This window comes from Phaethon aethereus (genome assembly GCF_964289735.1).
Source record: "Phaethon aethereus genome assembly, chromosome: 3".
In the NCBI taxonomy this organism is placed as follows: domain Eukaryota; kingdom Metazoa; phylum Chordata; class Aves; order Phaethontiformes; family Phaethontidae; genus Phaethon; species Phaethon aethereus.
Window position 1 is genome coordinate 30253032 of NC_138576.1, and position 72089 is coordinate 30325120.

The following is a 72089-nucleotide window of genomic DNA, read 5'->3' on the forward strand; positions in this document are numbered from 1 at the left end:
GTAGCTTTCCAAGTCCCAAAAGAAATGAAAGAGCAATGTAACCCCATTTTATAAGGTATTTCACTGAGAAGGTTGAGTTCACTTATGTTTTGTTTAATATGCTTTATTTTTAAAGAATAATTTGTGAAAAAGATACACATCTGAAATTGGATTTTAGAAACTCTCTATGGGAGTTTGTTTCTATTTCAAGATCAACTCCTAGATAAACTTTAAAATTAAGATCATTATGCCTGTAAGAAGCTTAAAACACGTTCCATAGCCATTTCTGGTGCAGCTTTGCTTAGCCAGGGTATTTACTACCATACAAAAACCCTATCACATTGACACATATCATACATTCAGTGTTGTGCTTTATTACATCCCTGACAGATGAAGAACAAGGAATAGCTATTAACCTCTGTGACTGTTGGCACTAAATAATGAGTATGGTAAGCAAGCTGTCTGAGCAAGGGAAGTATTTTTATGAGTGTTTTCTGCCAAGATCTTGTGAAGATGAGAGTGGGAAATAACCAGAAAGAGAAGACAGAAGACAAGCCAGAAGACGGACAGATTTCCAGAGCCCCTGAGGAAGTGTTAAGGCAGCAAAAGAGAACCATTATTTCTTGCTTAAATGCAAGACTAGAGTTGCCAAAGTAAATGAGCCTGGGGAAGAGAAAAATAGTCCCGTGATCTGAGGCACCCAAAAAAATGTCAGGTGAGCAAGTGCGAGAAGCAAATCCACCCACCAACCACAGACTGAGACAAGGGAATGCATTTGTCATGTTTCCTTAGATTATTTATTTCCTCTTGCTACTTGAGTATAAAGTGATTTCTTCTTTGGAATCCCACAAAGTTTTAGCATACCAGGTGGTAAATTTCAAGGAGAAGAGTGGAAGATCCATCAGTAGGCAATGAGCACATTTCTATTCACACCTTCTAATTCTGCAAGTTGACAGAGGCATTGATTGAATCTTGTTTTGAATTGTTTGAATCTTGAATCAACTCCACTGATGACCAAACACTTCCATTCACAAATTCCTACACATAGATCAAAATATTGTGACAAGATCAAGAACATCAGAAATCACCGTTGATGTGGAGGTCAGGTATGAAACCAGGGTTATGGTTAGTAATAAAGGATGACAGTGGCAACAGTAACAAAAAGAGAGAGTAAATCTGAAACCCACCTCCTGCCATTCCCAAAACTTTATTTTTCTTTACACCAGCTGCCATTTCTAATTTTAGGATGGGTCTTCTCTTCCTCTGTTTTAATGATGATTTGCCAGTCTCTGAATTAATATCTTCACTCATTCTTTCTGGTTCTAACTTATTTTTTGTGTTCTTTTCTTCACAGTCATCTTCTTCATCCTTGATAACATCAGGTTTCCCAATAAAGTCCAATTTAAACTCTTAATTATCTGGCTTTTTTGCCTTTTTTTTTCTTCATTTGCCATTCAACTCTGAATTAACCCATTAACTATCAAAACAGACAGAATACCAGCTCCTTTTTTATCGCACAGGGGCCTGAAACTCCTGGCTTTCTATCAATCATTCCCTCTTCAGGCCAGCATTTGATTTCTTTTAGTATCTTTATCCACTGTAATTCTTCATTCAACGTCAGAATTCCTCATGTATAGATTCTTTTATAATCCCTCATGCCTTTTTATTTATGCCTATTAAGATACTGATTCCTGACTGTCAGGTTCTACAGCCTCAGTCTGTTGCCCCTCTCTCTACAATGCTCATTATTCTAGCCTAGGTTTTAAATCAAACTCAGATTCTTCTGGTCTAGCAACCCTTCAGCTATTGAATAGGCTGGGAGAAATCCCATAACTGTGCTGAACAAGAAATTCCCCTCCTTCCTCAGTCGCTCTCCCGCCCTACACAGACCCATTATTCCTACTTTTCTACACATCGTACAGTCCTGTTACAGTTGTACAGTTCTTCTCCATTTCACCTTCTATTTTCTTCTTTTCATCAGCAGGTCTGCTCACTTAAACTAAAAAAAAAGAAAATACTGTTTTTTAAAAGCCTATTAATGTTATTTCATGAATACCAGCTTTGCACTGTCCTGAATATACACAGAAAATAAAATGCAATCACCATGTACTATAAAAAGGAGGAAGAAAAAAAAAACTGAAAGCATTAAAAACATTTTTAAATATATTTACTAATTTCAAGATTCTTAGCCATTCACTGTATACATTTGCACAGCATCACTACAGAACAGTGCTCCTTCTAAATAAAATACCCCAGGCATTTATTCCTTTCGCTATCCAGTTCTTCAGTTTCTAATTCATAATGTTTCATGGCAACAAAGTATCGGATAAAAGTTTCTCCAAATGCTTCCTTAATACACGAATCTTTCTCGAGTGCAACAAGAGCATCTTCTAGTTTCAGAGGGACTGACGAATGTTTCAGGTCATCAGTGTCATTTTCTTCTTGGAGCATTTCATCATACCTAAGTCCTCTCTTTACCCCATCTAGACCCGCAGCAATGGTAGCAGCAAGCACCAGGTAGGGATTTGCTGTAGCGGAACTTAATTTATTCTCTATGTAAGTGCCTTTGCCACCGTGACATTTGACATTAAAGGCACAGCTGTTATCATTATATGCCCATTTTGCATTTACAGTCTCTTTTGATTCTTTACTGTATTTAGAATAAGGCTTACGGCAGCTGGTAGTAGGAGCCATCAAGCAGCTGATAGCTGCCGTGTGTGCCAAGAGACCCGATAACCAATTTTTTCCAATATCTGAGAGCTCCTCAACTCCATAACCAGCAGAAAACAAATTCTTCTGGCCATTCAAATCCCACAGGCTATGTGACAGAGCCCCTGAATTGTAGAATCCTGATTCTGAGAAAAAGCTAGCCACATAGTTATACTTCTTAGCCACCTCTTTAATGCCTGTTCTAAACGTGAAGGCACTGTCAGCAGCATCTATGCCAAATGCCGGATGAAAAGTGATCTCCATTTGCCCAGGCCCACTGGAAGAAGAAAAGCTTTCAATGTTGGCACCAGCATAATACATTCCTTCAATGAGCTCCTGAATGAACGTCTGGTCATGGTTATTTAGTATCGTGGCTGCAGGAAAGGATATTGTCTTCGAATTTACAACCTCAGTAATGCCGTAAATGCAAAATTCATAAGTGAAGGCAGAGTGTAAAGAAAATCCATTGTCCTGCAGCTGGCTCAGCTGTTTCTTGGCAATGTGCCTCGGTGAGGTCATTAGCGGGTTGCCCAGCACGGTGAAGGAATCACATATCACTCTCGCAGTCTGCTCAGTCCAGGGCAGAATTCGAAATGTTGATAAATCAGGGTTCAGGATTATGTCACAATTAAAATTGGTTGCATTTATGTAGTCTAATTCATTATCTTTAGGATTCAGGGTCAGCTCAAGATAACTTCTGGGCATGGCAACACCATGAATTGCTTTCTCCTAAACACAGAGCAGAATGACATATTACCAAATGAGAAAAAAATTTTTATGTATGTAAAATATATAAAACTCACATTCTCAGTAGGACAATAGTATTTTTCCTAAAAGAACACTAAAATGCAGTGATCAGTAAAATGAAGGGCAACAGCCAGTTACTGTGTCATTATGAAGCAGAACAACCTTCTACAAGACTGGTATGAAAAACCTGGCATCAAGTATCCCATTGACCATTTTTTAAATTCCCATAAAGAACTGAAAAAATGTTCAACACCTATCTTGCATGGTCCTTATACAATTATGGGCATCACCAGTTAGGGGCAAACTTTGCAAGTCCAAACTTCTATCTATGAGATAAGATAGAAAAAAGTCCAAACTTCTATCTATGAGGCAAGACCCATGGCGATAAGAATTCAGGCTGTGACTTCTCTTTATATGCCTGACCATTTTTCAGATGCAAAGTTTAACTGAAAATTCTCACTTTCTGTGCTTATTAATTTTGGGGTAAAATGCAAGTAAGCAATTCCAAGTGAAAAATTATTCTAGTGTCATGAGATTATGCAGGGAGAAAATTAGAAGGGGCAAAGCCCACTGGAACTTAATCTGGCTACTGCCGTAAAAGACAATAAAAAATGTTTCTACAAATACATTAGCAACAAAAGGAGGGCTAAGAAGAATCTCCATCCTTTGTTGGATGTGGGGGGAAACAGTGACAAATGATGAGGAAAATGCCTTCTTTGCCTCAGTCTTTCATAGTAAGACTGGTTATTCTCAGGGTACCCAGCCCGCTGTGCTGGAAGATAGGAAAGGGGAGCAGAACGAATACCCCATAATCTAAGGGGAAATGGTTACACTACTTAAACACACACCAGTCCATGGGGCTGGATGGGATCCACCCAAGGGTACTGAGAGAGCTGGCGGAACTGCTCACCAAGCCATTTTCAATCAGTTCTCAGCAGTCCTGGCTAACCGGGGAGGTCCCAGTGGACTGGAGGTTAGCAAATGTGACGCCCATCCTCAAGAAGCGCCAGAAACAGGATCTGGGGAACTACAGGCCTGACAGCCTGACCTCAGTGCTGGGGAAGGTTATGGAGCAGATCATCTTGAGTGCCATCGCATGGCACATACAGGACAACCAGGCTATCAGGCCCAGTCAGCATGGGTTTCTGAAAGGCAGGTCCTTTTATTATGCATTGAGCCTGAAAAGATAATTCTGAGGAAAGAGATTATTAGGAGTTCAAAGAACTGAAATTACTAGCCTTATTTAATTAGTTTACTATTTGAGTGTAGAAAGGAATAGGTGATTGCAGAGATTAAAAAGTCCTGAGCCTTTGGGAACATTAACAAGTGGAGGGAACAGATAATTTGTTCTAAGTTTAAGTTTCTGCCTGCACTACGAAAAAAAAAAAGTATAAAATATAAATTAAGGACAAGGCCATGAAAACACATAAAGGTACAGCTAGAAACCCAAAAACTTACATGAAAAAAGCGAGAAGGAACATTCTTTGATCTTGACACACCATGGAGGTCTATTGATTCAAATCTGACAAACTGTACGTTGTCCCTGGCCATCTGCTGCTTAATAAATTCAATATGAGAGAACAGGTGAAGGAGAGTTGGACTTCCAAAGCCGTTTACATCAGGCTCTCTGCTGGATGCTATAAGTGAAGAGGAATGTTCATGTCAAACAAAATAATGAATGCTGGAACACAGGCTGTTGTCCTAAAAATGCAACAGTGGGAAACTGTGACATGGAGTGTAAAAACAAAAATAAGAAAAAGATATGGATCACAAAACATATTTGTAAATAAACACACTTTTTCTTCCCCGAAGACCTGTATAAAATCCCTTTTTTTTTTAATGGTCTATAACTTGAGTGTTTTTTTATGTTGGTAAGAGAACACAAGGGAAGCATATAGGAAAGCCAGGAATTTCTGAGGGATGCCTCAGCTGGTTTGTTGGTTGTTTTTAGGAACACAAATAACAGCTGGATACCTATTTCCCACTGAAAGTTGATAGAATTCTGATGCTATATTCCTTCAATGTCTGAAAAGTGCATGAATAGAGACCATGTTAAAAAGGTCACTTGTCTTCTGCTAAACCTTTCTGAAGACCACCTTGAGGAGGCCCGCAGTCTTCTCCACCACAAGCAGCAGACTTTTAGGAGAAGTTTATGCATTTATATGCTTGCTGTTACAGAGTTGTCTTCTTAACTATGTTACAGCAGCTGTAGGACTATATAAACTTCTTGACATGACAGGAGTTAACACCTTGGTATAACTTCTGTAATGGAGCAGAGAGCTGGGCACAGTAACTTCCTTTCACAGTCCGCTCAGTCCGTCAGCTTGCTTTTCTTTTGTGTGTCTGTGTATTGTTATTATTCAAGTTAAACTACTTAAGGTATTAATTTCCATTTAGTACAATAAACTAACTAGACCAAGGGTAAAATTAGATGTTAAGATATGAAAAAATGTGAAAAAATATTTCTTTCTACATTTCTGTGATGAAAGTCCTCCATTCTTCCAAGGAGGGTGAGAATATCTTTAGATCAATTTTTGCAGGTCTTTCAGATCCACAGTGGAAGATCACCAACAGCAAGAATTCATCACTACCCTTCAAGAGGAAGTTAAAAGCATCATGCTGAGGCACTACAAAGGTTGGCAGGAGCACTCCCAATCTCTCCAGTACCAAATTGGAGTACATCTCCTTCAACAGTAGCCAGGTTTTAGCAGGCACAAACACATCTTTTTTGAGCAACCTGATCTAGTTGAACATGCCCTTGTTCGTTGCAGGGGGGTTGGATTAGATGACCTGTAAAGGTCCCTTCCAACCCAAACTATTCTGTGATTCTACGGCCTCTCCTTTGGGGCAAGCAGGACTGCCAGCACAAGGCTGTAAGGAGGCTCTCCAGCTGGGCCAGCACAAGGCTGTATGATTATTCCCTGAGAAGGCAGCAAACTCATCCACAGCCTTAGACTTCTTGGAGCCTTTGAATATTACTGGAGCATCCTCAGCTTCAGATGGCAAGGAGGAGACAAGGATACTTTAGGTCAGAAAAGTAAGATGGAGTTAAGTAATAACAGTGCTCCCTGAAGAATAACAGGTGAAAGCACAGGACAAAATCCTAAATAAATATAAGAGTCTATAGGAAAACAGAGTAAAAATCAAAAAGGTAGAAGCAAGAAAAAAATTATTTTGTCATATCCACTTCTCCTCATGACATCTTTCCCTTTGGCCTGCTTCAGCTGTAAGCTGCTTATGAAAATAGCTTTTTTCCTCTATCTTCTATAAACACTAAGGCACTACATCCTTTAAAAGATGTGCATTAAATAAGGAAGTCCCGTTTAAAGATTTTGTGCACGAGACTGTTACAGATGCTGCCAAAACACAAGAGCTAGCAGGGAAGACATGCGAACTGGCCTTGTCTTTGCGTATGTCATCCAAGTAATATTTATTTGAATACTACTTCAGCCATCCAGTAACGTTGTTTTACAACATGAATGTTCACCGACATTTAGCAGATTTGACCTCTTTGTGAATGTGGCCATCAATTAGAAGTTTATTAACAGCTAATGAACTGTGGCTATTTATTAGATTAATAGAATTAAAAAAGATTCTGAAAATCTTCCTACAGATTACACCGAGTAGCGTTTTCTTCAACTCCAGGCACAGAAGCCTGAGGTTTTTGCCTCTGTAAAATCAGTGCTCAATCCTTTATTCTACAAGTCTTTAGTTTCCTGTGAAAGATAGTAGATATTTCCTGTCTACCACCTATCACATGGAGATTTTTATGTCTTCATATTATTCAAAGTAAAGTTTGACTGGCAACCCTTGACATCAGAATATTGTCAACTTTTGATGTAAATTTTGCAAGTTTTTCTTATAATGTCCTGAAATGTTGCCTGTTACATTTGCATCTACTAAACAAACATTTTTCAGGTAAAAACATAGAATTCATGAAAAATAACAACATAACTCTGACCCAAGTAACTCTTTAAATCAGTATTCCTAAGAGATATAAATGATGTAAAATCAGTATCTAAGAAAAACACAAATGCGATATGCATTCATATTAATGATTTATGAATTTGTTTAAAAAGTAAAGCTACAAATATATGTAATTTAAACATCTACCAACGGAAAGTAATTTTCCAAATTTTATATATATCCCAATTGTTTTCAAGCTAAAGTTATTTGAATAAATGCATAAATACATAATTAGATTATGTAAAATAACATAAATTAGCAGAAAATTTCTAAAAAAAAAAAGTAGTGTTTTAAAAGAACATTAAGCAAACAAAAATTATTAACTGAAGAAGCAAAAACTTATCTTCTCCAGTTGGACTTATTGTGATGAATGATAGATCTTTCTAAATTATGAGACTAAAATTTATATATGGATCTAGTATTAGCCTAAAATTAGGCTATATACCAGTCTAGACAGCCTGCTACTTAAAAGACAGATACTTATCAAAAATCTGTTAGTATCAACAGAAACACTATTTAGAGGCAGTTCATCTTTTATATCATTTCCAGATTATCTTTCCCATTGAAATAATATGTGTCTGTAAATTATATGATAAGTAAAAAATATCATCATGACAATGTCTCTGACTGATTTTGGAAATATGAAAGGGGATTTGTTTCTTAATTAATACTTAGTGAATAAATACTGACAGTACTTACTTTTCTCCAGCACAGGTCCCAGAAAACATTTTCTTGATAGCAACTAAATAAATCACTGGCAAACTAAGTCCATGAAGCCAATGATGACTAAATTTTGGAAAGGTGTAGTAAGGAACAGAGTACTCTGTCTTTTCGCAGTTTGTAGAGTCATTATCCAGAGAATTAGTTACCGGAGATAAGGTAGCTCATAAATAAGTATTAGACAGGTCTAGCTGCTTTAGATACACAGTCTAAAAGTCTTACATTCTTATGAGGGAAGACCGTCTTCAGGAGTATAACTGTTACCCTAGTTCTCTGGGCCTCTAGAAATAACGGCATCTTTATTTTTATTTCAGAAAATTTACTTATGGAAACATGTATGTAAATTTCACAAGATGCTCAGATTTTGGTTCAGACTTTCATTTTAAAATCAAATATTAATCTCGACTGGCCATCTTTCTCAAAGCAGAATGGTACATACAGATCCTTAGACATCTATATCAAATCAGTGGTGCGCAGAGAAGCATTTAACTTTTGTTTTTCTATGGTTCTATCCGTATTTCCCATTTAAGTTACCACTGAGAAACAATTAGTATTACTCATGTTTCTTTTGTAATTAGTACAAAATATCTACAAATATAAACAAATTATCTTCACATATTTAAAAAGTATTCATAACAGAAAACTACAAATATTACCCAAAAACTACAAATTATGCATTTTATTATTGTTGTTATTGTTATTATTGTTATTATTATTTTAGTGGAAGAGTGGTACCATTCTTAAATTATTAATATTGAAATCATTCAGATTGCTGAGGGCAGCTGACATCAGTCTAGGGCAAATAGTTAACATTAGCTTTTTATTAGCATTAATATCTTTTTTATTAGCAATAACATCTTCTCAGCAACAGAAAAGTGCCACGACAGAAGAAAGTGCACGTCCCAGATCAATCTGTCATTATCCACTTGTTCAAAGAAATCCTTTCCCATGGTCCCTTATTAAATCACACCGCATCAAAAACAAGCAATTTCTCAGCTCTATAAGAGGTGACTGTGTCAAACTGATGAAATGAAAAGAACATGCTACATGTTGCCAGGGGACTTGACAGTGACAGGAACAGGCTGACCTAACAAATGTGGTAATATTGGAAACTCTTCACGGAGAAACACGACCACCAATGTAACGTAAGTCAATAGCAGCAGACACCAGCAGGTAGACTCCAGACACAAATCGCGCACTGGAGAAGGAGACGTGTTTCCATCAGTCCTCCTCCAGTCTTTTCCTCCCGCTCTGTCTCCAGCTGTGCCAGATGTGTTTCCCCTTGAAATGAGGCTGCTGCGGCCATGCAGCTGCTACGCATCCTCCTCCTGCCCCATGAGATGGTGTCTGGTCGTGACTGAGTCCCACTCAGCATCACAGCACACATCCCTGTGCTCTGGGGCACGTTGTGGCCCCTGTCTCAGAGCGGTAGGGAAATAAAAACCCTTGCAAGCATAGGAATTGCTATGCCAGTCAAGGCAGCGCTTCATCAGACCGGATCTGTCCTTGGCATCAGCTATTAACAGGAAAGGCAAGGCGTTCTTTGCAAAAGATCTGTCTAAAGAGAATGGGTTTTGCAGTGCCTCACTAAAAAGATGCTCTTGTGGTTAGGAGCAGAAGGGTTAATATCTAAATTTGTCTTACCTTCTTCTTCAGCCTCAGAAAACTAATGCTGGGTGCTCTGCAAATCTATGTGAATACTGACTCCCTTTATAAAAACAGATACCGCGTGCTGATGGTACCCACCGGCAATGAGTCCCACAGGGTAATCACACATCTACATACTTCTAAATCCCACGGAAATTGCTGTCAGTACTAATTTAAATACGACTCCACTTTTGTATTTAAGAACAGCCAGTCTACTTGGTTTTTAGAATATTACTTACCGTTCTCATGTTTGTCTTCATTACCAGCCTCTATTTCCCAAACCTCATATGACAGTTTTTCCTGTGCTCAATCTAATTCTCTTTTAAAGAATTTAAAGTCTCTCTTTTCTACTCCTATCTGGTTTTTAACACAACAAATAGAAATGAGTACTGTTTTACATTTAAATGTTACGATTGATGTGAACAGTGATCAGAAGTACGTTCAGTTGAAAACATTATGTAATTTACATTTCTTTTTCACCCAAAAAAAGTTTTGCCAAACATGTTTACTAGTATATGAATAAAGTATCTGATTTCTGCAGTCAAGCACATAAAAAAGGTGTTTCCTACCTCTTATTTTTGCTCCCTTACAAGACCTCGGACAGGGGAATAAATATGTAAGCATACTAGAAACTTAGCAAAGCATGGGAGACAGTAAAAATATTTCCCTGATCTGTTTGATATTGATACTTTCAATGTTTTTTCCATCTGTTTCTTTGTCTCATGACATTCTGCTTTCTTTTTAAATCTTAACTGTAACAGAGACTTTTTTACTGATATGGCCATGGCTCTTTTTCATTATTAGTATAGCTAATTTAGAGACCAATGAACAGTTTCAATCATCCATGAATTATTCTCTCCAAACTGTACAACAACATGACACAGCTTCTCAGAGGATGCACATCATCAAGAATTGAATTCAAAATAAGATTTTATTTCTCTATAGAGGGTATTTTATAAAATGTCTCTTCTGTATTGAATAAGAAAATTATCACGGTTTTATAGAAAATTTTCCATCTAGGCAAGAGGATTTGAAAACAAAATATGCAGGTGTCTGAAAAAAAATTATGGCGAGTAATACCCACTGGAACTACCTAACTAATAATCCTAAACATGATGGATCTGGAGTGGCATGTCTCTCTTCAACCTCAAACAGAATATTTGGATTTAAGGAAGGAATCAGTGAGCAAAGTTGTGTGAACTCAGGTATACACTATTGCAAACTAGCTAGCCCCTTCTGGTCTGAAAATGTTTGACTTAATTAAAAAAAAATCAAGCTGAGAATGAGTAAGAGTGCCATGTTAAATGAGAAGCAAGTTTTTTTAGGGAAGAGAAGATTTTACATGGTATTGACGGTATGGACTAAAGTCTTCTTAAATATGTTGTAAAAGGAGTGGCAGCTGGCAGAGAGATCAAGCAGAGAATGCATGTGGTGGGTTGACCCTGGCCAGATGCCAGGTACCCACCAAAGCTGCTCTATCACTCCCCTCCTCAGCTGGGCAGGGGAGAGAAAATATAACGAAAGGTTCACGGGCTGAGATAAGGACGGTGAGAGTTCACTCACCAATTACCGTCAGGGGCAAAACAGATTCAGCTTGGGGAAAATTAATTTAATTTATTACCAATCAAATCAGAGTAAAGATAATGAGACCTAAAACCTAAATCTTAAAATACCTTATCCCACCCCTCCCTTCTTCCCGCGCTCAACTTCATTCCTGATTTTCTCTACCTCCTCCCACCAAGCAGTGCCGGGGGACAGGGAATGCAGGTTGTGGTCAGTTCATCACACATTGCTTCTGCCACTCCTTCCTCCTCAGAGGGAGGTCTCCTCACACTCTTCCCCTGCTCCAGCATGGGGTCCCTCCCACAGGAGACAGTGCTCCATTAACTTCTCCAACATGAGTCCTTCTCATGGGCTACAATTCTTCATGAACTGCTCCAGCCTTGGTCACTTCCCCGGGGTGCCGTCCTTCAGGAACAGACTGCTCCAGCCTGGGTCCCCCCATGGGTGCCATCCTTCAGGAACAGATGGCTCCAGCGTGGGTCCCCCATGGGGTCACAAGTCCTGCCAGCAAACCTGCTCCAGCCTGGGCTCCTCTCTCCATGGGGCCACAGGTCCTGCCAACAAACCTGCTCCAGTGTGGGCTTCCCATAGGGTCACAGCCTCCTTTTGTCATCCACATGCTCCAGCACGGGCTCCACGGTCCTCCATGGGCTGCAGGTAAATATCTGCTCCACCGTGGACCTGCGTGGGCTGCAGGGGGACAGCCTGCTTCACCATGGTCTTCACCACGGGCTGCCGGGGCATCTCTGCTCTGGTGCCTGGTGCACCTCCTCCCCCTCCTTCTTCACTGACCTTGGTGTCTGCAGAGTTGTTGTTCTCACATATTCTTACTCCTCTCTTTGTCTGCAGTTGTGCAGGTTTTTTTTTTTTCCCCTTATTAACTCTGTTATCCCAGAGGTGCTACCACCATCGCTGATGAGCTCAGCCTTGGCCAGCGGCAGGTCCGTCTTGGAGCCGGCTGGCATTGGCTCTATCAGACATGGGGGAAGCTTCTAGCAGCTTCTCACAGAAGCCAGCTCTGTAGCCCCCCTGGTACCAAAATCTTGCCACACAAACCCATACAATGCATTTCACTCACATTAGGTCTAAACTAATTGTTTTGGCAATCTCTCTCTGTTACTAGAGAGTAAGCATCTCCAACGGATGGGAAGATTTACTGTCTGAATACACCTCTTTCGCTCACAGAGTCATAGGATGACTAGCTTACTACAGGCACCAGAGACAGCTGAGTTGGATGTCACCCAAAAGGGGACAAAACAGATCAGAAAGATAGGATGGAAGTGCTATCTGAGCATTTTTGTTTTGTATAGATTGAGGGGGGAAAATGGAAAATCATATAGAGTCACAGAGCAGGAAGATTTCAGCTATTGGTGTGGAAGCTAAAGGACTTAAGAGTTTTGGTTGGCTTTAAAGAAAAATAGCTTCTCTTAGAGCTTGTGAGGTAAAAAATAACAAGTGGTATATAGCTCGGTTCAGAGGGAAAAAGAAAGAAATAGGCAGAAAATATGACAGTGTGTTCAAGAGAAAATAAGGGCTATCAAGAAGGTTTGGAAAGGAGCCAAGCTTTAGTCCTGCTATATTCAAGTTGAGTTCAAAATGTAGAAAAAGAAATATTTGAAAAATTTTATTGAACTGCAGATAGAGCTTGAGGAAGGAATATGAAGGAACAGTATGGAAGTTCAGAAACAGTAAAGAAACAGTACAGTTTTTCACTTGAGGCAAGCTGCAAGAACAGCACAGATTATGTAAAATAGAAAGCAGAGCAGAGTAGCGAGTGAAAATCAGAGTCACAGAATCACAGAATCATTAAGGTTGGAAAAGACCTTTAAGATCATCAAGTCCAACCATCAACTCAACACCACCATGCCCAATAAACCGTGTCCTGAAGTGCCACGTCCACACGTTTTTTGAACACTTCCAGTGATGGTGACTCCACCACCTCCCTGGGCAGCCTGTTCCAATGCCTGACCACCCTCTCGGTGAAGACATTTTTCCTAATATCCAATCTAGACCTCCCCCGGCGCAACTTGAGGCCATTTCCTCTCGTCCTATCACTAGTTACTTGGCAGAAGAGACCAACATCCACCTCGCCACAACCTCCTTTCAGGTAGTTGTAGAGAGCAATAAGGCCCCTCAGTAATCCTAAATCCTAAATCATCCCCCAAGTTAGACATGGTTATACTGCAGAAATGACAGCAGAGGCAGTGAATATGAAGTGCCTGGAGCAGGAACTTGTGAACCTCTCCTGTGTCCATTTATATCTCCTGATTGTCCACTTACAGCTCCTGAAGAGCATCCATTTCTATTTCTTCACCAGTGACTAGCAGAATTAGTGGAACAAATGTGCTTCTTCCAGGTGAGCACAGATGACAGTGAAACCACAGGGGGACTTCAAATTTTGTTCAAACTGTGTGGTCAAACTTCTTAATTTCAATGGAACAAAAAGCTTAGGCTATTTGTTAGTCTTCTTTGACATATTTCTACCCTAAATACCAGGTATTTTCCTTTGTCACTGCCTTATTACCAAAAATAAGAAATTTAAACAAGTTAAGAATTACAACACAGTATCACAGAATAATTTGGGTTGGAACGGATCTTTAAAGGTCATCTAGTCTAACCCCCCTGCAATAAGCAGGGACAGTTTCAACTAGATCAGGTTGCTCAGAGCCCCGTTCAACCTGACCTTGAATGTCTCCAGCAATGGGGCATCTACCACCTCTCTGGGCAACCTGGGTCAGAGTTTCACCACCCTCCTTGTCAAAAATGTCTTCCTTAGATCTAGTCTAAATCTACCCTCTTTTAGTTTAAAACCATTACCCCTTGTCCTATCACTACAGCTCCACCCCTACTGCTAAAAAGTCTTTCCCGATCTTTCTCAGAAGCCCCCTTTAAGTACTGGAAGGCTGCAATAAGTTCTTCCCAGAGCCTTCTCTTCTCCAGCCTGAACAACCCCAACTCTCTCAGCCTGTCCTCAGAAGAGAGGTGTTCCATCCCTCTTATCATGATCAATTGAGGTTATTAATTGTAGTGGAAAAGGGAATTACTTGTAGGACTTATGAACTCCACTCTTAAGTATGAAAGAGAGCCTGTTAGTAGCTACTTTATATGCTTTTTTTAAAAAATAACAACTTAGCAAAGAACTTAGTGTTTGGGATCAGCATCCACATAGCATTTCATGTGATTCTTGGAGTGTTCAATCCTCTTTTTGCTGTGCACTTGAAATTTCAACAGTCACTGGGTAGCTACTGATGCCTGCAGCTATAGCTAAGTCCTATTTTCTTTCTTCAGAGATTTCCTTCTCCCTCCTACAGTTCCTGATCCTATCCTGGTCATATTTGCATGGCCTGACTTTATATCTTCTCAAGAAGATGAGCACTGTTGAGAGGCCCTGCTTCTGGAACTCCTTAGGTTTCTGGCAGCCCAGCTCTGCAGTCTACACTCAAGAAGATTTTAACAAACTTTTTTGTTCCCAGCTACAGACCAAGATATACAAAGGGGATTTGAAGCCTTAGGTGACAGCCTGATTCCAGTGTGTTGCCCACCTACAGCTACCTGGAGGTACTGTTGTCTCATAAGCTCCAGAAGAGACATTTCTCTTGAACCTGTGTGGTGGCACCAGGCTCTACAGGTCCCTCTGACCATACATAGTGTGAGTGGCTGATGAAGCCACCTGGAGTCCCTGACTCTGGCAGCCCCCTGTGACAAAGAGAAGCCCAACAGTGTGATGTATCGTGATCCTTGGGAACCTCACATCCCTAGAATAAAGTTATTTGGCCTCCTCTCTGACTACTGTAGTATAAATACTTTAATTTAGTAGCATGCAGAGTAGCATGTGATAAGATCTGAGGTCAGAGAGGTCAATACACACTTACATTATTATGCTGTATATACTATACACATAGTACATACATGCATTTGTGTGTGTGTACGTACCTACTGTGAAGTGTTATATAATGCTATATACATTAAATTTCGTCTGAATTTTTACTGTTTGGAAGCCTCTCTCTCGGTCTCCCAAGAATGCAGGTGCTGAACAGCTTAAGCAGCACATGATTATTAATGACTACATACCAATTTGCAGAAGTGCACATCATTATCATATATAGATATTATGCAAATAAAATTCATGTTAGTGTAGTCAGTACATTTGCCTAATTAGCTACATATGTTAGTTTCTATCTTTCCATGGTGATGAATTAGATTAAAAGAGCTTCAGCTTTAGCTTCAGCTCCAGTTTCACTGACACCGTCCAAGTAATATTTTTCATATTGACCAAAATATCTTGCATACCTGTCTCTTTTCTATTATTCTTTTTTTCCCAAGTCCAAGCACTTCTTTTACAGAAGAACTGCCAAGCAATGGACAAAATGCACACACAGTAATATTTCCACAATTTCCAATCAGAATTTGAGAAAAAATATATGGATTTATTATTTTAGAGAGACGTTAATTACGTAACTCACATGACTGTATTTCAATCCTCTGTCTTAACACTGAATCACTTCAAGCTCAGCTACATGTCTTAGTCTTTCTGCTGCTGACTTCTAGAGATTGTCCCTTAACTGTGTACTTTTAGAACCATAAGGTATATTCCTGATTTAGCCATGGCATCCAAACATGCATAGTGCTCAACATAGCAACCAAGTACATACACTGGGCACTGTTTATGTAATAACCATATATGTATGTATAGTCATATAATTCCAGTGCTCTCCTACTTTGTATTCCATATTAAAGAAACAAAGAGAGGAAGAGAACAATTTATTTTTTATGCATATTTAAAAAAAAAAAAATGTTTGGAAAAATTTTGGATCAAGTTTTCTGATTTGAGCAAGTTCAAATACTTGAAAACTTGCAAAATGCAAGAGGTTATATTTCAGATCAACTCAGTGTCAAGATATATTTAGATCCAAGACTTCTGTCCAGGCACTTTGGTAACTAAAATGTTTAAGGTAATATTTTATTAATAAAAATAAAATATTTAGGATTTGTTCTTAGCAATCTTAATAAATTATCACTTAATAAATTAAGAACAAAATACCATTTATGCAAAGGCTCATTAAAGACTGCAGAACGTTATCTAAAACTTTCTTCTCTTCGGTTAAATTACTAAATATATTCAATGAAAATTAAATTTGAAACACATACATTTCTAATTAAGTAGAAACTATGTCTGTGCATTCCATTTACTAGTGGAAACACACACTGAATCCTACAGTTTGTTTGGTCAAAGCCAAATGGAATCCAAACCTCATGAGATTACAAAACATCTGGTTTTGGGTTTGTTTCTGATGAGACAAAACTGTTTTCCCCCACCTCCTTTCCCAGTTATGTCTCTTCTATGATTCTCTTACAGCCATTGTTATTGCCAGTGATACAGAGTAGGATTAACCCCAGGTAGCTTTAGGTATTTCGGAGTTAGGCAAATAATCTAAACTAGTCATCATGGGACTTTTTCCGCATTGAGTGGGAAGAGATGCCCACCTTCAGAGGTCAGTTTCTCATCAACCTCTAATATTCTGGAGACAAAATGCCCGTCTTTCTCTACCGACTAGGTAATAAACTTGGATTAGCCACTTCACTTTAAGTGGCTAAAGTCAGGTTGAAATCTCCCTGTGGAATCTACAATTAATCTCTTCAGTTCCCTGTACCTTGTAAATGGTGTTATGACAAAGAATAGATATTCCTATATTTTAAAATTTATTTGCTGGTCTTGCAGACAATGAGAAAACAATAGTAGTCTAGATTTGACAATGCGTTTTGCTAGCCTTTCAGCAATGCAAAAAACAATGTAATCTGGAAAGGGAACAGCATCAAGTGTAGGCTGAGAAATAATACTCTAACCTCTTTATTCTAATAGGAGTGAATGAAAAGAGGTTTGAGCATGAAATATCTTTTCAAAGCTTTATATTTCTCATGCAGTGCCCTAAGTTAGCGCTGATAATGTTCACGGATATCTTGTTCAGACTTGTTCAAACTGGGTAACACAATAAGTCTACTGAGAAATCCTGCTGTAGCTAACAAGATTTGATAAATTCAAATTGTGTGTTTTCAGAGTATGTATAGCAATATTTCTACCTATCTGAAAGGAGACTTTAAAAAAAGCAGAATAACTTAATATTGTTTCACAAATTTAATTGTTAACATTATCTTTTGTTATGTAGTTAATAATGGACAAGGTATTTTATCAATGAAGAAAATAGGAATCATATTTCTTTCATCAGTGAGATAAGTAAGAAGGTAAGATATGTATCCCGAACAGCTGATAATATGGTCTGAGCCTCATGCTCCTGGAAATTTATTAATCTGATATCTATTCACCTGACAAATTTGTGTTTGCGTGCTTCCTGGAATAGACACAAAACAATGAATGGCACAAGCACATTACATTATCATAGCTAATCGTAGCTTTCACTTTGCTGATCCAGCTAGCCCACAAGTATAACGTTTACAGTTTCAAAGAAATCACAGCCTATTGGTAGCAATTAATTGGCTCTATAATCACTTCCAAAATGGACTTATTGAACAACATGACGATAAGTGGAAGTTCTCTGCCTCATTTGCTTTTCTTCCTCTATAGTTCATACTAGAAGTTTTGCATTCCAGTCCTCTCACAGGGTGAATAATTGAAAACATCATCCCTACATGGGAGCAATTTCCACTGCTGGAAATTTTAAAAGGAAATTTTAAGAAGCGCAGATGCCATCAGAGCTTTGCAGTGTCTAGTGGACCTTTGGGAAATGTTGCCTGAGCTCAGTTTAAATGAGGAAATATTTCAGTTTTAGTGAAAAAGACATGACCACTTGTGTGTGGCAGTTTTTGACAGGAACATAAACACTTTACTTAAAAAAAAAAAAAGCAGCATAGGTGTAGCGTGCAACTTCTGATCCATCCTGATCACACAAAAACCACAGGTGTCAATTCTCTCATGGTAAAGTTTGCAGCTTAACAAAACCCCACAAAACAACAGTAGCATTTTCTTTAACAGGACAGCAGTGATGTTTAAATATCCTTACCAGTGTGGCCTGCAGAGGAGTCAAACTGAATCTCAGGAGCCGTGCTTTCTGCATGTGTAGAAGCTGCTGGTAATCTCAGAATAAGTTGATCCACATCGCTTCCCACTGGTTGCTGTTCATCAGACCCGGCAGAGCTGAGGACCAGGAGAGATTTGCTCTGCTGCCCCACTCCCTTCTTGTGGAAGCTGTAGTACTTGCGATTATCCTCTCCAAAATGGGAACTAAAAGTCTCAAAGGGTCGGCCCTGCTTCTCAGCTGTTTTCTCACGGGGCTTTGAATTTTTCTGAGAAAAAGTGCCGCCCGCCTTGACACTGTAATTGGGCCCATAATCAGGCAGAGGACCTTCACTCAGCAGGTTTTTCAACTCTTGCAAACTTCGTTTAGAAATGTCAGGTGCCTCTGTGAAGGGCTGTGTGGCCCTGCTTCCTTGTGTGGTTACAGTACTGCCCAGGGAGCCCATCTTTATCATGTGAAACTTGACGTCTTTTTCTTCCATCCCACCTCGTTCTTGCTTACTCTCTGCCTTCTCGCTGCCCTCTCCCCTGCGCGCTGCCTCTGCGCACCCAGCTTTCCCTGCGCTCCTCACAGGTTGCATGCCCATGTGCTGCTCCCTTTTAGCTGGTGTATCTACTTCCTCGTGCATTTTTCCTATTATTCTTTTCCCAGTGTCAGCATTCTCCTGGACTTCTTGTGTTTCTCCAGACATGTCTTCTTTCACATCGCTGCCAGTATGGGAACTGTCATGACCCACTCTGTCCATTTGTACTGGAGGAAAACTAGTCATGTTTTGAAGAGATGGATCTGATGGTGGTTCTGAGCAACGAGTGGTACCTTGAAGGGCACAAGGATCTGGGATTTTTGAGGTGCGGGACAGCTCCATCTTCTCATTTTCTAAAGGCGGAACGTACTTTGTAGGACCTTTGACTCCCTTTTTCTTTCTGAAACCACATATATTGTTGCCATCAACTTCATCATTGTCACTTTCAGATGTGTTCTGTAACCAGCAATAAAATATACAACCAAATAACATGCATGAATGAAACAGAACATGGCAATGGAGTGCTACCACCAGCTGCATTTACCTTGTAGCACTTCCATTACTTCTTGCTGATGGAGTTCTCTGTGGACACTTACTGACCCTCAAATTCTGCTATTTTGATTGAAAAAATTCTCACAGAATTCTTTTTCTTATGTTTTAGACCAAAATTGGTGAAAATGCCTTCATAATATAGATTTTAGGCAAATTTATCAGATTAAAATATAAGACATTGTACACTGTGTGACATCATTTGTCAAACATGTGCCCTTTAAATGTGAAAAAAATGTATTCTAATAATTACATTTCAGTATATTCTTGGCCATATTAAAAGCATTTGTATTTATAAAGGAAATTTATTGCCCTGAAACACAGAACACTGGCAATCCTTCTAAGTACAGGGAGTGAAACCTGAAAACAAACAGCTTTTAAATGAATTTCAGGATCAATTCTGGCCAAATAACTGAACTTCCAGAGCAGTGGCTGAAAGGGTAAGCCTGTATTTGGATACCTAAACAGGAAAGAACCAGAAGATGGTGTTTACCTTGGTATGTGGCATTGATATGATTCGTATTGTGGCTGGGAGCAGATTTTAAAATAGATGTAAATATGTGGAGAAGGTGCAAAAAGGAGCTGCAAAAATTAAACTGCTTGCATTATCCCAAAGAATGTCAAGAATTGTCTGGATCATCATCCCTTCTAAGTATCCTGATCCTACCACATGTGGTTAATCTGATGGTGACAGGGAAAAGGCCAGGAAATCAAAACCAGATACATTCAATTTAAAAAATAACAGAGATTTTAACATTGTGGGTGATTAATTATTTCACGAACTATCAAGGTAGGGATTAAATTCTCTATCTCACAATGTCTTAAAAAAAGACTCCATAATATGGTTTAACCAAAATATAAATCACTCTATAGCCAATCACAAATTGTTATATTGCTTATGAATATCTACTCAAGCATGTATTTGAGACCCAGTAGCTTAACCAACAGTCCTTGGTTTGCTTGGGTTGGACTGGAATTAACACCTATAAAAACACTGGGAAATCAAGAGTTATCCTCTGAATGAGACTGTCTTTTACCTTTTCCACAAAGGAATAATCTACACTCTCTCCAATTTCTGAATTCCCAGAAGAAGTAGGGATCTGCACAAAAGCAAAGCAAATGCCAGTCTGGATAAGGCAAAAGAGATTCCTGTTGGCAGACAAAAGCACGCAGAGGAAAAGGCAGCAGTCTCTGATGTGCACATGGAAGGAAACAGTTACATGGCCTCCATTAAGGTCATTAACACCTCCTTTTTTCTGTATTATTCCTCCCTGTTTTCTCATTATGCTATTCCATCATTATCTAGTCAAAAAAGGCTTATGACTTACCTCCTAACACAGAGCTCACAGCAATATTTCCTTCCTCTCTCTCCCTTGCTCTAAATTTCTGCAACGTGCTGTACTTAGAGCGACTTTGGGAGCCGGTCGGGGCATCGCTGTTAGCGTGGAAGGCAGGCAGGACAAGCCACTCTGTGCCTCTAATGCCCATGCACGTATCTCAACAGCAACGTGCTTGTGATGCCCACTTGCAGTCACACGCAGCCACTGTCTCATTCACAACAGAGATCCTTGCTTACCCCAGTTTTAGCACTCAGTTTTTAATGAATCCATTTCTTCATCAAAAGGCTTTGGTTTATTCCTATAATACACCCTATTCACCCATGCAGAACAGGCCTAATTCCTACAGCTCTGCATCATTATGGAATATAAATGCAGTGAAGGAACTTCCCTGAATAACGAAGCAGACAAAAACTGCTTACAACGGAGAACTATAATGGAGAATTTTAACACCTCCATTAGCACTAAGAGAAAGTGAACGAAGTTGGGGGAGAAACAGTAGCAGTGGAGGAACCAGTGTCTGCCAAATGGAAAAATCTAAATAATTTTGAAAGAAAAGAGGCATCAAATTAATTTTCTAGATGTATGAAAAGATTTTTTGAGAGAAAAGAGAGAAGGTTCTAGCTAGGAAAGCTATGGTCGTAAAATGATTGTATTTTTTAATGGATTAATTACAAATATTTACTTAAATACCTTCTGTGGCAGAGTTTGCCATCATTAAATATGCTGATTTCCACTCTATGGAGTTTTCAAAATTCTTTTGTTGCCTTTGAATAACTTGAAACCAGTAACATAATGGCAACACCATCTGCATTTCTGCTTTATAATGTATTCCCACTCCCTGTGCTCAGAGATAACCACTGAAAATTTTAATGTTAGACCTAGTTTTTGCCTGCTGTCCCTATTGTAGATCTCTGAAAAATGTTCAATAAAATGACTGAAGGAAAGATAAGCACATCCTTTTTTATAACACTTCTATACTGAAGACAAAGAGTAGTTCTTGTATCAAAATCAAAACATCAGAAAACTGCCTGTTCACATAATTAGCCATTCTAAATGGTTTCATGAACACAAGATACCATCCCCACACCATAATCCTTACCAAAACAAATTCCTTATGAATAGAGATGAGCGGGATAAGGACTGATCACTTGTAAATTTGTTAATGGAAATATTCATTTGCAATAGAACTCGAATAACTAATGTGTCTATAGTAGTCTGCAAAGAGTTTATTTTCCATTAAGAGACTGAGACTATGGTACTACACTTTGATGATACACCTGAAAGAGATACTGTGCCTATTGCTCTTAAACAAAAACAGGGATCATTTTTATCTTCAAATAAACAAAACTCTTACATTTATACAGAGAACAACCTATGCATTACTTAAGGTCCTCAGCACAAGACACACTGTGACTTCGTGCAGAAGAATGACTCTTGATTTCTAAATAAACTCAGACATTTACAGACTTTCATTCAGAAATCATTCACAGTATTTTCTGCAGTGAATTAAAGAGTGCTAGATTTTTTGCAAGGTACAAATACAGCATCCCTTTATATTGAAGACAGCCATATGCATGAGTTATGACACAGCCTTACTTGCCTAGTAGTTTATGTGGTGTCTACCATCAGAAAAGGCCCAGTACCTGGACACAGAGGGGATAGAACTCAGGAAATAGGACTTATGAATAATCTCTTGAACTTTTTATTTCTAGTAAGATTTTTCTGCACAGGTCAGGGATGATTAAGTAAAATAGCAGCTTGAAAGAGTTACAGTGCAAGTGAGCCGCATACAGATTGTGGCTTAATTTTATGGAACCATATGTCCTGCTGTGCTGAAAGGAAAGCAAAACAGTTATGGCATTAATATGGAAAAAGTTCTGAATATTTCACTTCTGAATGTTCCTACATTTTTGTTGCTGTGTGGCAACAGTAACAGGAAATACTAAACCTACTTGGAAGTTCTTTTAGCCAACATTTGTTTCAGCACCATCCAATTTTTGTTTGCTTGTTTTCAAATATTTACCAGCACCCTAAATCAGAGGTCTTGAAAGTTTCAAAATTCACTTCTCTTTCTTAGCAAGTGAACACTCAGGTGGTGATTTAAATATTCCTGCCAGAAGGCATAGGTCCAAATTTTTTTTTTTTTAAAAACAGTGCAGGCCACATTATGCAACAAATCTGAGATTTAGATTTTTCTTTCTAAAGATATATCTGATGTTAATTGTTACTGATAGGTATTGGTACTCCCCCAAGTTCCGATTTCCATCACGACTTCTTGCTCCAGTGCTGCAACTCGTGCTGGTCCACTGATCTGCTCTGCACTGGGGGTTTGTGCCTGGTAAGGTTTCAGCAGAGGTGGAGCAGCCGCAAGTCCTACAATAGCCAGGAGGAGTAGGGGTGGATCAAACTTCATTTCTCATTATGGATAATCTCAACTCATACAAATAACAGCTTTGCTTGTCTTCACTGGATACCTACTGTGTCACTTCGGGTACACAAGAGTGGGGGTGTCTGTGACTATCAACGGAGTGTAAGGGATACACTCGTGTTACAGCAGCGTAATTAGGGCACCATGCGTGTAGGAAGAAGAGAGGACAGAGGACAGTATCAGCAAGCAAATATTTCAGGCCTGTGTGGATAAAATTGCTTCCTCTACTTAACCCAACTGCATGCCACCCCTGGCACGCCATCAGGATTCTACAACTGATCGACATTGTATATCTTGTGGTAGCACAGAAAAACATACATCTAAAGCACTTAATCATTTTGCATTCACCTTTAGGCTTCATACAAGCTCTGGAGTGGAACACTATACATGAAATACAGCACTGACAAAAGGCAGTTCATCTCTGAACCTGCCAATCCGCAAGCATTTGGAAATGTAAAGTGTTGCCTTTGGGAGGCATAACAAGTGCTGAGATTTCTGGCGTGTGAAATCCAGGTGAAAATCCAAGGCAATTCTTGAACTTTTGCCTTAAAAGGATTTTATAGGTGACTGAAAATGTATCCCTAATGTTCTATGAGGCAAATTCAGAGGCTGCGGAGGGGACCTTCTGTTTTCCTCTTACTTTTTGTTTGCATCATAACCTCAGGCAAGACTGCAAAAGCCCTTGGGGTTTACAAACCACCCAAAACCGTATTGGCAAAAAGAGACACGGAAATGAGAAAAAGAAACTTACACTATAGCATTTGAAAGGGAAAAAAAAAAAAGGGAGAAAGAAAAGGAGAAAGGGAGTTAGTGTAGAAGATGTTCTGATTAACTGTAGATGAATAGCTGCGGAAGGATTTCTAGGACAGAAAAAGGTGAAAGAAGCAAGGTGCAACTCTAGCAGGAGCTTTTGTATATCTAAGCAACAAGATAATCCTGTGTTCCTGCTTCTGGCTACCCAAAACAGTGATGCAAACACTCAGCTAAATGCACTGGAGTCTCAGTCACATTCTTGTTTTCTTTTGTTTCAGACCATTAATCATTTTTAGCTATTATTTTAACTGATTGTTAAGAGGTCAAATTGTGATGATCTTCCTGATTGTTGCTAAAGGTCTTTCAAGAACAATGCAAAGAACATCAAAATGTCAAAATCTGGTATAACTAAGAATTAGAAAAACATGGGAAACTAAAACAAAAAAGTAAAAAATATGTAAGGTTTTGTTGGCTGTATTTTTTATTTACGAAAAGTTAAACTGCTTCACTTAGGTTTGACTTTTTTTCTCTATCATACAAAACAATGTTCAAAAACTGAAACGAAATGTTTCCAATCTAAAAAAAAATCTAAAAATATTGTTCAAGTGATGTTGACACGTGACATTATTCACATTGTTTGAACTTTTTTTCCAGTTTTATTTCAAAAGTAACACAGGTTTTCGAAGTATTTCAATTGCTATGAAGTCGTAAACACTGAGGAACTTTTTCTGGCCTACTCTGGCTGTTACCAGGCTACCCTTTACAGCTCCCCCCAGGTTGGTACGGTCAAGTTTAACAAATCTTTTTGTGTAGTAACTAATTAAAAAAACTAGAAGCCAAGTCAATAGGAGATGCTGCTTAAGACCTTACACAACAGTACCCGTAAAGCAAGTATGCCTGTGTCCAAGTGCTTTCCCTGCCCCTTCCCCTGACAGATGGCCATTGCCCAGCTGCTCCCCCAGTAACCAGGCAGCAAAGCAGCAGAGGACACAGGAACAAATTATCTCCTGCTGGGAATTAATGCAGCTTCACTGGAGTCGCTGAAGCTACACAGATTTGTACCAGGAGGGAATCTGGCCATGGAGTTGTACGGAGGACAATACAGACATTTCCAGGGAGTAGCTCCAGGCACAGAGAGAGGTTTTGGCTCTTGTGCGCAGTGCTAAAACAATGTGTGCTATGATAAACAGACACCAGTGGCTTGTAAGCTATAGACATGAAGATCCCAGCACATTGTCATGATATTGCTGTGACTAATTTCTCCCTCAGTGACCTTATTTGATTAAGCAGCTCTTTGACAGTGATTTACTGCTACAAGAACCTCCTAGTGGAGGACCTACAAGTGGCATAAATATTAGGTACATGCGACTATTTTGCAGTTAGAGAAGCTGAAGCACAAACTAGCCATAGGTCACAGGAAAATGTATGGTATTGTTAGAAGCAGAAGCAAAGTCTCCTTCCTTCTTTGAAACTTTTAAATATACTCAAGATTATTCATGTCCTTCATGTGAAAACTAATGGAATGAGTTTAGCTCACAATATTGTGCCACTTATTTTCACACCTGACATCTGCCTTTATCTGCTGCTCCCACCCAAAGCCTTCATACTATATACACAATTATTAGATGAGCTCCTCAAGGTCATTGATTCTCTTGCTGCCTCAAAGGCAAACTCATTTGCAAATATTTTCCCTCAGATTATGCCACCTGCACCATGTAAAAAAAGAACCTAAAGTCAGATAGGGTCTCAAAATGAAGAAGCTGATCCTGCTTTCACAGTGATTTGGGACCACAGAAGTACACTGGTGATGTCATCTCCAATTTGCAGCAGTGTAAATGAGATCTAAAAGCAGGATCCATTTAACAGTTGACTAATCCTCAGGAAGGCATTTGCAAGGGAGTAGACTTAATGATCTACAAGACTTTTATGTCTAATTTCTATGACTCATTTCATATACAAAGATGGTCTAGGAGGCAGGCAGTGAGTCAGAGTAGGTGCATCTCTAGCATATAAAGTATCCACTTGTTCACCTTGATAAAAACGTCTAGTAGACTCAGGAAGTCTGCCTGCACTGTTACTTCCAAGCCATATTACATCTTTTTTCAATATTTTAAATGAAACATTTTAATTTCATGTTTTCACAATGAGATCTTCTGGACACTACTCAAAATAACAGGTACGTTTAGGGGTTTTTTTTTTCCTTATTGAAAGTACATATTACAAATTCAGGACCATAATCTGTTTTAAAATGCACTTATATAGAAATTGAACAGCTCCACTTAGGTCAGTAGCCTGACTCAAGAGTGTCACTTTCTAATCCAGGTCAGACTCTGGTTCACAAATTGTAGTGCTTTCATTTACATTAATGAAGCCAAAGCCCATCTATTTTTCCATGAATATTAATGGAATCAGATTTTAGATCTCTATTTCTATTACTTCTGATAAAGTTATAAATGAAAGAAATAGGAAGTTAATATGAGTTCTATTTTCTTCCTAAAGCAAATGGGTTTTTTTCAGCTTAAACAAGAAGCCTTTCTTTGACCTGCATTTGCTTCAGAATTAGACCATGCTCAACATACATGCATGAAGAGCCTTGCACATAATCCACAATGAAGTATTCACTTACTTCAAATCTTGAAGCAAAAATATTTTATATCAGCATACCTGCTCGAAAATCATTCACAGTCAATTTCTTACCTGCTGGATAAGATCTTCTTTTTTGTTCATGTCCACTTCATTCTAGTTCAGGTCACCATTAGAAATGGCCTAGTAAAAATCTAGTAGAATGACATCCCGTATTTATAGGCACAGATACAATAAAGGTTAGTTAAAACAGAATTGCTGTAAAGTTCTTTTCCCAGAAGGCCACACAGATGATGAACCCTAAAGAGCAACCCCAACATGTCATGGACAAGAGTACCACTTTCTGGAACAGCGTAAAAGTAGTAAACTGACAAATGCACATTACTAGCTGCCTGCCTGGAAACAAAGACAACTGAGTATAAAACTGTTTTGCTCAACTTTTCTCCTCACAAAAGGCTTTTGTCCTGTAACATGCTATTTCTGTTCTGGAATATAAGCTATTGTTAGGCTCCTTAGAGGTAAAACCTATATTGGGCTTTATAACAACAGTATGTTATTGAGGCACGTGGACAAGGATTTGAAAGGCACAGCACACTGCAAGAACAACATGCCGTACTAGCCTGTTATTCTAGGCGCTTGCATGTTGTTAATCAATATTGGTGGATGTGGTTGTATTGGAATTGGGGGGAGGGGTCTTTTTTGCATTAGGTCTCTATAAATTTTTTAAATATTAGATAGTTAAGCTTGTATTTCTTACGCTTTTTTTATTTACCAGGTTCAACATGAATTCAAAGGTCTGTGTTTAACTGACATTTCATTCATTCAAGTTCCTTTAGCTGATATAACATTACAGGATTACCATCCTGTGTGCTTACAGCAACCCTTCCCAACAACTGATCATTCGATAAGCTCAAGTAACCATGATGTTAAGATTGGCATTTAACCCTGTGAAAATACAGGTGTGCCATTTTGTTATACTTTCAAAAATTAAAAAAATAAAAAATTAAATTTGTTAAGATTACCCCATCAAAATAATGACTATAGGTTTGGAGCTAGAGTTCACAAAAACCTTAGGTATCACCCGTGAAATGCATAAATACAAATGCCCAAGTCCTAGACTGTGATTCAGAAAACCCTTCCTTGTCTCGGAGGCACTGAAAGGCCAGAAAGGAGCAAAGGCACAGAAAGGCCTCCATCTGCACAATTTCTGTAACTGCCCCTGTTCCGAACTGCCTCACTTGTCACAGAGTAGAGCAGGCAACAACTGAAAGTTTATTAGTATTCAAGAAATAAGATTACTTATAAGACTTGACATTTTGTCAAGCAGACATTAAAAAAATCAACACCCAGCACACTCCATAGGACTGGGCTCCTGCAAGACAGATAGGATGGAAGTCAACATTTTGCTTGCAGAATACTGTTTCCAAAAAAGTTGCCCTCAGACTGTCATCATACAACGGTTAGCACAATTGCACGGATCCCTTTTTTAGGCAACTTACAGGTGTCATAGACCTATAGCTTGCCATGGCAGAATTTCTTGTGAGTCTATGTTGAGATGAGCTGTGCCAAAAGGAGAACACTTCTGAGCAGGACTGCTCTGAGAAGCAGAGGCCAGACAGAAACAGGTCTCCTGGCTTTCCATTTTTTCCATTTTGAATGCAAGCATAAACAACTTCAGCTCATAGTTTGAAAAAGACACACTCCAGGTTAAAAATCTCATTTGCCAGCGCAAGAAAAATATTCTTTGCAACAAGGGCAGTCAAACATTGGCTCAGGTTGCCCAGAGATGCTGTTGAATCTCCATCCTTGGAGATATTCAGAACCTGACTGTACAAGACCCTGAGTTACCTGGTACAACTTCAAAGTTGGCCCTGATTTCAGTGGTAGATCAAACCTGATGACTACTACAGATGCTATCCAGCCTAAATTATTCTATGATTGTACATCTGACTCATTAAAACATATTTTAATGAACTTCATCACATTTTTGCAAGTACAAAACATCTCTACCATACTTTGTATTCTGTTCTTTGCTGTTCTGCTAAACAGAACATAAAGACAAGAAAGAAAAGCTTGTGCCTTAAGAGTGTAGTTTCTGAGGCATCAGTCTTGCAAACACCATTAGTAATGAATAATCTTTTCATGAGCACTGGAAGGATCAACTATTTCCATCTCAAGTGCCTATTAGATTCTCCTAAAAACAACATTGTTTTGTTTTCTGGACAGAGTGAAATAGGAGAGAGTTCTCTGCCAACACATGCCTGTGAGAGACTTCTGGTTTCAGTAGAACTGTGCTGATCAGAGAAACTGAGAATCTGACCCAGAAACTGATGGAAGGCCATTTCACATCTACCACAATACAGTGACTATTGCAAAGAGCACTGTTTGCTCAGTAATACTCATCATCTTCCCACCTTTGGCAAATAAGATAAATCAGGACAAATCTACTGTATCCGCATGAGGAATATCCAGGGTTTTGTAATGAAACTGGCTTTTATATGTGGATTCAGAAAGACATTTTCTACCTGTAAGCTTTTGCAAAAACCTGCTTTCACATGGATGTGGGAGTATTGATTCATAGAAACAAACCTCTCTACAGTCTTTCCCCCAAAAAAGCTCCAGAGGAAAGCAACCGAAGAGAGGGAAGTATTCTGTTAATGTACAATAGAGAGAAGGGAGATAAAACGAACATGAATACGTTTATGTTACATTTATCATTGAATTCTGCATGAGAGGCATTATAAGTGGTGAATTCCAAATCCCTGGAAACCCAGTAGAGTACTGGCACTGGCAACCAAAGAAAGGGTCAAATAGTACGGAGCAATGACTACTGCTTGATCAGGGACACAGCTGTGAGAAACATCCGTACCACACCCATCCCACTACCTCGGTTCCTGGCAGATGGATGGGCTGGAGCAGACGTGCCTCTCAGGCTCTTCATCTTCCAGCTGCTTATCCCATCTTTCCTCCCCTCCTCCTTTTCCACTTGATTACAGAAGCACCTTTTCCAGTCTTTAATCCCTTCAGGTAGGTATAGCAAAATGTAGTTCATCTTCCTTGCTAAGAAGCCTTGAGATGTGCTAAAAATGTTTTTTCCAGCTTATACTGGCTACAAAATCATACTTAACATTGTCATTAGTAAACCCATTTCCTCAGGCATGTGTATCATATAGTCTAATATTTCCATAGCTATACGTTCTTTGTAACATCACTGGAAATTAAGCCTCAGAAGAACAGCCCATAAGGGTGTTCTCTGGAGGAGAAGCAGAGATTTACACAAAATGGTCCCTTTCTTTTAGAATGTAGAACTGATATAATTAGTTCGCATAATTACTTATTTTAAATATGCTGGGCTTCAACCACGGTTTATCAAATACTAATCTAAAAACCTAGACACTTTGGAAATGTAACACAGCCCAAACATCACAAAAGTGATCACTTAATACTTTAACTACAGATACTTTGTGTGCTCTGTCTATGATGAATAAGTGGTAATGAGAAAGTGCAAACTGCTCATTATCCCATTAGTGGATCTTCAGCCGCTAAAAAAAGAGATACGGCTTCTCTGACGACAGCTACTGCGGCAAATAACTGCCAGTTCAGGGGAGCTCTCTGCTGGCGAACTGCCAGCAATCTTCATACACACAACTTCACCGTCACACTGGCTTAGAGCTACTTCTGATTCCAGCTACTGATGTCAGGGGTTTTTTCCCCACATATTTTCCAGAAAGGAGGCTAAAAATATCACTGCTTGTATTCTCCTCCCATTCAGATTGGTCCTCCAGAAAGGGAAATTTCTATATACTCTGAATTAACATCATTTTAAGTAGCAAAGAATCAAGCCTGGCATCCACCAGGAAACTTTTTTTTTTTTCTCCCCGCCAGTGTAGGTGACCTTCAGCTGTTATTTTCAGCGAGTCCCCTGAAACACAGATTTTGTAGCTGGGATAGGTCTTGGGTAGTGCCTAATGCTTTTTGGTTTGGAGGGAGAATTGCTACAGAATCCTGTAATCTGCTCATAGGCATGGAAAATTTCTCAGAATAATTTTTATAGCTTTTTATCACTTAAATTTTATGTGGTGCAGCCACTCCTATTTCCAATCCTGTCAGGCATGCCAAATGACACCTATCCACCCTGACTGGCTTCAAAAGCAGTCCTCTCCTTAAAGATAGATAAAGCAGGTAACTAAAGTTTAACAGGGAAAACAGTTCAAATCAAAACCTGTTGCCTCCCATTTCAGAAGCCTTAAAAATAAAAGGCCTTTTAAAGCCTTATAGTATTCTTATAACACATGGAGATTTCCAAACTAGTGCCAGCTAACATCCACACTACAGTACTGTACAGATATACAAGCTAAGATGGATTTTGCACAGACCTATCTCAGCAGCTTTTGAGAGCAAAGACCCTTGAGCTCCCCAGTTCCAAGGCTGGCGATTACATGACCAGCAAAAGGAAATATTCACTAAGCCTCTCCCTCACCACCATAAACCTATAAAATTCTGTACTAACATCTAAAGGCTGGCATTACAAAGCCAAAGGAGAAATTCGAACATCAAAATCCCTCCAGGAAAATCTAACCTAATGTGTTCCTTCACCAACAGGACATATTTCTGGTTTTACTTTTAACCCTGTGCCTTGTCATCATTCTTAAACAACATTGTAGTTTGTCTTGCACAAAGTATCATTTTCTTCACCATCTCTTCACAGCTGACATAAAACATTATTCAGCATGAAGATTTGCAAAAGACTTCAGGTGGTTAAATTCCACTTTATATTGCCACCTGGTAAAATATAAAAATAGAAATATTATTAGAGTTTGGGGGTGTGCTGAGCCTTACTCAGTTACTGAGCCTTACCCAGTTACTGTAGCTATCTTTCTGCTAGGTCCTCTTTTAGGGTTTCTTCATATGGTTTTCTCTTCCCATATTCTCACAAATATGCCGTCACTGTGCGTGACTGCATTTATGCAGTATCCCCCATTTATTGCCCAATGATTTATACTCCAGTTAGGTGGCTAAGCATGGCACGACAAAGTGCCGCTCACTCCTCTATTTACAGGTGCTAAAAGGTAGGCACCAATGGTACTCACAGACAAGGATAGGACTGAAAAATTGGCCCAAGATGTATTAGAAGTTAATGAAGTTAACGTTTGCATCAATGGCATACATAAGAAATCTTCTCAGCATCTAATAAGCAATTATTTTATACTCATAGTACCTACAATTGTCAAAAAGGTTGATTATTTGAAACTGTAGCACTATTTGTGCTTCAAATGATGCCTTAATAGATGCTCTCCATAATTTCAGCATTAAAATGAAATGCCAAATCTTATTATACTTTTTGAGTTCTTGGTCTTTTATATATCAAATGTCCAAAAAACATGCAGGGACCTTTTGTTTATTTTACTCTTGACAACACATTTTATTTATGTTCTATACTGAAATCTTAAAATTAACTTTTCAAATTATAAAGAACCACTGGTTAGGAGATCATGAAGAGTCTGTCAATCTATGAGTCAAAGTGATAAACTTATACAAACAGACAAGCCCTTGTGAGTTTGTATCATTCCATAAGAGGAATCAACTATTTTTTTGTCTTTTCCATTGCTTCCTCTGCCTTATCAAGTGATTGAAAATTATGCTGTTTCTTTTATCTATTGCTTTATTTTTTGCTTTCATTCTCTGCCAAAAATAGAATTTCTCTTCCAGTCTGTAAGCCAGTCTGTTCTTCATGTATTAAATAGATCCTTGCACCAAAAGTACCTCCTTCCAGGCCAGCTTTTACTTGCAAAGCATATGCTACTTTACTTGCTCCTGTATACATCTGTCACTGTAATAGAATTTAAAAAAACAAGTTATTGAATAATAGTAATGGTTTTAGACAGGTGGTGAAGACTATTAAATCGGAACAAAAGTAAGACTATAGCTACAACAAGAATTCCTGTTCCTCTAGCTCTGCTTAACACACCTTCCTCCTCCTCGTTTGCCACCATGGTGGCAACATAAGCTCACTGCCCCGGCAGTCACAGGCTGCCACAAGGCAGATGTTGCAGTGGGTGAACAGCCACAGAGCTGTGCAGCAGCTTGAAAATTGTGCCTGTGGTTTCCCATACCTCTTCCGGCATAGAACCACGCAGGAAGGTTGCCTTGCAGCATGACCCTGCATGCAGCTCATCTCACCTACCCCATGCTGAAGCTGTGACGAAGGTCTGGAGAGACCAGCAAGGGGCAAGACACCCCTCCCAGTGAACCTTATGGCTGCACCTGGCCTGCAGACTATAATTAGCAATTAATCCGGATTAAATTAAATCCAGGTAATGCTTGAATTTCTAGTCATGCAAAAGACGTCATGTGAGCATTAGTACAAGTATTCCAGTTTTGCAGCTATCCCTGTAATGCCATCTAGCTACGATGCACTCTCTGAGGTGAACTGTAAGAAGCTGCACAACACAAGCACCAACACCATCTTTTGTGGCAGCTGGGATTTTCCACATTAATTTACCATGCAAATTCCTGGCAGACATAACAGATCTTACTTGACTCATCAACACAGCAGTGTCACAAGCTGAGGTGCTGTAATTACAGATCTTTGCATCCTCCGTAAAGTCTTGATAATTCATTCCAGAACTATGCTAATTCAGAGGCCATGAACCCATACTGGAAGAAGGTTATAAGCTTACCATCGGCTGTCAGAATGGACCATGACCAGTGCATCATGATTTGATTCTTGTTATCGCTTGTTAATTGCCACCACCTTCCACAGCTTTTTCTTTTCCACATCCAGTCAGACTTCAAGAGCTTTTTCACGTTTTGGCTAACAACCCCATTATAGCAGAAGGATGGGAAAAATTCGTTGTTTTTGATAGTTTTAATGAAAGTTGTGTGACTAAACCATTATTTAGTTCTCTACATTCACCACATGTGAGCCTGGGGAGAGAAAGAGCAAGAGGATCAGTGAAAAGAAGATGTGACTTTCTAGTTAATTAGAATGTGCATACATAGTCACAATGTTTATCCTTTATTTATTCATAACTATGCTTGGGATGTTTTTTAATCAGGAATCCTTACCATAATTTTAGAAACAAGTTGCAAAAAACACCCTAAGTAACACAGACACTCAGCCTCATACAAACCACCATGATTGAATGAGCTTGCTTGATTACATGGAAAAAGGTGAAAAAATATACAGGCCATTTACACAAGTGAAAAGACAAGGGTAAAGCACTGTATCAAAAGGCTCATCTTATATCAGATCCACAGTTTCCATACCAATTATCCAAAAATGGCCTAAAAAATAGAGCATCTGAAAATAGGTCTCCATAATGTCTGTCTTCAAGATAGGTACCTAATCTCTCCTTGCCTTTACACAACTTTAAAATCCCCTTTCCTCTTATGGAAAAGTTTCTTTAAAACACATTTGTGATCATGTTCAGCCAGAGCTGAGACTCAATATCTAAAGAGAGGCAAATTGCTGCAAACCACAATACACACTCTCAAAGTCTCAGTAGACTCCATTGGTGCCAATGACAGCGGCATTGCGAGAGCACAAAGGTGTACATCAGTGACTGGGCATGATCATGGCTAAGTCTGCAGCAATGCAGGTAGAAAGAGCATAGTTAAGGAGAGCACAAGAGAGCTGCTACTCAGTTAGGCTTTCTCTGAGTCATTTTCCATTGTTTCTTCTCAGTGGGCAGAGTATCTAGTAAAATCTAGTGTCTCCTTTAGTGGTGTTTGAAAATGTTCTCAGGTGATAGATGAATCTGACTGAAGCCAGGAGAGCTGCATGCAGCTAAAACTAAGAGATTTTTAGTCAGTTTCTGTGGTTTATATGGTTTTAAAATTTGAAAAAGTTCAAAACATATTGATGAAAAAAGAACAGAATAGACGTGAATCTTGTAGGAATAAGACCTTTTCAGTCATTTCATGGAAATCTCTGGCAGAATAGCCTTCCAGATAACTAGGCAGAAGGGATAAAATAATATTAAATTCCTAACCTTTCAATCCCAACTGGTAATTTAACGTCCAAAAAATGGAAAATAGTTGTTATGTTCTGTGTTTACATTAGGTGGCACCATCCTCACAGATTTATGGTTTACATCAAAAAGCTGTAAAACCTTCATTCTAAAATCCAGTATGAAATACCTTAATACAGTAGGTACTTGATTTGCAACTCACAGGAACACCTTACATTATTTAGACAAGAAAGAATACTTAGTTTCAGCATAAAAGATGAAAAGCTGCAAGGAAAAGCTAGCAAGAAAGTAGAAATGCCAAGGGAATTACTAGTAAACCTTGCTCTGTAATAGGCTTATTATTAAACCTGCAACGCACTCGCCATTTCTAAACAGCTTCTTTTCCCAGAACAGAATAGCTAAAACTCACTTATGATGCAACATACTTAGCTGGGTTATGATAATTTGCCAGGATCCTTACATTATTCAGTTATTAATGGAGGAGTTTCAAACCTCAAAAAAAAGTGGAGGTTGCCAATTCCATTTTGTAACATTCATCACTATTTCACAGTATGTTTCTCCCCATGTTAAAATGAAGTCAGAACTTTTTAAACACTTTTAGAAATGGAATGAAGGAGGGGGTAAGTGGCGACAGCAACCAACATCAAATTCAATTAAAATCAGCCTCTTCGCAAATCACCTACATGTCAGGCAAGGCATAGACTTCTGCATGGATATCCAGTGTCTCTAGGTGTCTTTAGGTGGTACCACCAAACCAGTTGTAGTATGTAAGAAGGTTCCCTGCCTCTGAAGAGAAGAAAACTTTGTATATGCTTAAAGACATTTCTGCAAAATGTTTTCACTCTGATGTACTTCAATACTTTGGTAACAGTGTTCCAGCTGGCTGTAGTCCTAACTATTTCCATGCTGTTAGTCTGCCAGCACAGCTGAAAATCTCATTAGAAAGAAATTCTTACGAGACTCATGAGACTAGTGTTCCTGGTCTCAAGGAGAACTCTTGGAAGAGTTGTACTTGAAAGCGCAGGGTTTAGTTTTACTAAACTTGGAAAAAAAAATACAGTTAAACAGATAGGAACAAATGAATGGCAACTGTCTAAATATTTCAGGAACTCAGAAGAGTTTGGACTTTAGTAAAGCCTTTGACAGCATCTCCCACAGCAGAAACTGGTGGCTTGTGGCTTAGACAGATTTACTCTTTGCTGGGTAAAGAACTGGCTGAACAGCTGAGCCCAGAGAGTTGTGGTGAATGGCGTTAAATCCGGCTGGCGGCCAGTCACAAGCGGTGTTTCCCAGGGCTCAGTTTTGGGGCCGGTCTTGTTCAATATCTTTATTGATGATCTGGATGAGGGGATCGAGTGCTCCCTCAGTAAGTTTGCAGATGACACCAAGCTGGGTGGGAGTGTTGATCTGCTGGAGGGTAGGAGTGCTCTGCAGAGGGATCTGGACAGGCTGGATTGATAGGCTGAGGTCAACTGTATGAGGTTTAATAAGGCCAAGTGCCGGGTCCTGCACTTGGGTCACAACAACCCCATGCAACGCTACAGGCTTGGGGAAGAGTGGCTGGAAAGCTGCCCAGTGGAAAAGGACCTGGGGGTGTTGGTCAACAGCCAGCTGAACATGAGCCAGCAGTGTGCCCAGGTGGCCAAGAAGGCCAACAGCGTCCTGGCCTGTATAAGAAATAGTGTGGCCAGCAGGAGTAGGGCAGTGATTGTGCCCCTGTACTCGGCACTGGTGAGGCTGCACCTTGAATGCTGTGTTCAGTTTTGGGCCCCTCACTACAAGAAGGACGTTGAGGTGCTGGAGCGTCTCCAAAGAAGGGCAACAAAGCTCATGAGGGCTCTGGAGCACAAGTCTTCTGAGGAGTGCCTGAGGGAACTAGGGTTGTTTAGTCTGGAGAAGAGGAGGCTGAGGGGCGACCTTATTGCTCTCTACAACTACCTGAAAGGGGGTTGTGGTGAGGTGGGTGTTGGTCTCTTCTCCCCAGTAACTAGTAGTAGGATAAGAGGAAATGGCCTCAAGTTGCGCGAGGGGAGGTTTAGACTAGATATTAGGAAAAATTTCTTTACTGAGAGAGTGGTCAAGCATTGGAACTGGTGGAGTCACCATCACTGGAGATGTTCAAAAAACATGTAGACATGGCACTTCAAGATATGGTTTAGTGGGCAAGGTAGTGTTGGGTTGATGGTTGGACTTGATGATCTTAAAGGTCTTTTCCAACCTTAATGATTCTGTGATTTTGTGAAGTGGTGTGGCTTTATATTTCATTGTTCCATCTCTAATTTAACACCTTAGGAGCTCATGCAATCCCTTTAAGTAACTTCTCTTTCATGGCCTAAGAAGTTAGGGTTAAATTCATAAAGGCAAGCAGATGCTATTTGAATTTTTCACCTACACATTTATTGCTCTTGTTGCTGATGATCCTCTGATACCAAATTTCACCTCAGTGCAAGCTCATGCCATTTATCAATGCTCACAGAGACAGGTGACCCAAAGAGCCTATGACTATGGGAGTTATCTAACAACTTTGGTTTTTTAATCTCCTGAGGACCCAATATGCAATTTTAGATATCAGGTAAAACCAGCCTCTGAATCCAATTACAACTATCGCTAGTGGAAGGTTTTTTCATAAGCTTTAAGAATTGATTCAGTAAAGTTAAATGTCCTTCTACTCTGTTTATATCCAGATTAAAAAAAGTTCTAATAATTTGAAGTTATGATTCAGAGTAGTTTGTTTAGGTAAAAAGCATGTTAAGGTATGGAAGGCCCTAAATACCTAGCCTTAACTGTGTGTTGGGAAGATACCACGCAATGGCCATGCAATTAATATTAAATGCATCATAGTCTTTCAGTCCCAGATAAGACTGGACTGTTTACAAGACACACTCACTCTGTTTTCTTGCTCATATTGCTACTTCAGAGCTGAATTAAGGATGACGAATCTATTTATTTAAAAAAGCTTGTATCAAATAACAGCAACAAAAGTTAGAAAACATTGCAAAGGAACTGAGTATACTTTTTCTATTGCTCTTGAGGAAACTGCATTGGTATCGATGTTAAACAGTTTTCAAAGAACTGCAGTAAAATCTTCATGAAAGTATTTTTAGATGGTGAGGGTTACCTGGTCACTCTAAAGTGCCTTTCTGAGTTTCTTCTACCGTCTGTAAGGGTCTTTTTGGAGCAGATGTAATGGAGATTTCAGCACCTTATAGGTCAACTGGAGAATGGAAACACATAGCTGCCTAATAGATGGCATTTATAAAAGTTAAGATAGTCTGGATACATTTTCAGTAAAGCAAACCACAGTAGTCCTGGAAAGTAGATTTACTGCCATACACATGTGCATATCTTACACACTTACCAAGGTAATAGTACTGTCTATACCTCGAAGGAGGAGGAAAGAATCAGAGGCTTTTTCTGTAGCATACTGTTACTGGGACTGTATCTGCAACTGCAGAAAAGAGGTTTGGCTATAAAAAACAACCACGTGATTTAAATGTAGTTAATATGTACAGCAACACATACTGCAGCAGAGAATATAGTGAATGTTTATCATCATTGTGCTGCAATTTTGCACATTTACTTGAGTCAGGTAATATCAATGGATTCCACAAATGCCATTTATCATTTGTCATACTTGAAGCAAACATCCTCGAGGTTGAACCACTGAATTAAATATTCATTATCTATAATAGGAAAGGAACTGGACAGAGTGAAGTTAAGTGTGCTGCCTCAGATGCCTTATAATACACACACTTAGCATTTCTACCCAATCCCTTGAAATACCACTGGGTAAAGGCTACACAAATAGATTTATATATTATCATTACTGTTCTTTAACCGAGTCTGTGAGGATGATTCGTACCCTGATAGACTCCAGATAACGGTATGGAAACATCCATGCACACCCCAGATGAATGGACTGACATAATGAAATGAGTTTGGGGGGTCCTCTAATAGTGTACTTGTGGCCCTTCACTCTTCCTTGTTGATAGTGGACTATTACAACACCCTCCTCCACCGGTGAGCCTGGCTTGGGTTTGATGCACGCCCACATGTCAGGTGGCATTCCACGGAGCAATGCCTTGGCACAGTTCAGGGTGTAGCCAGGCCAGAGACTATTCCTAATAAGTGACTCTAGATATGTCAAACCCATTTTGGAAGGCCCAAGAGATTAGACATAGGGGCATGAGTTATGCAGTTCCAGTTAACCTGAGGATTCAAGAGTTGTTCTTGGTCATATTCATATGCTGGTTTACATTTAGGCTGACAGGCCAATGGGGGAAAAGGAGGTAGAGTTGGTATAGCACATAGGAGGCTATAAAATGTTCTAGACTCCTAGGGCTCTTCAGCTTCTAGGCTATGAAATGTCTATGATCTGGGCCATGAGCCTTTGAAATAATTCAGTTGCCAGATTATTTCCTGCAACTCTGATAATGGTGAGGAACTCGCTCCAATATGCCATAGTCCAGAGGTCATTATTTAGCAAATCTGTAAGCTTTTTTAATAAATTGAACAACATTGCCATAGTGTGGTAAATAGAGGTGTTTTGTAGACGTAATTTCTGACCGATCTTCCTCATTGCCTTACCAGGCCAGTTCACACCTACTATGCCTCTGCCTTCTCCCAGCTGATTAGTTACAGTATCATAGGCAGGCTCTTTTTTCCCATATCCAGTCCAGACGTTCAAACTCCCACTCACGTGTAACTCCCTCTACCCTGTAGCTACTTTTAATAATGAAGAAATACTCTTTGCAGACACCTGCTTGCATCTTCAGCAAGTACCTGACCATCCTTCCTGTCGTGGTTTAGCCCCAGCCGGCAACTAAGCACCACGCAGCCGCTCGCTCACTCCCCCTCCCACAGTAGGGTGGGGGAGAGAATTAGGAAAAAAAAACCTTGTGGGTTGAGATAAACACAGTTTAATAGGACAGAAAGAAAGAAGGAAACAACAATGATAATACCGACAAAGGAATGTACAAGAACAAGTGATGCCCAATACAGCAATTGCTCACCACCCGGCGATCGACAGCCCGTCCCCGAGCAGCGATTTCCGCCCCCCGGCCAACTCCAGTTTATGTACTGGGCATGACGTCGGATGGTAGGGAATATCTCTTTGGCCAGTCTGGGTCAGCTGTCCCGGCTGTGTCCCCTCCCAGCTCCCCGTGCACCCCCAGCCTGCTCGCTGGCAGGCCAGCACAAGAAGCTGGACTGTCCTTGACGGCTCAGCAACAACCCAAAACATCAGCACATTATCAACAGTTCCTCATCCCAAATCCAAAACACAGTCTCACACTAGCTTCTGTGAGGAAAACCAGCTCTATCCTGGCTGAAACCAGGACAGTATCCACCCCTTATTCCATACCATTTACGTCATGCCCAGGTCCTGTACTTTCAATACATTCCAATTATTCATTATTACTCTTCCTGTCTTTTAATATATACACACAGATATCACTTTCTTAGTCCATGGGCCATCACTTTAAAATGTCTGTGTAGTTCATTCAGTCCATGACTCTGGGCTTCATCCATCATAGCAGTCTCTCAGGGCAGGGGAGATGGTATGTGGTGTTGGATCGTTATCTGGCACGGTCCATGTCCGTGATCTGCAGGTCGAAGATGTCGGTCTCGAGGGATTTGTTGGGCGCAAGCTGCTGAAGCCAGTTCTGGTTCCATCACTGCTGCATGTTGCTTAGTTTCGGTGAAGCTCATTCTTCATCAGTCTGGGTGATTCTTACTGTAATACCATCGATATGGTAGATAGCAACCATAGTAGTAATGACATACTGTATTGTGTAACAATTAACATAATACAATTCAAATCATTGACTATTTTCACCCAAAATCAAGTCTCCTTGAGGTACACATCGGACTTCCCCATCCTTCCGCATTACCCACCAAGTGCACCCAGGTCCCTGGGCAAAGGCAATCCCACGAACGGGTTTACCTTTGCCTGAGGCAGGAGTAACCCAGACTGTCTTCCCCAGCATATTTCTCACATGCACCACAGGGACTTTATCCCCTTCTACAGTACGTAAAAGTTTTGATTGGGCAGGGCCGGCTCTATTAGTAGATCCCCTAGTGTTGACTAACCAGGTGGCTTTTGCTAAATGTTTATCCCAATGTTTGAATGTCCCATCACCCATTGCTCTCAGTGTAGTCTTTAACAGTCCGTTGTATCGTTCAATTTTTCCGGAAGCTGGTGCATGATAGGGGATATGATACACCCACTCAATGCCGTGCTCTTTGGCCCAGGTGTCTATGAGGTTGTTTCGGAAATGAGTCCCATTGTCTGACTCAATTCTTTCGGGGGTGCCATGTCGCCATAAGACTTGCTTTTCAAGGCCCAGGATAGTGTTCCGGGCAGTGGCATGGGGCACAGGGTATGTTTCCAGCCATCCGGTGGTTGCTTCCACCATGGTAAGCACATAGCGCTTGCCTTGGCGAGTTTGTGGAAGTGTGATATAGTCAATCTGCCAGGCCTCCCCATATTTATATTTCAACCATCGTCCTTCATACCAGAGGGGCTTTAACCGCTTGGCTTGTTTGATCGCAGCACACGTTTCACATTCATGGATAACCTGTGCAATAGCGTCCATGGTCAGGTCCACCCCTCGATCCCGAGCCCATCTATATGTTGCATCTCTTCCCTGATGGCCTGAGGTGTCATGGGCCCACCGAGCTATAAATAATTCACCCTTATGTTGCCAGTCCAGATCCACCTGAGCCACTTCAATCTTAGCAGCCTGATCCACCTGATGGTTGTTTTGATGTTCTTCGGTGGCCCGACTCTTGGGTACGTGAGCATCTACATGGCGTACTTTTATGACCAGATTCTCTAGTCGGGCAGCAATATCTTGCCACAATTCAGCAGCCCAGATGGGCTTGCCTCTGCGTTGCCAGTTGCTCTGCTTCCATTGCTGTAGCCACCCCCATAGAGCATTTGCCACCATCCATGAGTCAGTATAAAGATAGAGTACTGGCCATTTTTCTCGTTCAGCAATATCTAAAGCCAGCTGGATGGCTTTCACCTCTGCAAACTGACTTGATTCACCTTGTCCTTCAGCGGCTTCTGCGACTCGTCGTGTAGGGCTCCATACAGCAGCTTTCCACCTTCGATGTTTGCCTACAATACGACAGGACCCATCAGTAAATAGGGCATATTGCCTTTCATTCTCTGGCAGTTCATTATATGGTGGAGCCTCTTCAGCACGCGCCACCTCCTCTTCTGGTGATATTCCAAAATCTTTGCCTTCTGGCCAGTCCATGATCACTTCCAAGATTCCCGGGCGATTAAGGTTTCCTATTCGAGCCCGCTGTGTAATAAGCGCGACCCACTTACTCCACGTAGCATCAGTCGCATGATGCGTAGAGGGGACCCTCCCTTTGAACATCCAGCCCAGCACCGGCAGTCGGGGTGCCAGGAGGAGCTGTGCTTCAGTGCCAACCACTTCTGAGGCAGCTCGAACTCCTTCATATGCTGCCAGTATCTCCTTTTCAGTTGGAGTATAGCGGGACTCAGATCCCCTATATCCTCGACTCCAAAACCCGAGAGGTCGACCTCGAGTCTCTCCTGGTGCCTTCTGCCAGAGACTCCAGGTAGGGCCATTCTCCCCGGCTGCCGTGTAGAGCACATTTTTAACATCTTGTCCTGCTCGGACTGGCCCGAGGGCTACAGCATGAACTATCTCCTGCTTAATTTGCTCGAAGGCTTGTCGTTGCTCAGGGCCCCATTTAAAATCATTCTTCTTCCGGGTCACTTGATAAAGAGGGCTTACAATCAGACTGTAATTTGGAATATGCATTCTCCAGAAACCCACAACGCCCAGAAATGCTTGTGTTTCTTTTTTGCTAGTTGGTGGAGACATAGCTGTTATTTTGTTGATCACATCCGTTGGGATCTGTCGACGTCCATCTTGCCATTTTATTCCTAAAAACTGGATCTCTTGTGCAGGTCCTTTGACCTTACTTTGTTTTATAGCAAAACCAGCTTTCAGAAGGATTTGAATTATTTTCTTCCCTTTCTCAAAAACTTCTTCTGCTGTGTTGCCCCATACGATGATGTCGTCAATGTATTGCAGATGCTCTGGAGCTTCACCCTGTTCCAGTGCAGTTTGTATCAGCCCATGGCAAATGGTAGGGCTGTGTTTCCACCCCTGGGGAAGTCGATTCCAGGTGTATTGGACACCCCTCCAGGTGAAAGCAAACTGTGGCCTGCACTCTGCCGCCAAAGGGATCGAGAAAAACGCGTTAGCAATATCAATGGTGGCGTACCACTTGGCTGCCTTTGACTCCAGTTCATATTGAAGTTCTAGCATGTCTGGCACGGCAGCGCTCAGTGGTGGCGTGACTTCATTCAGGCCACGATAGTCTACTGTCAGTCTCCACTCTCCATTAGACTTTCGCACTGGCCATATGGGGCTGTTAAAGGGTGAGCGAGTCTTGCTGATCACTCCTTGGCTCTCCAGCCGACGAATCAGCTCATGGATGGGGATCAGGGAGTCTCTGTTGGTGCTATATTGCCGCCGGTGCACTGTTGTGGTAGCGATCGGCACCTGTTGTTCTTCGACCCTGAGCAACCCCACCACAGAAGGGTCCTCTGAGAGACCAGGCAAGGTGGACAGCTGTTTAATTTCTTCCGTCTCCAAGGCAGCTATACCAAAAGCCCACCGGTACCCTTTTGGGTCCTTGAAATACCCTCTGCTGAGGTAGTCTATGCCCAGGATGCACGGAGCCTCTGGGCCAGTCACAATGGGGTGCTTCTGCCACTCATTCCCAGTTAGGCTCACTTCGGCCTCCAGCACAGTCAGCTGTTGGGATCCCCCTGTCACTCCAGAAATACAGATGGGTTCTGCCCCTATATGGCTTGATGGCATTAAGGTACATTGTGCACCGGTGTCCACTAAAGCCTTATATTCCTGTGGGTCTGATGTGCCAGGCCATCTAATCCACACAGTCCAATAAACTCGGTTATCCCTCTCCTCCGCCTGGCTGGAGGCAGGGCCCCTCTAATCCTGCTCATAGTACTCGTTACCCACTTCTTGTAAATAGGAATCAGAAGTCCCCTCAAGAGGATCAGAGGTGAGATCAGCTCTTCTATTCTTTCTGGGGAACTGCCCACTGGAAAGTGGAGCGACGATTTTTCTGGAGGAACATGAACGCCCTTTTGTAATTGTTTTCCCTTGCAGCTCACGTACTCGTGCCTCTAGGGTCGAGGTAGGTTTTCCATCCCACCTCCTCATGTCCTCTCCGTAGTCACGCAATTGAAACCACAGGGTGGCTCGTGGTGTGTATCCTCTATATCCTCTCTCTTGAACAGAAGAGCGTTTACTCCTAATGGCTGAGACACTGGTCCGTACGGGTGGAGGGTAGGGCATATCCTCTTTGAATTGCCGGAACTCCTGGGACAGTTTCTCTACAGCAGAGACGCAGGCCCGTAGGGAGGAAGAGAGACTTTCTTCGTATTGCCGGAGTTGGCCAGCCAATTCATCCACCGTTGGTCTCTCTCCGTCTTTCCAGGCCATTATTGCTAATGAGTTGGCATATGATGATGGTGCACTCCGTACAAACTTCCGCCACATAGGTCGCGTGCAATTGACTTCATCTGGATCTTTGGATGATTGTCCATTGTCCAAGTCACCATAAATCACTTCCAGCACCGCTAGCTCCCTCAGGTACTGGATACCTTTCTCCATGGTGGTCCACTTGCCTGGGTGACATAGAACATCTTCCTTGAAGGGGTACCTTTCCTTCACACCCGACAGGAGTCGTCTCCAGAGGCTGAGGACTCGTGCACCTTTTCCAATTGCTTTGTCAATGCCCCCTTCCCTAGAAAGGGATCCCAGCTGCTTGGCTTCCCTACCCTCTAATTCCAGGCTGCTGGCCCCATTATCCCAGCATCGGAGCAGCCAGGTGACAATGTGCTCACCTGGACGACGGCTGAAATCCTTTCGCATATCTCGCAGTTCACTCAGTGATAGAGATCGGGTAGTTACCGTCTCTTTTATGAGTTCTTCCTCTTCCTCCTCTTCAAGTGATGACCTGCTCTCTTCCCTCTTCAGTCCTTGTGATGGCCCTGCTTCAGAGCACTCTGCCTCCTCACTCGCTTCCTCTGCCTCCCTCTTAGCAGAATCTTCCTCCTCCCTTACTAAACGAGCTGACTTCCGCTTCCAAGATTTCTTCTTTTGTACAGGGGCAACTGATACCGGGATGGGCTGGTTCTCTGGTTCAGCTGCAACAGTCTGAGTAGCTACAGTGCCTGTTGCAGGGGTTGGAGTAGTCACAGTGCCTGTTGCAGGGGTTGGAGTAGTCACAGTGCCTGCCACATTGCCATCAGACCCAGAGACCCTCTCTCCCCTTTGCACAGTGTTAAATAGAGCTCGGTAGGCATGGGCCAGGCCCCAGCACATGGCAATGATTTGTGTCTCCTTGGAGCTGCCAGGCTGACAGCATACTTCTTCCAGATATTCTGCTAGTTTATCAGGATTCTGCACTTGTTCGGGAGTGAAGCTCCAAAACACCGGAGGTGCCCACCGCCCCAGGCATTTGCCCATGCTGTTCCACACACCCTGCCATTCATAACTATCCAGCCTTGGGGCAGATCTCCGGGTGATATTCTTAAATCGCTTGCCAACCTTAGACAAAACCGAAACAATGTTCCCCAGAAGTAGCAATAGAGGTATTATAACTACCCAAGGGTGTTCAAAATACGGAAAAATTACTGTGATGAAGGAGGAAACGTTATGATAGAGGGTAGCAAAGGTATCATTCTGCATTTCCTCCATAGAAAGCCTTTCAGAGGCAGAAGTATAATTGCTAATCGTCTCCACAAGACTGTAGCCAAAATACAGTAACGGCTTTAGTACAGAGTTCAGATGATACCACATTAAGCTCAAGGTCAGTGCTCGGAAAACAAAACTTGCAGGCGAGTACAGCAGCCCGCAGAGACCAACACCGATCCTTAACATGTACAACAAAGACGAGAGCATCATGCAAATCAAATAAACTGATATTGTGACCTGCAACTGTTATTATCTCAAGCCTCGGGCCCCACGTTGGGCGCCAAAAAGGACTGTCGTGGTTTAGCCCCAGCCGGCAACTAAGCACCACGCAGCCGCTCGCTCACTCCCCCTCCCACAGTAGGGTGGGGGAGAGAATTAGGAAAAAAAAACCTTGTGGGTTGAGATAAACACAGTTTAATAGGACAGAAAGAAAGAAGGAAACAACAATGATAATACCGACAAAGGAATGTACAAGAACAAGTGATGCCCAATACAGCAATTGCTCACCACCCGGCGATCGACAGCCCGTCCCCGAGCAGCGATTTCCGCCCCCCGGCCAACTCCAGTTTATGTACTGGGCATGACGTCGGATGGTAGGGAATATCTCTTTGGCCAGTCTGGGTCAGCTGTCCCGGCTGTGTCCCCTCCCAGCTCCCCGTGCACCCCCAGCCTGCTCGCTGGCAGGCCAGCACAAGAAGCTGGACTGTCCTTGACTGCTCAGCAGCAACCCAAAACATCAGCACATTATCAACAGTTTCTCATCCCAAATCCAAAACAGTCTCACACTGGCTTCTGTGAAGAAAACCAGCTCTATCCTGCCTGAAACCAGGACACTTCCAAATAGTGTCCAGAGAGGGTATGAAGAAGACTCCCTGCCCGATTACATGAACAAGAAGAGGTGCCAAATACTCACTTTGCTACTGATTCAGTGTAATTTAGAAGATGGGTTTTTCCAGTAATCCATGTAGCAGGCTGCTCTAGTTAAGCATAAGGATGCTAGGTGTAGGAGCCCAAGGTAAAAGTTATTACAAAAACAGCAAAGATGAACCTGACATTGTAATAGTGAGACGGTGACTTTGCTGCTGCCAGGCTACACCTGCCTAGAAAAAGGATTAATACAAAGCATGGAAAAGGTGCTTAAGCACCTCATTACTGTGATGAGTGTTTGCAGTGTGGTCATTCTCATCCTCTGAGGTGTGGGAGAGAGAGAAGAAACTTCTGCTCAAGAGGGACAACTGCTCACAGAGGAGGACCAGAGCCTAATACTCCTTGCCACACACTGCTCCAGGATCTGCAGGTTCAAGGAGATACCTGTTGGGACAACTATGGAGAGCAAATGTTCCCTCCTTACTGGTTCTAGGAGAGAAAGAATAGGGCAAAGTGAGTGCAAATGATACTTTATATCAGGGCAGCAATTGCTTTTATAAATTGTTTCTTAGGAGATAGGTAAAGATGTTACTAGTTCTCAAAATCATTTGTTACTACCTATGTGGGCTGGATTTATAACTATGAATTTTAAGTAGAAAACTCATCATCTCACTGTTTATCCTTGTGGTGGTGCATTTTCCACACACACACTCCTCGCCTTGCTCCTGGGCCACTCTACAACCTGAGAAATTCTGTTGCCTGGTGAGCCTTGGCCTTTGAACAAAGACTTTGGCAGTTCAGAGCCCCTCGACCGTACCAAGCGCTCTTACGTAGCTGCGGTGGGGAATGGCACTGATTGTACCAGGAACATGGTTGCCTGACCAGAGGGAGGAGCAAGAACAGGATTAACTAATTATCTCCTGACAACCCTGGAACGACTGGTACCGGTGCTACTGGAGACTTGAGAAATTACCTGTCTGGGGTTGTGGCCAGGATGGAAGTTCACTGGTGCCTAAACTCAATCATCTCCTGACCCTATAAACAGCAGTCCCAAGTGAGGCCCTTTGTACTCTCCTGGATTGCAGTGGGCTGCGACCAGCATTTCCCTCTGAGTACCTCACGAACTCACAGTTTGCACAGTTCGGAGGACCATCGCCAGTGACCAGCACAGACCAGGGCTGAAACCCCTGCTTTGAGGATCAACCCTTTGCCCTTCGAGAAATACAGAAACATTCAACATGAGTATTTCACTGAACTCAAGGGGAAGTTTTTAACAGGTACCTTTGTATATATATATGTGTGTGTATACATTTTTTTTTCATATATCTCCTCTTACATATATATCTCTTTTACCTGTATCTCTTTATATGCCTCTATCTCTATATCTACATCTGTGTGTGTGTAATTAGAGACCCTTATTAAGTTTTTAAGTTCTTGTGTTGTTAAGCTTTGTTAGAAAACTATATGATTTAACATCGTGATTTGCCTTAATAGTGTTAGTGAATTTTAAATTGCTGCTATTTTGTATTAGATTGTTGCCATTCTAAAGTTACAAAAACCACAAAATCATGTGTTACATCACCACATCAAAATCCCCTGCACTTTATCCCTTTAGTCATAAACCATTGACCAAGTCTGGGACTAGGAATGGATTCAGCTACACCTAGACTCCTCTCTGAGAAGGAGTTTGGAAAGCAACGAGGTCCACTCTGAACCTTGTGACTCAACAGGAGGGCCTCCATCATCTTTCCCCACACCCAATCTTTAGACAAAAACCATTGACCAAGTCTGGGACTAGGAGTGGATTCAGCCACACCTAGATTTCTCTGAGTAGGAGTTTAGAAAGAAAGAGAGTTCACTCTGAACCTCGTGACTCAATGGGAGTGTGTCCCTCACTTTCTTTCCCTAATCCAAGTATAAGCCACATCAACCCAATTCAATTTCCCTGACTCCAGAAAATTCATTTTCCCCGATCTATGTGTAAATCATTCTGACTCAATTCTATTTGATTTCTCTTTGTATGCTTTTTCCATGTTGAATAAGTAATGGAGTGGACCTTGCCATCGAATTCTGTTAAGTCACGCTTTTTACAAATTCATATTCAAATACTTTCTAATATCTTCGTTGGTGATTCTTTAAGCAGCCTAAACTACTCATTCACAACAACTCTCCATGCCAACAAATCCTCCACTTTGACTCTCTCCCAAGACAAACTAATACACAAATAATACTGATTAATAAAAATATATTTTTCCTGATGCTTTTCACATTAAAGTAATAGTTGGATATTATATAGGGAATGATGCAAATATATAAGGAAAAGCCCCAGAATAAACATAATTCAAGTACAATTAAACTTCATTCAGTGTACATCAATCATTTTTCATGAAAAAAGAAAGATAATTTTGTTAGATATATCCTACAGAAACTATGGATCATGCAAGATGAGCGTCCACTGCCTTGCCTTCTCCAGTGTAAACACACAATGAAGGAAGGAAGGCCTACCAAAACAAAACACCATTCAAAATATACAAATACGTACTTGACAAGAAGATTAAAAAAAATTAACTACTTGCAAAGGATGTAAGCATGCTGGCTGAATTGCTTGACCTTGTGATTCTTATTGCAGTTCTGGGGTAATAGAAAAAATCTTTACTAAGCTACAGAGAAGACAAAAGCACTATAAAGATACAGAATGACCATTTTAAAAATTTCAAAGTTAGGAGATCAGAAGAAAGTTTTCTATGCAGACTTAATTCAATGTCCTGGTGTGTATGTAGTATATAACATTCTTTGTACTTGCAGATAAACATCCTAACTTTTCCCTTTAGGTTTCCACAGGTATTTGTTTGTACTGAAAGGAGAATCTCCAACATCTTGAGTTCCAACCTCCAACAAATGTTGTCTGACAACTTTTCTGCTATTTCTTCTTTAAGAATTCCTCTGCTTTTCCTTTTGTAACCTCTTCCTTGCCACCATCTGTCTCTCCTTCCATAATTCAAGGTACTACACTCCTTTCCTTGTCCTCCTAGTCCCAGCCTATATTCCCAGCATGTTTGTTCTAGTCTCTTTATCCAGTCATCCCTGTTCTCTTCTCCCAGGCTTATTTCTGACACTAAAACACAGGGACTCACACTTTCCACAGTCAGTCTCCAGGAAACCTCTAGGCTCCATTATGCAACTGTGCCTTATTCTTCTCTTTCTTCCCCACAGACCCTGTCTCACCAATCTCCTTTTCTGCAGTCCTTTCTTTTCTCAGCCAAGCACTGTTCTACTTCGCTTCCCCTTCTACGTACAGAAAGACAGTATAGAGTTAAAAGTGGCTCAGGACATGAAAAGTTTTTTTGAGTTCCCCCAAAGTCATTGATTGACGCATATTTACTCTGGGGAAAGTACACACAACACACCTGATTAGCTAAGGGTAAAGGAACAGCTTAAAGCAACAATGAAGTTTGCAAAGAAACCCTTTGTTTCTGTAGGATATATCTAAAAAGCCTAAAGTAACAGCTTTCTCACAACTTTCCTGAACCTGTATGAATTGCAATTGACATAATTATTAAGACTTCGAAAAAATGTGGGAGGATTTTCAGAGGCGTTATAGAAAGCTTATTTTTGACGTGAGAGCTATCCCTCTGCCAAACTTAAAATCCCTGCTTCAAAGCAGGGTGATGCTGGAGAATTTTACAGAAAAGACCTCAAAGTATTAACATGAGCAAAGTGGCACTTTGTTCCTAGGCTCGTTCACTGAAGGAGCTGAATTATTTGGCTGAAATATTACGGAATACAGCCAGGGGCACAGGCAGGGTATGAAAAGTTTTGGCTTAAACGCCATGCTTCAAAAAGGTATAAACAACTAAAACCAGTATTGTATAATGGAAATGGAGGCTGTCTTCAGTGGTGCATAATAAGTGGTGCTGCTGTGTAACAGACACACAGAGTTCTGACTCTGCTTCTTCTCTTTCCATTATTGCAGCAGGGAAAAGGATCTTTTAATAGAAATAACAGAATATTTTAAAAGGTCATTAATGACACATTCTACAAAATATTCATTTATTCTCCACCTAGCATTCTATTTTAATTAGGAGCCCAAGAATGAAATAAACATCATCTGAAGGTATTCCTAGCATTATTCTCTAGGACATCTCTAAAGCAGACCACATTCCTCCCAACCCATGAGAGACAAGGAGAGATGAGAGGAGTGAGAGGTGCGTACGAGTCCTTCCTGTATGCCAGCTGAAGTTGACAAGATGTACATGCCACTATGACTCAGCAACAACAAACCTGCAATTTCCTGCAGGCTTCAGGCATTTGACATCAGAATGAGTCAGCATACATATGGAGACTCGAGGAGTCCTTTGCACAGCTGCACCAGTGTATCTTTAAAAGAATTTAGGAGAAATAGCAGTAGTTTTCAAGGTCTCGGGTTTTTTATAACTTTTTTAGTTATTGCAGAAACCTTCCTGCAATTGTTTCAACAATGCTGCTGCACAGGGCTGGTTGTGGCTTCACAACTGTCACAAACTAGCATTGCATCTCCTTCTCTGAGAAGTTCTTACCTCAACACCTTTTCTACCAAATCTTTGATATTTGGCAATACTAAAATAACTAAACTCAAAAATATCATAAGGTAGGAGTCATCCCTTGATTCTGGTGAAAAGGAGCTGAGCCGCATCTTACAAGCTTGCGCATTTTTCATGACTAAGAACGAGAAGCATATCGCACGTCATCTAGTGAACAGCCTGCCTTCAGCACCCAGCCAACTCCATGCTTCCCAGCACAACTACACAGGGAGCTCGAGGACCTCCAACTCTGAGTGAGGAGTAGGAATGGAAACCATATGCTAAACTGAGCAAGGTCCCTTCACCCGTGCTTTGAAAGGAGGCCACAGCTACCTATCTTCAGTCAAGAAGTCCCACGTAGAGCACAAATTCACTCCACAGAAGAATCACTGTGTTTCTCCTGGCACAAGGACTTATATTCCCACAAAGAACAACAGACTCCTATTGTCCAAAAGTCAGATCTAAGTTTTGACACCAGTGATGTCAAAAACAACTGAGGGTTCATATCAGATGATGGAGATTCTTACACTGTCACATAACAGAAGTTGTTTCAGTCATCTTTTCAAACAAACAGCTAAGGAACTAACTTCGAAACTAATATGCAAAAAGAATCTTACTTAGGTTAACTTTGAAACTAATATGCAAAAAGAATATTACTTAGGTTGCAAGTTCTTTTGCTGTCATTTACTTTTTTAGGTGCTGCTGCTCCTAAGCAAGCTCTGCTTGTGCTGTTGGCAACATAGATATGACCAGATGCTGGAGAGCCACTTTAGTAGTCACTCCAGCAGCCAGCTTAGTCACTTCAGTCTGCTCGAGTTAAAAAGTACAGATGAGTACTTGAATATGTTAGCTTGGCACCACACGACGTTAACACAGCCATACAACTGTGGGACCACAGCTGGTGTGTGACCATCCGGCAGGTAATGCAGGCTGGGGGACTGAGGTCTGACACTGGACGTTAGGAAGCATCAGATAAATTATTTCCTGGCAATCTTTGTTCTGTTCCCTCGTGCAATTACATTTCAATACCGTCTTTAATTCTGTAATCACATCCTATTCTTCCCCTCTTTTGCCTCTTACATGTAATGCCGAAAATGGATTTCCATGGTAGCTAAATTAAGCTTTTGGAGGCAACTGTGGCAGTAGTGATCCCTAGATTCTGTGCAGCTTGACCTTTCATTCTAAATGATATTTTTGGCAAAGTCAGGTGAATTTTGAGTGTCCTTTACCACAGCTTTGCAAGTGACTAGCAAGGGCAGTCTTTGCTTTTCATGCATCACACAAGTTGGAACTCCAACATGCATTGCCTTGTGAAAAGCTTCAGTGTTTGGTTGGTTTGTTTCCAGACGAAAATTGTTTCTGCTAAGCACTAAAATGTGATCATTTTTCATGTGAGTTGTTGCATTTTCACTGAAAATCATGAAAAAAAATAGGATACAAGCAATTGAGCTGCAGTTCCCACAAGGCATGAAAGTAGCATTCCACATAAAAAACCATAGTTTTAAACATAAAAGTTTGAGGTTGAAAATTGATGAGGTCAGGCTCAGACCTGCATCATCCAATTTTTCACCAAAAAGCCAATATTTTCTTTGAGGGAAGAAAGTCAATCCTCCTACTAATTCTGATTCCAAGTGGTAGCCAGCACTGTTTGAAAATGTTACTAGGCAATGGCAGGACAGCAGAGAACAAATGAAACAAAATTCTTTCCTCAATGTACTTTAACTTGCATTTAGATTTTAAGAGAAGAAACTGTTTGTAGTTTTGTTTACTTAGCCCATTTCAGCTCTTTTGTTTATAGTTATAATGAAGTTCCAGAGGCAAGATGAACCCCCTTGAAGAACACTGTGTTTCTGTCCCTGCCAGTCAATTGCTCCAAGGATTGAAAACACAACATTATGTTCTCTTTTGGGAAATTTAAGAAGCTTTGATATTTGCTGTTTATGTTTAATTCCGGTTTAAAAGCATCTTTTCCAACGCACCACTGACCAGACTTGAAAGTTTTTTGCACTGTTCTGAAGGGGTTTATTTGTTCTGTTTTAACCTATGGGTAGCTAATATGGTCTTGATCTCAGGTTTGCTCTTCATTGAACTAGGTGACTCATCTGTCATCGCTACTTCTATTCTGGTCTGTCCATACCTTCAGCCTGTTTTTCTGGGTTTGCCTGCAGTTTGTGCTTGGCTGTCTTCAGGCAGATGTTCTTCATTTTGGCTCCTCTTTTCAGTCTCGTAATTAAGCCTAAAGTGAAAACATAAAAGAAATCAAATACTCCAGGAACGTGATGAAAAACAAAGCTTTCTTAGAGGTCGTTAACCTGTGAACCTATTTAATCGGTCAAGGAGATTCGATGTTACCATGGAACACGGGAAATTTTTGAGAATTTATTATGAGACAAATTTTTGGCTGATGGGCTTTTGTATTAAATTATTTTATGAATATTTAGGAAAAGAGATTTTTCACTGTACAGCCCTGAGACTTTGTTATGGCTCGCACCAGACATCCTGTGCCTGGAGCTAATAAATAGCTGCAATATCAAAATTTAAAAGGCAATACTGTGGATTCCTATGGGACTTCTCCTTTCCAAAAGCCCTTCATGCTACTGAAATGCCTTTACCCCACTAAAATTAGGAGTTTTATGAGAAGTAGCTTGATGCAGATTGCCTATGCTATCTCATTGCTGTATTAGCTTATGGGACAGGGAACCCACTGCACACAAGAGGCACCTCGAACTCATCTGTTCAAAAATCGCAGTTAGTAATTGTTTTCAGTTATCTTAATCAAATCCACTACTGTGCACTGAATATGGGTCTTTCAGAGAACCCCTGTTGTTTTGTGGAAACATGTCTTGAGAAAAGCATTCTCTTTTTGTGGTGTAGTTACAAGGGTTATTTTTTTATTATGGCTCTCATTTTTATTATTATGAAAACAAACATTTGCATGAAAACAGGGGTTTTATTCTTTGAGAATTATTCATAACGCCATCACGTTTTTGCATTCATTTAATGATTTTCATCTTTGAAGAGCAATAAAACATCTGTCAGTTACTACTAACTAGTTACTATCTACCATAATACTACAGCATAAATGGATTGGTTTTCCATAAACATCATAAAGGTATATGTGACATTGCAGTAGACTGTCATGAAAAATACTGTTTTCACACACGTTTATGATAATCTTACATGGGAGCTAAATGAATGCCAGGACTAGAACTTTAACACAACTGTTTCTAATAAAAATAAGGAGAAAACAGCACAGAACAAAAACTTACTGACCTTTGCTGCTTTCAGACTACTGTTGCTTCCTGCAGTCTTGCTTTGGAGTTTTAATATCATGTGTAAGTGAATTTAGGATGCAGGAATATGGATACTTCTTGGAGAAGATACTAAAGGGGAAAAAAAAAAACCCAGTAGATTTTATTTTAGCATACTTGTTCTCATTTTGTTGCACGAGTTGGTGCAGCCATTGCAAAACTGACACAAAGAAAGAGGCTTTGTTAGAAATTAATTTTCTGTGAGAAGAAAACATATTGTTAGTTTTTAGTGAGCAAAATAACATTATGAAAATGCCTCCACCTTTGACACAACATTAATTTAGAGGCATAACACTGTAATCAAAGCTACTGTCCTTTTACTCTTCACTTTCTCATAATGAAGGTCTTGAACCCAGGTTTTAATTTTTAAATCCAGTCTTTTCTTTTTATGAATACAGACTAACTGCTGCTAAGGATGTAAGGAGAAGTACAGGCCATATCGCATGTCCTCATTATGATGTTTCCTGTCACTCAACACAGGCATAATTTAATCACCCGGAAAAAAAACCCACCACCTTTAAACAGTTATTGGTGCTGGAAATCCACGTGAAAAATGGATCATACATCATAATATAATGTTTTCTTTACATTTCTCAGTGCATTCTCTTACATATAAAGCGAACATTTCATCATCCATGCTCTTTCCTTTTTCTTTACTAAGGCAGGATTTCCATTTCAAGAAGGATTTCCACATGATTTAAAGGATCTTTTGGACTTTTCAAACAATCCTTCACAAGCTTGCCAAAATACATGTCCACAGTCTAGTTCCAGAGGTATCAAGGAGGATCTCCTAGTTAGTTCTCCCTTCCCCAAAATGCTTCTATGTATGTTCTTGAAAAACTAAAATCCTTTCTGTATAAACCTACTACTTTTTCATGTACTGACCCTCTGAAATTCACGTGCCTAATAATTTTTCCTGCCAGTTTTGAAGCATAGAAGATAAAATTACTAATGTGTTGTGCAGAAAAATCATTCGTTTTCATGGGAAAAAAATAAACGTATTTAGTTCTACATGAAGGTAAAAATTTTGGAGGACTGAACTATCTGTTTCTGAACTTTTTTATTGTCATGTAAATCAATCTTCTTGGCCTGTCTCCAGCCAGTGTACCTTCCCTAGAAAGTCTTCTGCTGTTACTGTTTTGCAAAGGTAATTTGCCTACCAGGTTTGCAATTCATGGCCAAGTCACCAAGTGGTGCTTCCTGGCTTTTGAGCTGTGAGACACTTTCCAGTGAGCAGGTCTGAAAGCACATGTTGACCCTATCTAAATCCTTACCCAGTTGAAACTTGGGAATGTCTCAGCTCCCTCCAGCCTCCACGTGAAAGTAACCTGGGCACCCACGCCAGAACATGGACCCTCTGTGCACCAGCAGCACCCCAACCTGGTCTGTGAGTCCTCCCAAGGAATGCTCCTGCCCCCTTGATCAGACATAGCTGAAGCTTACGCATACGTATGAAGGATGAACTTTGTTAAAACAGCTTTTCATGGCAAACACAGTTTCTGCAAAATCTGGATGTTCCATAGAACCTTTTTTTAATGAAAGATACTGAAACATGATAATTCACTTTATCATGAACATAAAAGTGTTCTTTGCTACATACTGAACTCTAACTATGGCTTCAGGAGCCTTGCGATCTAGAAGCTGTTACTCCACTTTGTCTCCTATGAAGCTTCCAGTCGAGACTATATTTCTCATGATTGACTGGAGACATCCCTTACTAGAGTGAAGAACGACATTTCTTTATCAGATCACAGGTTTCATCTGACAAGTTTTTCATTCTGTTCCTCTCTTCATCCCTTATTAGACCATATTTCTGAGGTGGAGGACTGGGACATCCAGGGCTGAAATTCATTCAGACTTTACAAAGTCTTCAGGCACCTGTTGGGACTTTGAGAGCCATGAGTTGCAGCTCGCTGTATTTTCCCTACAGTAAATTCACAGCATCAGCTGAGCTCCCTGTCAGCATTAGAGCACTCGAGTGCTGCCTTGCCCCAAAGACTGGATATAAAATAGAAAGCACACAATGCATTTTCCTGTACCTTCAGGCTCCAGCACACTGTGTAGCTCAGACACCCATCTGGAAGTCCTGGATCCACCTACAGATCATGGCCATATAGTTCCCCTTTAATGAATCCAGGACCCAACAGCCACAGAAAACCAGCAGAATATTTTAACGTGAGGTTGAGGTCCAGAGATGAAGAATACCGCTGATGGGCAGAGACCACTTGCCAATTACTTTTTACCACTTAGGAGGATTAACAGAGGGAACGATATTAAATTCAGCTCCTTTCACTGTTTAGTCAAACTAATCATTAATTCATTAATATCCACTTATCTTCGTGATGGGTGACTCGCATCCGTGGCTGGAGTGACGTATATTTCAACCTGATTCATCATCGTTTAAGTTCTGAATTTTTCTGTCTCATGTTGTTTTCAGCTACGCTGTTAGTCTTTGCTTAGTCACATTAATAGGTTTGCCATGGACTCATGTCTCCCTCCCCAGTACCCTCCCAGCATCTGTGGGCACAAGCCAATGTTTGTGGTCTGAGGCAGTCTGGAAGATTTACTGCCTCAACCATGAAAGAGGAATCCTCGCTCCTCTGGAAAAGCCAGTCGCAGCTTTATCACTCCTTGCTACTGAGCCTATGCTACAGCTGATCTAAAAAAGCCTTGGAAGGTGCTTGAGAACTGGAGCTGCTAGCAAGGCAAAGAAGTGGCAGTCACTCCCTGCCCCCTCCAAGAATTCACATTCTGCAAGGGGGATTTTCCTCTCATTTAAGCCTGAAAACATTCCTGAGAGGAACAGTTTGTCCTCAAGCTGGCATAATGTTGCACTAAACATTTGCCACTTACTGTTCCGCAAGCTGTTAAGCTTCCTGTGAAAGCAGTAAGATACCACAGAAGCACTCTTTTGTAAACAGAGTCCTACATCATTTTATTAAAGTACTGTGGCAATACTTATCTGGGAACAAAACAAGGGGAAGTTGCATCAGAATGTGGGCTGCAAATGGGGCAAGGGTAACTATTAACCTAAATTAACACAGAAAAACAATTTATATTCAACCAGGAAGCCTTTCACAAGGAACAGCACATTGAAAGAAAAAATACAACTCTAATGCTAAGCATAGGATATAGCATATACAGACAGAAAGAGAAGAAGAGTGTAATTTGAGAGTAGTCCTGACATGCAATTACAATGGGAAATAAAGAGAAGAAGAAAAGCAATGAAAGTTTCAATAGGCTCTGAAAAAGGCACAGTACTAAAGGAGAAATACACTTCTTACAAAGATTCTGGACAACATTCCAAGCGTGCAAGAAGTCCCTTCTTTTCTCACTGTACAAGGACACCAGCACCACACTGGGCAACATGGGCCCCTTGTTTGGCTAAGACCATTGCTATTTACTTATTTACTGAACTGTAGAGCTTATTTGCAGTCTTGAATTATAATGCTATTTGCTATGCACTTTACAAGCACCCTACTGCTAACAATCTAATTACGACACAAGAAATAACAGATAAACGCAGATGAGCATCACTCAGTGGATCTAGGTGGTCCTGTCCAGTCTAGCATCCCCACAGAAATCAGAAAGCACCCTAAAACATTATTGTTCACCATGACAGAAGAAAGTTGAAGTTGACAAAAATATGCACCTTAACCACCGACATTTGCACCTTAACTGCCAACAGTTTTTGCTGGTTCCTGATTTTCTGAATGGATCTCAGGAAATGTAGCAACATGAGAGTCCCGTACTTGTCTGTATCTCTGCAAAAAGTGATCAGGCTGAACCAGCTCAAGAGGTGGCAAGTAAGCAACTATCTGGAATAAACCAGTTAAAGCACTGCAGTACTTTACAGAAGATTAAACATGCCCAGAACTTCTCTCTGACACTGAAACTGGCTAGACCAGAATGTCCTATGTCTGCACTACTGACAACTCTTTCTCTCCAAAGTATAGTAGCTGCTTCCAGACTGCCTAGAGGGAATAACCTCTATTCTGTAGGAAGTCCCAAGTTGTGCCCAAAAACTGCTGGAAGGAGTCTGAGCTGATCCAGCCCAAACCAGGGACCAGGTTAATGATCTAGTACTACAGGTGACTGAGTTTATTACTACAGAAGATTTAGCATAAGATACAACACCTATGGAACTAACCTCAAGGAATTCATGAGCAAGAATTAAGCGAAGGAGAACAACAGTGTTTTAAAGACTTACTGCAAAAGCATGTCTATATATATATGAGAGGCAGAAAACAGATCGATACTCCATAAAGAAAGCTCCTAAAGGAGCTCTTGTTCAGCAGAACATTGCTTGGAAGGGCAAACTCAAGACTGTAAGCATAGAAACTATTTTCCTTTTTCTGTTCCTACTGCAAGGCAATGGGTTTGTTCAGGGCTGCAGAAGGGAAGGCTGAGGAGGAAGACAAGGGTATCCCTATTTACAGACAGACAAGATTGCACCCAAAGTGCCCAACTTACACACGCAATTTGCCTGTTCGTGTAAACAATCCGGCTAGACCACAAATATTGTCTAGAGTGCTAAGGTGAAAAGTGGTTGCAAGTCATGGTTCTGACAAAATACTCTAAAGCGCAGAGCCCAAGGCTGTGACATCAACCACAGAACCCAAGGCTGTGACATCGACCACAGAACCCAAGGCTGTGACATCAACCACAGACCTCTGCATACCAAGACTGGATGCTGCTGAGTCATGGCATGCATAAAACAGCAGCATGAGAAGCCCTTCAAAACCAAGTCCAGTAAAATTTATTGTTCTTAATTTGCAATTAACTCAGATTAAGTTGACATAATTGGGAGAATATGACTCATAGTCTTTTTATAAGTGTTTTTTAAAAGCTTATTTATAAAATGAAGAATTTTCTGTTTCTTAAATGACATAAATGAGCATTACTTGTTTCTAAATGAAGTAATGTTGTATTTTACCCAGTAAAGGAGCCAGACCCTGCTTTGTTAGCACTTGTTCTGTGTCTGGGCTGAGAATGCCATTAAATCCTGCCCCAGATGAACTTTTGTGCAAACTTCTGTCTTGCAGCACGACTGAGGATTTACATCAGCACACTGAGTCAGATCCTCCCTTAAGCCACAACTGGAGTTTGGGGTTATGTCGCTATAAGGGAGACCAGATTTTGGCCTCTTCCCTCTTTCTTTTTTTTTCAGATAAAAACACTAACTCCAATTCTAATCTCCTGGACTGCAGGATAAGACCAAAACAACTTCTCGTCCTGTGTCAAGGGAGCTGGTCTGCGGTGGCAGCTGAATGGGTCTGTGCTGCGCAGAAGCGGCGCGAGCAGGAGCACTCTCAGCTGCGCGAGGCGGGCTGTCACTAGGCAACAAGAGTCACCATGGTTACCTGTATCCCAAGCGACCTGCGGATCTCCGTGGTTAGTCATTCATCTGGAAAAAGACTTTGAAAAAAACCAACAAAAGAAAACAAAAACCGAATGTATCGCAATACAACACTGTCTCTGCATAAATATTGCTGTAATGACGAGATGCAGATAAACAGATCTTACTTTAATGGGAGCTGTTAAGCCTCAGACTCAGAGAGCTCTAGGCTGCCCACTTTCAAACATTTGGGACTGCAGTGTTAGTGACACAACCAGACCATTGGCCAGCGGTCAAATGTTTTTAAACTCTTCATTAGGGAAATACTCTGGAGAAGCTTTAAATGCTACAGGAAAAGCAGTCGAGTTCCTTTACATATAAATTGACCAGTGAGATTTACTGTTCCTTCCCCAGAAAGATGGCATTGGTGTTCAGTTGGTACATATGATTGTTTGTTGATTAATATCAAAGTTGCCAGTGATTATGTGTCCACACTAATGTTCTCACACTTGTTATCTCACATGTGCTGGAGATTTCCAAGAAGCAAAGGCGGCTGAGAGCAAGCAGTGTTCCGGAGGCCTGAATCAAGCCACAGCAGCAAGGACAAAGAGCATCTGGGGTCACCAGCACCTTCCCTCCAGCACTTGCAGGAATGCGATTGTGTGGAACACACACGCATGTTTTTAACAAAGCCAGAAAACCTCCAAAACGCTCGGCAGTCCGTGGCCACTACACCCCTGAGCAAAATTCCCTCCCAATTCCAAGCCTGGGAGCCCATTCAACCCTGCACTTGCGTGTCTCATTGCACACATTGCCTGAGATACTAGTATTACCAGTCTCTTTCCTGCCACTTCTTTCACCTAATGCTGAGCAGCTGAGTCAATAAAATCAATCTGTAGTTAGCATAGGCATTCACAGGAGCATGGATTTGTCCTTGCACAAGGGGTACACTGAAGGTGATTAGCTCAGTCATTCCTTATAGGGGCTTGTAAACAACTTATTGATTCCTGGGTGTTTGGGGGATGCTAATTAGAGTTTACAGCAACAGCCCTCCTTACTTCATCTTCCTACTTTAAATATGAATGTAAAGCAATAAGCAAATGAAGTAATGATAATACACATGCTCTATATAATCTATCCTGCTTTGATTAAACTAGTTTACTTTGTTTACCATTGGAATGAGGCAGTCCCTGCAACTTACTTTAATCTACTTATTCAACTTCTTTATTAAAACTATGCTTTTCATCTGTGATCACTAAGCCAAATAATACACAGTGTGAGCAAAAAGCTTATGAAAATCTGTATAAACTATTTTGATCAGTCTTAACCAAGAGATGAATTGGGCTTCAAACAATGAGCCCTTTTTTCTATGAAGCCTTTTAGGAAATCTCACTGCAAATATTCTTAAGCTTAAACTGTAGCTACTGAGGGTACCATTTGCATGCTAGAAACATTAAATTTGATTTACTGTGCCTTGCAGAAAAACAGAAGAAAAAGGAAAAAAAAATCTGTCTGACAGTAGCACATTTGCAATACTGACAGTCATAAACTGCACTTTGATGAGTCTTGTGGTGGGGCTTCAGTGATGTTGGCTTCCTTGGACATAAGCATTTGAAGAGAGCTCCATAATTTCATATATTTTGCTTCATAAAGCCTAAACTTATATGCACATCTATACAGTTTCCTTGCAGACACTCTCACACATGGTTGCACAGTTAGCAGAGATTCTGATATAGGAATCAGGGAAAAGCTTTTTCTCAATCAGAGATGTGAAGAAGGAACAAAGTGGTTTAAGCCCTAGCAATGAAGGGCTCAAGGAAAGAGAAATGTCTTAGACTAGATAATTAGAATCAATATATCTCATACTAAGGTGACAGTCATCTAGAAACAATCCAAAGAAAAAGTGGAACAAGATGCACTATAATGGATGCTTATTATCAAAACCTATTTAATTTAGAAGCTGGGCTGAAAATCTCATAACAATTTTATTTTCACATGACCGCCCAGAGTTTCTGCTTTAGATTGGCTCAGAAATGCCTTGGCCTTTCTCACAGTGTTATTGCATTTGTGCTCCCAAACCCAGCCAAAAGGAGAGGCAGGGCAGACTGCAAAAAATGAAGGAATAAATTATTTACTAAGTAAAACAAATCTTTCCCTGAACATTGAAGCTAATAAAGCTCGGTTTCCTATAAATGTGTGCCTTGTACTTGATTGACTTCGGCCAGATGTGGGCACTTGAAACATTGCTTTTCACAAACTGTGCTGTCCGAATTAAGTTTTTCATTCCAGGCTCCAGGCTTCTTTTTCATGCACATTCTAATAGAGTATAAATTTCTACTACTGGCTTTAATTAACAGACTTCCCCTTCTCTAACTGTTCATTTATTTCCATAATACCTGGAGCTTAATTATTTTTAAGACCTCTACCATTTTGCTGAATGTAACAGAAATCAGATAGGATTTTCCAGTTATTAGGGAGGATTTAGAAAATCAGCATATAAGCTGAGTAACCTCAGCACATAAAGTTGTATAAACCTCATTTCTGTTTGACCAAAAAAAAAAAAAAAAAGTGGATTCCAAGGTTGGTTTGACTGCATTAAACTGAAGGTTGCTACAATAGCCTGGGACTGCACTGTAGAAGATTCAGATCTGGATTTAAAATGTGAAGGTTCTTGGATCTTAGGACCTGGAGCTGCCCATAGGACTGTACAAATTTTTTATTTAAATCTAGCGTTGGCTTCTTTGTGCCATTATCACCTGGGAAGTTTTTGAAGAGAGATTCTTGGCTCACATCCCCCAGTGACTGCTATTAATCTCTTCATATCTAAACAATCTTTTAAAGGATGGAAAGTTTCTTTCTCCCATTTTCCCTTCATTATTAAGCTATTCACTGGAGTGTTGGAGTTGGTTCTGAATGCTAAGGAGGGGCACCTCTTAGCTTGCTAATGAGGACAAACACAACAGGAGTATTTTTGCAAAATCCTAACAACTGTGACTAGCTTTAGAAGAATTTTTTAGGTGATAAAACCAGTTCTTTATACAAAGGGGTGCTGAACTTTCCCAGAGGAATGTTTGTGTATGTGGTCTTTGTACAACACTGCAATATTTATTTTTGAATGCAGTGGTACAGCATGCAGTTCATACAACGTGTTCTAGTACAAGTGCTTTTACATTTCAAAATACATTAAATGGATCATATCTCACTATTAGGGAGCTTGTGACTAAGCAGAAAATAGATCTCTCCCCAAAAGAATGCCTGCAATTATCTGTTAGGTTTTTTTTTTCTTAATAATTTACTTCACTACTTAATGTCCTTCAACTTAATAGCCCTGTATGTGTAATAAACTGCATTTTTAACATCTGTTTTCACAACATTTTCCCCATGGGCTTCAATGAAGTCCAACAATATTACACATAGTTTATGAAATACAACAATTCATGGACAAATTCAAGTGGACTAGGGTCACAGTGGCTGAAATCGATCCCACCTATGCACAGTCTGGATTTTGGGGTTGAATGTGCCTGGACCAGAAGTGACCTCTCATGCTGCTGAGATTCCTTCACTTGCGACCACTGTTACAGCTGCTGGTCTGGAACAGGACTCTCAGGCCTTTGTATACACCCAGTTTGTCCACATTTGGTGCCTTACGGTGTGCGCCAGCCTGAGAGGGCAAATAAGAGGGCACATATAGAGTGCTGCGAACAGAGTGGGCAAAGAGAATGTGGCGTGTCAGCCAGGGTGTGGGGCGGCTGTTTGCACGGAAGGGTGCACAGGGAGGGTGTAGTCGCCCTACCAATTCAATTGCTGGTCATCACCCTCTCAAGAGGAACTTAGCTATGTCCTCTGCAGGCAGAAAGCCATGTCCTCTGCACTCACCAGAATGGATGTGGCAATGCAGACAAAGCTTCTACGGAAACATGCAGCCATCCAGGTTGCAGGCTGCAGGGAATGCCGGAGCCTTGCCCTGGTAACCGATGGCAGTAGTGAGAAGAGCTGTGTGAGGTGTGACCAGTTGGATGATCTGCCTGGTGGCAGAACTATGAGTGGAAGTAGAAAGGTTAATGAGAAGCAGGGACGCCGAGAAAAAGATGAACTTGTGGAGCCATGCTCTGCCCTCCCTGAAAAAGAAACAGGAACAGCCACCAGAAAAAAAACAGGGTCAAGGGGGTCCTGTATACTCCCCCAGCCAGGCTGAAGGCAGTAGCTCAAATGGAAGGAGCAAATGGAGGCAAGTTCATGCTCAGAGTGGCAGCTGAATCCTTTCCTTGCCTATCTCATCTCCCAGGTGCCTCTGTACAACAAGTATGAGTCTCTAGATGTGGAATGACAGTCCATGGATGATGTGGATGATGGTCCAGCTACACCAAAGGTGTTGCCAAGGTCAGAAAGATCTACGTCCCCCATCACAACAACCCCCATGAGAAAGAAAAGACTGGTTATAGTTGTAGGAGACTACCTTCTGAGGGCAACTGAAGGTCCAATATGCCAGACAGACCCTTCTCTTAGGGAAGTCTGCTGCCTTCCTGGGGCCCAGGTTAAGGATCTCACTAGGAAACTTCCTAACCTGGTGTGGCCCTCAGACTATTACCCACTACTGCTTTTCCATGCAGGTAGCGATAAAGCTGCAACACATAGTCCAAGGGCAATCAAAAGAGACTTCAGGGCCTTGGGATGGTTGGTAAGGGAATCTGGTGCACAGGTTATTTTTTCCTCCCTCCTGCCAGTTGTGGGCAGTGACATGAAGAAACAGATGGGCCCGGTCTATTAATACATGGATCCATGGCTGGTGTCACTGCCATAATTTCAGGTTTTCTGATAATGGGACGACCTACGCAGCACCTGGCTTGCTGTCATCAGATGGAATTAACCTTTCTCAAAGGGGGAAGAGGGTCTTTGCTCACAAGCTAGCAGGGCTTATTGACAGGGTTTTAAACTAGACTTGAATGGGAAGGGGGATAATATCAGGCTTCCCATCATAAGCTGTGGGATGACACACCAACGTTAGAGGGACAGGGTGCTCGCAAGGCCCCTCAACGTGTTGCACCAGAGAAAAACCTCAAAGAAACTAAGGGGTGTTCCTCTAAGAGATTGACATGACCAACAGCCCAGCTGAAGTGCCTCTGCATCAATGTACACAGCATGGGCAACAGGAGGAGTTGGAAGCCACCATGCTGCTAGAAAGCTATGACTTGGTTGCCATTTCTGAAACTTGGTGGGACAAATCCCATGACTGGAGTGCACCTATTGATGGCTAAAGGATGTTCAGAAGGGACAGGCAAGGAAGGAAGGATGGAGGCATTGCCTTCTATGTCAAGAAATAAATAGAGTGTGAAGAGTTGTCTCTGAAGAATAGCCACCAGCAGGTCAAAAACTTATAGGTAAGAATCAGGGACCGAGGCAACAAAGGGAACCTTGTGTTTGGTGTCTACTACAGGCTACCCGATCAAGGGGAGTCTATTGATGAAGCCTTCTCACTCCAGCTACAGGAAGCAGCAGGCTCTCATCCTGCTGGGGGACTTCAATCACCCTGACATCAGCTGGAAAAGTAGCATGTTGAGCTGTAGACAATCCAGGAGACCCCTGGAATGCATTAAGGATAACTTCCTATGCCAGGTAATAGTGCTACCAGAGGGGATGCGATAATGGACCTGTTGGTCACCAACGCAAGTGAGCTAATTGGCGATGTCAAGATTGAACGCAGCCTGGGCTGCAGTGATCATGTACTGGTGGAGTTCACAGTCCTGAGGGATACGGGGCAAGCAAAGAGTAAAGTCAGGACCCTGAATTTTGGGAAAGAAAACTTCCAGCTCTTCAAGGAGTTAGTGAATGGGACACCCTGGGAAACTGCCCTCAGGGACAAGGAAGCAGAACAGAGCTGGCAGATCTTTAAGGATGCTTTCCACAGAGCACAAGAACTCTCAATCCCCAGGAGTAAGAAATCAGGAAAGGAAGGCAAGAGATCAGCATGGCTGAGTGGAGACATGCTGAGCAAACTAAAGGAATTGCACAGGCAGTGGAAGCAGGGACAGGTATCCTGGGATGAGTACAGGGATGCTGCCCGGTTGTGTAGGGGTGAGGTCAGGACGGCCAAGACACATCTGGAGCTGAACTTGGCAAGAGATGCAAAGAATAATAAGAAAGACTTCTATAGGTATGTCAGCCAGAAAGGGAAGGTCAAAGAAAGCGTACCCACCTTGATGAGCAAGACTGGTAACAACGGATGAGGAGAAGGCTGAGGTGCTCAACGACTTCTGTGCCTCAGTCTTCACTGGCAGTCTCTCTTCCCATGACTCTCAACTGGATGGACTACAAGATGGGGACTGGAGGAGCAAAGTCCCTCCCACTGTAAGAGAAGATCAGGTTTGAGACCATCTGAGGAACCTGAACACGCACAAGTCTATGGAACCTGACGAGATGCATCCCAGAGTCCTGAGGGAATTGGCTGACAAGTTTCCAAGCCACTCTCCATGATATTTGAAAATATCATGGCAGTCAGATGAAGTCCCTGGTGACTGGAAAAAGTGAAACATTGAACCCATTTTTAAAAAAGGTAGCAAGGAGGACCCTGGGAACTACTGACCCATCAGCCTCACCTCTGTGCCTGGGAAGATCATGGAACAGATCCTCCTAGAAGCTATGCTAAGGCACATGGACGACAGGGAGGTGATTCGAAACAGCCAGCATGGCTTCATGAAGGGAAAGTCCTGCCTGACCAACCTAGTGGCCTTCTGTGATGGAGTGACCACATCAGTGGACAAGGGGAGAGCTACGGATGTTGTCTACCTGGACTTCCGTAAGGCCTTTGACACGGTCCCCCACAACACCCTTCTCTCTAAATTGGAGAGACAGAGATTTGATGCGTGGACTGTTGGGTGGATGAGGAATTGGTTGGATGGTTGCATGCAGATGGTAGTGGTCAATGGCTCAATGTCCAGATGGAGATCAGTGATGAGTGGTGTTCCTCAGGAGTCCATACTGGGACTAGTACTGCTTAATATTTTCATCAGTGACATAGAAAGTGGGATTGAGTGCACCCTCAGCAAGTTTGCAGATGACATCATGTTGAGTGGTGCAGTTGCCACACCTGAGAGACAGGATGCCATCCAGAGAGACCTGGACAAGCTTGAGGAATGGGCCTGTGTGAACCTCAGGCGGTTAAACAAGGCCAAATGCAGGGTTCTGCACCTGAGTTGGGGTAACCCCTGGTATCAATACAGTCTGGGGGATGAAGGGATTGAGTGCAGCCCTGCCAAGAAGGACTTGGGGTACTGGTGGATGAAAAGATGAACGTGAACCAGCAGTGTGTGCTCATAGCCCAGAAGGCCAACTGTATCCTGGGCTGCAACCAAAGAAGGGTGGCCAGCAGGTTGAGGGAGGGGATTCTGCCCCTCTACCCCACTCTGGTGAGACCCCACCTGGAGTCCTGCATCCATCTCTGGAGCCCTCAGCACAGGAAAGACATGGACCTGTTCGAGCAGGTCCAGAGGAGGGCCACAAAAATGATCCAAGGGCTGGAACACTTCTGCTATGGGGACAGGCTGAGAGAGTTGGGGTTGTTCAGCCTGGAGAAGGGAAGGCTCTGGGAAGACCTTATTGCAGCCTTCCAGTACTTAAAGGGGGCTTAGAAGAAAGATGGGGAAAGAAATTTTAGCAGGGCCTGGAGCAATAGGACAAGGGGTAACGGATTTAAACTAAAAGAGAGTAGATTCAGACTAGATAGAAAGAAGGAATTTTTTACAAGGAGGGTGGTGAAACACTGGAACAGGTTGCCCCATCCCTGGAAACATTCAAGCTCAGGTTGAACAGGGCTCTGAGCAACCTGATCTAGTTGAAGATGTCCCTGCTCCTTGCACAGAGGTTGGACTAGATGATCTTTAAAAGTCCCTTGCAATCCAAGCTATTCTATGATTCTATCATGTATCTACAGCCTTTTTGAGAGAGTGTTTCTCATTCTGGTTCCTGATCTGAGCTCTGCCTGTGCAATACCCATTTAAGAGACATGGGATAAAATGCACAAACAGTATTGGAAATAGACATTTCCCCATTCCCCGTAAGTTTTTCTCTTCCTGGCTCCATTAATTTTTTGCAGTCTTTTCTGCACAGTGGTCCAGCTTCTTCTGCACTGTAGATTATCCAGTAGCCAGGTGCTCCCCAGACTCTGAGACAAGGATCGTGTGGTTCCACCATCTCCCAGAACAAGGGTGATTGCAAATACCTTGCATTTCCTCGGCAAGTGCTCTAATTCCCAGGCCGCTGAGCAAAGATAGGTATTTTTTCAAGGGAACTCAGGACTGGAAAACTCCAAGGGGATGTACTTGCCTGCTGTTGAGTCCCTCCATGCCACCATTTCAACCACTGAAGTAGAGTTGGTGACCAGGCTGTGCCCAGTATCCATCTTGCTGAAAATACTTCTCTAAATCTTTGGAAACATCTACGTTTTCTTCAGAGGGCAAAAGCAACTCTGGCTCAGTTAACACAATGGAAAATTGCTAGAGATTGGCCCCTCAGTGACACGTCTCCTACAATGGCAAAGTAACAACCACCCACCCAAGGTATTTTGAAACACCAAGATCTGGTAACAAATCAGTAGAGTGCTTTTTTATGTCCATTGGAAAATATTCTATAACACAAATCAATCCTTAATTAGACCACAGAAAAAAAACTTACAAAAAATTGGCGGCTTTGTTAGGCTCATTTGACATTGATTAGAGTTTTGTAACTTGTTTGGGGGGGGCTTAATTTGTGTAGAAACATGTATGGCATCTTCTAACAGTGCCATCTGACTTAGCTCTGATATGACCTTTCCTTTCTACGTGAAATGCCAAAACACCCAATAACTGAGTCAAAGATAGACCCTTGATATTTTTGCTAATTCACTGCATTTAGCTAACTTTCTGAAATTTTCTCTGTGTAATTCTCTTGGAGCTTCTAAAGTCTCTAAAAATAACGTAACTGCATCCTCACAAATACTATCTACCAATGTCAGCTCATGACCTCTTTAACATCTGTAGGATTGCACATTAAATTGTTCTATGGTATCTTCGATGAATAGAAAGTGTTAACGCAACTTAACTGAAGGAAGAATTTTTAAGAGATGATAAATCAGATGATTAAATTTTCATTGGTATTTCAGTGAAATGTATGTGAAATTTTATATTTTTCCTGATATTTTATTCTTTATAAACATGAGTAGCGGACAACAGAGACAAGCAAATAGTCTACTTTTGTATATAAAAGTGTGTATCTGATATGTATTTATATATATAAAATATTCAGATACAGATAAGGAAAAAGGAAGTTAAAAAATGCCATCTTAAATTAGAAGACAGGCTCACAGATTTCACCTCAGAGTTGATTTTGAGAAATCTGGAGGACAAGCAACTGGCAGTTGAAACTTATTTTAATTAAATTGCAAGATAATTATTGTTTAATATTCCACTTTGATATAGCTTATTTTCTGCTTGACACATCTGTTAAGCTGTAAGTGTTTCAGAACTGTTCTCAGTGAGCATCTGAAAGCACAGATTACTCAACACCATCTAATTTGCTAATGCCCACAATAAAGCACATTTGTATTCCACTATCTTTGCACCACATCTGAAACAAACATAATGTAGCTCAGGTCACAAAGTCCACGGAAGTGAAAAGGTAGCATTACAAAGCTAACAAATTAGGCAATGGACTTTCGTTTAGGTAGCTGAAAACACTGGCAGTCCCAGGTTGGTTCTTCCCATCTGGCTGTTGGGGGTTGCTGACCCCACAACCCTGCTGTGGGAGGAATCCTGTGAGCAATCCCCAATTTACTTCAGGCAAAGGTGTCTGGGCTGATACGCAGTCTTGCATCACCACTGTCACTGACTAATCTCATCTTGCCTGAAAGTAGATTAGAAAACCAATGTACAAGCCTTCTGGCAGCCAAGTCATAAACAACTAGGTGGTATATTTGGGGCCATTAATGGCTTCAGATGAGATATCATAAGGGATGTTTGTCCAGAGACTGATTGATGCCTTTTATTTAATTTACATTCCTCACCCAAAGAGTGTGAGTTTTCTGCAGGCAAAAGATTTGTACTGGAATGTGTTTTGAGTACCTTTCTGACGTCAGTAAAGACAATATTTTTTTGCTATACAATCACCTCCCTTTGCTGTAAGCTTTCTAAAGATTTTTTTTCTTGTTTTGTTAAGGCAAATAGGAGCACACGTGGTCATATTCATGGACTGTGACAGGGCATGGTACAAGGAGCTTCCCTTCCAGGAATTAAATGGTGATGCAAAGCTAGGGTAACATTTTCTAAGTCACCTGCACACACACGCTCACATCCAGGCACAAAGACACAGTGCACTCCAGAGACTCCAGGGTTTATAGCAGAACAAAGCAGCCAGCGTTGTTGATGCAGAAACTGATTAGTGGAAAGCGAAACAAAATACTAAAGAAACATCACTAGTTCTGGAGGTCAAAGAAATTACTTCAGAGCAGCTTTTCTCATCATCCAGACTTATGTTCATAAATGCTTCTGCCATAGCCATATTCTTGCTTAGCGTATACTGAACACTGCAACAAACACTCCTCAGCTCATTTTATTACTATTTCTATTTCTATTTCCTTTCAGCTGGAAATACGTTTTTTTCAGTTTAATTTTTCAACATGACAGTATTCTTATGCAAAACAAACAATTAGTCCGTAAAAAGTTGCACTTAAGCGTTCTGCAAGTAAAAAAAAAGCCTTTTTTTTTGTTAGCCCCCTCTTTTTCCCTTTTTTTTTTTTTAAAACCAGCAGAAGACTATTATCTCTCTATAAAGCTGCTCTTTATTATTTTGCAATTCTGGCCAAAACTTCCCCTTGAAGTTACCAGTTCTAGCTACAAATAGAGATGAAACCCATGGTCAGGCACAGTGAGAGGCAGCCACGACAGGAACACGAACCAAGAGCCAAGGGTTCTGGTGAGGCCACACCTTGAATACAGTGTTCAGTTTTGGGCCCCTTACTACAAGAAGGATGTTGAGTTGCTGGACTGTGTCCAGAGAAGGGCAATGAAGCTGTTGAGGGGTCTGGAGCACAAGTCTTCTGAGGAGCGGCTGAGGGAACTGGGGTTGTTCAGTCTGGAGAAGAGGAGGCTGAGGGGAGACCTTATCGCTCTCTGCAACTACCTGAAAGGGGGTTGTGGCAACGAAGGTGTTGGTCTCTTCCCCCAAGTAACTACTGAGAGGATGAGAGGAAATGTTGTGCCTCAAGTTGTGCCAGGGAAGGTTTAGATTAGGTATTAGGAAAAATTTCTTATGGAGAGAGTGGTCAAACATTGGGACAGGCTGCCCAGGGAGGTGGTGGAGTCACCATCACTGGAAGTATTCAAAAAACGTGTGGACATGGCACTTTGGGACATGGTTTAGTGGGCATGGTGGTGTTGGGTTGGTGGTTGGATTTGATGATCTTAAAGGTCTTTTCCAACCTTAATGATTCTGTGTGATTCTGTGAGTCCATCTACGAGACCAGCCACCTACAGCATAGGTCTGAAGTCCATCCAGGAGACAGGCATACCTACACCACAACTCAGGCTTCAGGACAGAAATTAAGGACAGGGCAGAGGGTGGGGGTCCCAGGTGAGACTGGTCAAGGCCATTAAGGTCAGTTGGTGCTCTCAGGACCTTGGCAGGCCTCACTATGAAGCAGCTGTAATGCACATTACAAGGCCTTTTCTACAAGAAAAAAAAATTCAGTCCAAGGGTTATACCAGTATCAGGGGTATCAAAATCATTTTGTACAAGTTTGACAGTAGAAAGTTTTATCTGATGCTACATTTCTTTTATCTGTCTTGAAATCCTTCTAAAAGACTACTATACGCCTTAGTACTAGACATATTCCAACACTGGACATCATTTCTTATCTTGCCATGTATTAAACTATTCTTATTTATCCCTTACAGGTGTTTCAGTTAAGCTCTATGTTGCAGGTGCTGTACAAGTATAAAATAGAAAGCCAGTTTCTACCCCAGCAGAAGTTATTTTTGCCTACAGTAAGCTTAGCTCAAGGCACTACAATAAATATAATAAATAGTAGAAAAAAATGGAAAAGGAAAGGCAAAGGAAATTAGATTGTGTGTTAACAAAAGGCATCAAAATGCATCTGCATCATTTTGGTCTGATCTATCAGATCTATAGCAGATCTATAGCAGCTGTACATGACTGAAGGGAGCTTATCACACTGCTCCTCGCAGCAGGAGGAAAATCCCAGTCAAAAGCAAGGCTTTTGGACCCTTAATACCTTAGGCTCTATTATAGTTACTTTTGGCAGGAGAAGGATCAAGTACAGTTTAAATCTCGGGCATAGACATCAGTCCCACAAATAAATATAAGCAGGTCAAAGGAGTAGCTCTAGAGTCCAGGTCAGCACAACCATGGATGCCACATGACATTAAGGAAACCAGGAATCCCTAAAGTCAGCTTGTGTCCAGCTCCAAAAATACCAGTAATCAGAAGAAGGACAAAAGTTACTGAGTTTTAGATTCAAAATACTGCAGACAGTGAACTGCTGAGCTGCTTGGGCATGTAATGGGGTTAGAAAATATTCCTCTGTATAAACTTTGGGAATTCTGTATGCTTTTCTGAGGGAAAAATATATGTGAATACTTACAGGTCTCCAAAATTGTTCCTTGGTATGAATCTAGATTTTTTAATTCTGTTTTGCTTCTAAATGCAGGATACATACCTATTTTCTGCTCTTCCAAAGG

The 72089-nt window shown here is 41.2% G+C and overlaps 1 protein-coding gene across 1 annotated transcript; it reads right to left on the reverse strand.

The window, feature by feature from the left end:
* Positions 1–1579: 1579 nt before the first annotated feature.
* LGSN (lengsin, lens protein with glutamine synthetase domain) lies at positions 1580–19425 on the reverse strand (the record flags this gene model as incomplete). The annotated part of the gene is made up of 3 exons (XM_081997452.1): positions 1580–3417; positions 4894–5072; positions 18348–19425. The coding sequence occupies 3 exons, from the start codon at positions 19423–19425 to the stop codon at positions 2218–2220; spliced, it is 2457 nt and encodes an 818-aa protein (XP_081853578.1). The 3' UTR covers positions 1580–2217.
* Between the last annotated feature and the right edge of the window lie 52664 nt (positions 19426–72089).